At 45.5% G+C, this 72,089-nt stretch overlaps 1 protein-coding gene across 1 annotated transcript; it reads left to right on the forward strand.

Moving 5' to 3' along the window:
* The first annotated feature begins 12,367 nt into the window (after window positions 1-12,367).
* On the forward strand, window positions 12,368-50,295 carry CUNH3orf52 (chromosome unknown C3orf52 homolog). Its single transcript, XM_004706475.2, has 6 exons — window positions 12,368-12,502; window positions 27,970-28,099; window positions 38,757-38,881; window positions 42,706-42,776; window positions 46,877-47,058; window positions 50,031-50,295. Exons 1-6 carry the CDS (start codon window positions 12,368-12,370, stop codon window positions 50,033-50,035), a joined length of 648 nt encoding a protein of 215 aa, XP_004706532.2. The 3' UTR covers window positions 50,036-50,295.
* The last annotated feature ends 21,794 nt before the right edge of the window (window positions 50,296-72,089 follow it).

Raw genomic sequence — 72,089 nt, forward strand, 5'->3', positions numbered from 1 at the left:
AGGTAGATGAATCCAAGATCAGAAGTTCAGGCGCTTGGCTACAAAATCAAACAAATGCAAGGTAAGCAGGTAATATGGTAGGCCACTGAGAGTTCCCAGGGCCTGTAAGCAACATGGCAGGCTGTTGTCTCAAGTCCAAAGAACAGGAAGGAGATGAAGGAGACAGATGCAGGATCGAGACCAAGCAAGAAGTGGGGAAGCACCCCTTTTAACAATTGTAGGCCACACCCCTGAGGAAACCTCCTTTCAATTGTATCAAGGCTGTGAGCTGATTTCCTGGATTTAAAAAGATAAGGAGATGCTTACTCAAAGGGAATGGCTCACACAATTGTGGGGGATGCCAAGTCTCAAATCCATGGGTCAGACAACAGGCAGACAATCACCGCTGGCTTATGTGTTTGCGGGGACTGATGAACCCCAAATCTGCAGGTCTGGCTATAGGTTAGTGGCTTCTTTTGGGTTATGTCTCAAGGATCAGAGGCCAATACAGAGGAGAATGCAAGGTCGAGAGAGCAAGCTTTGCGAGCACATCACTTATATACTGGATGCAGAACACTCTCCCCAGGAAACTCTCCTTCGAACTGATTGGCTGCTCACATCGCATCGCATAAGGGAGGATAATTAAATATCTGTCGAACCATTGAGAACCAACGTCTCGCTAAGTCGACATGTACCTTTACGCATCATAGATATGAAAGTGAACTTTTGTGAAATATTTTCACTTGGCTTTTGGTTCTCTTATAAAACTCACATTGGCTAAGATTTTCCTTTATTTCCAAGGCCTTATAATGCTTAGCCTAGTTTTAGACTTATAGCACAGGCTCAATGCATAGCTGTTGGGTGATTTCATCTTGATGTAGAGGGTTTCATTTCACACTTGGTTTAGGGGCTATTATTCCTCTTTATTAACAGAGGGAAGACTTAATACCACCTACTAAGTGAAAAGAGCAGAATAGAGAAGAATGATATCTGTAGTTGTCCTTGGGGCAAAGTCAAAGGAGTGAGAACAATCCTATTTTTGTGTGGGGTCAGAACAGTAAAACTGGTTCAAAATCGAGCTCAGAAAATCATAATGCAACAGCAAAAGGAGAGGGCAGGAGGCATCATCCCCCAGATCCGATAAAAAAGCAAGGCTGGGATTCAGTCCCTCATGTCTATTACCCATAATTGTACTGAAAAAATCACAGTATGGGCCTCAAGAACGCTTCAAGGACATTTTGATGGTGCCACCAGGATCAGCCCTTGTAAGTGTGCCACATGAAGATTCTGCAGGGAAAGATGACGCTTTCTGCTCCCATAGAGATTACAGTCTCAGGAACCCAAAGGGCAGTTCTTCTCTGTCCTCTGGGGTCACTATGAATTGGAATGGACTCAAGTGAAATATGTAAGTGAACTATGAGTATTCTTTCTATTAGGGATCTTTTGTTCTCATGTCATCCATTATATGCTGAGACCTGTACAATCTTTTTCATAGAATAAAATGGCTCATGAGAGAAAAAAATGCTGTGATTTCCCAGAGATAGTGAATATTTCCGGTGTATAGAACTTATTTTGATTTCCCACCAAGACCGATTGCCTTAAAGTATCCTTGTTCATCTTTGAGTAGGTCCCTAAGGATTTAGTAAGCAGGCTACCCAAAGCCAAACAAACCACGCACCTTGTTACTTAGGTGGGCCATGTGGACTCACATTGCTCTGCGAGGCTTTGACTGTGTGGAAGCAGATCGGTAGGGCTTTCTCTGAGTGCCTCTGGGTGGATTCAAACCACCAACCTTTCAGTTCATAATGGAGCAGTCGACCATTTATGTCACCTGGGGACAAATTGGCTATCGGTTGTGCGATTCAGTGGGCCTAGTGCATTATCTGAGGCGCCCTGGTGGCATAGTGATTAGGAGTTAGGCTGTGACCCACACGTCTACAGTTCAAAACCAACAGTGGCTCCATGCGAGGAAAATGGGGCTTTCTACTCGGTGAACAGTTACACTCTCAGACACGCACAGGGCAGCTCTACCCTGTCTTATAGGGCCAGTATGAGGTGGTATCGACTTGATGGCAGGGACTGAATGAGCGAGTGAATGCGTGCACTATTTAAAAGGAGTCCATTGGTGCAGTGGTTAAGTGCTCGACTGTGAACTGAAAGGTCAGAGGTTTGAGCCCCTCAGAGGCTCTATGAGAGAAAGCAGTTTGCTTCCAAAAAGATGGTTGTTGCTGGGTGCCATTGAGTCAGTTCCGAGACATGGTGACCCTACTCACAGCAGCACACACGTTGCCGGGTCGATTGTTCCCACGTGTGAGCCCATCGTGGCCGCCATGGTGTCAACGTGGTTGCAGCCAGCTCCTTGAGGGCCTGCCTCTCTTTCCCTGCTCCTCCTCTACTCTACCTTCTCCAGGGTTGCTCTCTCCTGATAACACGCCCAAAGTATGTGAGAAGTCTCAGCATCCTTGCCTCTAAGAAGCATCAGGCCATACTTTTTCCAAGTCAGATTTATTTGTCCTCTTGGCAATCCTTGGTGCTTTCAATATTCTTCTACTGCACCACAATTCTAACCTATTAATTCTTCTTCGGTCTTCCTTATTCAAGGTCTATCTTTCACATGCATGTGACGCAACGAAAATACCATGCCTAGGGTCAGCCTCACCCTAGTCCTCAAAGTAACATCCTTTGCCATGGGCAGCTGTTCCTTCTTCATAGACTATTCTTAGTCTGGAAGCTCTGCTGAAACCTGCTCACTTTGGGCGACTCTGCTGGCCTTTGAAATACGGCTGACGTGGCTTCCAGCAGCACAGCAACACACAAGCCACCATGTTATGACAAATGGTGGCCAACAAGGTTACAGCTTTGAAAACTCTATGGGTCAGCACCACTTTGTCCTATTGGGCCACCATGAGTTGGAATCTGCATGGGACAAAGGGTTTAGTTTTCAGGTTTAGTGCATCACACAATTCACACAGAGAGGGTGGAACCTGTGTGTTACTGGGACTTAGCTACTGAATCCACTCTATAGAAGAGCAAAATAGGCTAACCTTTCTTGTAAAAGGTTTATGTTTACCTGGTATAGCTATGACCTAAGTATAAGGTGAATTATACTTTTATTTTATTTTTTTAAAATTGGGAGTTAATCCATATATCATTCTATAGATCAATCACATCAAGCAGTATTACAAAATTGCTACCACAGTCAGTTTATGAAGATTCTTTTCCTTCCTAGACTCCTTGACATTGTCTCCCTTTTACCACCACCCCATGCCCTCCCCTGCCAGAAACCCTTATTCTACTTGCTGTCCATATAGGTTCATCAATCCTGGGGTTCATGTACCCCAAAAGAGGAAAACATATAACACATGGATGACAATGGGAGCCCAAGATACATTTGTGGGAACTACATAGGAAATAAACCTCTGGTGATCTCCTTGTATCCATCATAGAGGGATGAGAGGAGAGTGGTTACTAAACAGAGTGCATAGGAGAGATAAGTATGGGCAATCGAAGTGATTAACCCTACGTGGATGGTTAAAACTTTGTCAGTTGATCCCCCTTCTGGATGATATGTTTTAGACAGTACTCATTTCTAAGGTAAGGGATAGCTAACTCGATAAACTATACCAAAACTTTTATAGAAGATTGTATTCTCAATCAAAAGGGGTGGCACAATTCTAGCATATTTACTGAATAGAGTTTCTCAAACCACATATCAGCATCATCACTCTAGAGTCTTGTTGGTGCCCAGGGGAGTGTGTCATGCTCCCCAGCAGTGATAGGGTTTGGTGAAAGTTGGCAACTATAGGCTAATATGCCTGCTCAGTTCATGCCCAAACACATATAAGAACTGAAGGACAGTGGGAGGTGTAAGAAACTAAAATAATAGTTTATAATTTATCAGGTGTCCCTGAGGGTGGGAGGGTGGGGGAGGGAGGGAAAAAGAGGAGCTGATACCAAGGGCTCAAACAGAAAGCAAATATTTTCAAAATGATGATGGCAACATATGTACCAATATGCTTGATACAACTGTCGTATAGATTGTTATAAGAGCTGTAAGAGCCCCTAGTAAAATGATTTATTAAAAAAAAGAACTGAATGATGTGTGTGTTAGTCAAATCAGGACAGGTCATCCGTAAGTCTGCAACAGTATGCACCAGTTCACAGGCTCAAAAATTTCTTCATCTGGTCGGGTTCTGGTCAACTCATTGTAGGCTGCCTCACTTAGCCTCCCTAAAGAGCCCATGGTCTAAAGGCAAGGTGACCAATGGGCACCCTGGGGAGGCTAAGTGAGGCAGCCCACACTCATTGAGTTATGGCTCTCACAGGAGTCACTGTATTTATGAAAGAAGAGATACACTTTGAAAAGGTATCCCTGTGAAGATAGATTTCTAAGCATCTGAAACAAATGGGAAGTAGAATTCAGAAACTTAGCCACAAATCCTTATCTTCTGTCAACAATTGTTTCATCTGAACTTGGTTTTGTCTTTAAGTTATTCCTCTCTAATTTCATTCTGATCTCTTAATTAGGAGTCCAATTTGAAGTAGGAAGAGTGTTCTCAGGAAAGGGTTGGTACACTCACTTGCATTCTAGGTCAGCTATCTGGAGATTAAGAAAATTGCAGTTACCAGGAATCAGGAATAGATTACAAGTAAGCATTTAAATAGTTTAGGTAATAATAGGAGGTGTAGGAAGTGCCAGTGACCAAAAAAAAAAAAAAGGCAGACAGGATCACACCTCAGCATCCAACAAACTATATTGAGTCAAGCGTAACTGCTGGCTGCTAAGGGCTGGGAGGAAGAGCCAGAGTAGCCTAGGAGAGAAGCACTCAGCACCAAACCGAAGTCAGTGGTGTGGACTTCTTCTTGAGAGAACACTGTGGCAGGCTGTTTCTGTAAAAATGTACAGCTTTAGAAATCCTGGGAGCATTTCTACTCTGTCCTGTGGGGCCACTATGAGTCAGAAGCAATCAGAACAGGTTTGTTTCTGGTTTGGAAGGGACGATGGGAAAGGTAGGAGGATATTAGTTACAAAGATATTACTAGTGGAAAGTAGGAGAGCATTTACTGAGACCCTGCAATTTGTCAGATCCAGTGAATAGACGCTTTACATCATTTTACCTTCCAAACTCCAGTGGGTAGGGTGATTTCACAAGTCGTGGTCCTTACTTATTACGATTGCCCCACTTGTCTGTCAGTTGTCGTACTGCGGTGGCTGGTGTGTTGCAATGATGTTGGTAGCTATGTCACTGGTGTTTCGAATGCCAGCAGAGTCACCCAAAGTGCACAGGTGTCAGCAGAGCTTCCAGACTACGAACAGCAATCAAGAAGGATTCAGTTCTCCACTTCGCAGGAAAAGCAGCTGAAAACCTTATGCATAGCTTCAAAGCATTGTCAAATACTGAAAGTCCAAGCAAAGGAAGCACAGCAGTGTCAGAGAGACTGCTGGAGAACAGGCCCTTCACGTTCGAGGGCACGAAAAATGTGACGGAAGAGGAAATGATTGCGTGGAGAGAAGTCGACCATGGTGCGGTGAGTCGGGTAAAGCCTGTGGGAGTGAAGCCGTCATTATCTTTATTTTCAGATGGGGCACAACTCAAGGTAACGAGAAACAGCTGCAAAAATCTAATGATCAAAACTTAGAATATGGGATGGATTTAGGAAAGTTAGAAGTGGTCAAACATGTAGTGGAATGCATACAGATTGATATCTGAGGCATTAATGAGCTGAAGTAGACTGGTATTGTTCATTTTGAATCTGAAATTCATATGATTTACTATGCTGGGAATAACACAATCAAGAGGGATGGCATGACATTCATTGTCAGAAAGGATCTTGCTAAATCCGTCATGTAGTATACACTGCTGTCTATGATAGGATTGTATCTACCCATCTTTAAGGAAATCCAATCAATACAAGTATAATTCAACTTTAAGTATCAACCACAAAAGCTAGTAATGAAGAAATCGAAGATTTCTACCAATGTTCTGGGAAGATGGTGCCCATGGAGAATCACCCGCTCTGTGCTCCCATTGTCAGATCAGAAAATCAAGAGAATGTGGCTGCTAGTTGTAGAGCCAGAGCTGGATGGAGACCAATGAGCAGGCCAGAGATCCGGAGCAGAGCTCTTGTCTTCCGCTTGGCTGTGGGTACTGCGCAAGTCAGTTTCTGAGGTCATCCTCAGCCAATGGCAGCAAGGTGAGCGAACTGCCTGCTCCTGCATCCCTTTCCAACCCCGAACATCAGAATGACAGCCCTGAGGGTAGGAGAAGTGAGGGGGAGGGAAGAGGAGGAAGGGGAAGCTGATAGCACTGATGACTGTATAACCCTTCTCGAGCGGAGTGAACAACAGAAGTGTAGGTGAATGGATATATTGGATGGTGTAAGATATGGAAATAAATCAATAAATAAGGGTTCCTGGGAGCAGCACAGAGAGGGAGGGGATAGAGGGGAGCTGATACTAAGGAGTTCAAGAAGAAAGAAAATGTTTTGAAACTGATTGTAGTAGCAATTGCATAATACTGCTTGATGTGATATGGGACTGGACTATGGGATGTTATGATATCTGTAAGAGCTCCCAATAAAAGGATTTTAAAAAGAATTCAACCAACAACTTCAGTCAAACTTGATCAAACATGTAATTAAGATGCATTGATAGTTATTGGCAATTGGAATGCAAATTTGGAAACAAAGAGAAAGGAACAGTAGTTGGAAAATATAGACATAGTGAAAGAAATGAATTTGGAGATTGCACGATAGAATTTTGCAAAACCAATGACTTGTTCATAGCAGATACCTTTTTTAAAACAACACAAAGGGCATACACATGGATTTTCCCAGATGGAATATACAGAAATTAAATGGGCTGCATCAGTGGGAAGACTCGAGGGAGAAAAGTTCAATATCAATGGCTAACACTGTACCATGGGCTGACTGGAAAAAGCCATTGATTGCTCATATATAAGTTCATGTTAAAGCTGAAGAAAATGAAAACAGGTCCACAAGAGCCAAAATATCTCAAGAATAGATTTGATTCCTTAAATACTAATGACAGAAGATCTGATGAGCTGTGGGAGACATTCATGAAGAAAGCCAAAGGTCATTTACAAGACAGGAGAAGATCAAAGTGATTTCACAACAGACTCTGACCCTCGTTCTTAATTGCATCGTAGCTAAAGCAAATGGTACAAAGGATGAAGTCAAAGAGCTGAATAGAAACTTTCAAAAAGGCAGCTCGAGTAGATAAAGCCAAATACTTTGCCATTAGAAAAGGGGAAAACACAGTATATATGAAACTGAAAGAGCGCAAGAAACAAAAAACTCAAGCCTTAAATTTCAATCTTGAAAGATGCTTTAGGCAAAATATTGAATGATGTAGGAAGCATCAAGAGAAGAAAGAAGGAATATAGAGTCATTGTACCCAAAAGAACTAGTTGACATTCCATCATTTCAGGAGGTAACATATGAGCAAGCACCATTGGTACTGAAGGAAGACATTCAAATGGCACTGAATGCACTAGCTGAAAACAAGGTTCCAGGAACGGATGGACTACCCATTGAAATGTTTGAGCAAGCTGAAGAAGCACTGGAAGCACTCACGCTTCCAGGAAATGTGGAAGACAACTACTTGGCCAACTAACTGGAAAAGATCCGTATTTGTGCCTGTTCCAAAGAAAGATGACTCAACAGAATGCTCAAACTATGGAACAATATCATTGATATTGCACACAAGTAAACTTTTGCTTAAGATCATCCAACAAAGGTCGCAGCAGTACATTGACAGGGAGCTGCCAGAAATTCAGGCCACTTTCAGAAGTGCACATGGAACAAGGGATATTGTACATGTCAGATGGATCTTGGTGCAAAAAAGAGAGTACCAGGAAGATGTTTACTTGTGTATTATTGACTATGCAAAGGCATTTGACTGTGGGGGCCACAATAAGCTGTGGATAAACTTGAGAAGAATGGGAATTCCAGAACGCTTGTGCTCATTTGAAACTTGTATATGAATCAAGAGACAGTTGTGAGAACAGAACAAGGGAATACTCCTGGTTTAAAATCAGGAAAGGTGGGTGTCAGGGTTGTATCCTCTCACCATACTAGTTCAATCATGAGCAAATCATCAGAGAAGCTGGATTATATGGAGAAGAATATGGTATCAGGATTGAATACTAGCTTGTGATAATATGCAGAAGACTCAACCTTGTGTGCTGAAAATGAGAAGTCATTGAAGCACCTGCTGATTAAGATTAAGGATTGTAGTCATCAGTATGGATTAAAATTCAATGTGAGGAAGACCAAAATTCTCACAATTTGACTAATAACTAATATCATGATAAATGGAGGAAAGATTGAAGCTGTTAAGGATTTTGTCTCGCTTGGATCCACAATCAACATTCATAGAAGCAGCAGTCAAGAGATCAAAGAGATGCATTGCATTCAGTGAATCTATTGTACAAGAACTCTATAGAGTGTTGAAGAGCAAGGATGTTACTTTGAGGACTAAGATGTGTCTGCCCCAAACCATGATATTCTTCATTGCCTCATATGCATGTTAAAGTTGGACATTGAATAAGGAAGACCATAGAAGAATAGATGCATTTTAATTGTGGTGCTGGAGAAGAATATTCTAAGTACCATTGTATTAGTCTTGGTACTTTAGAGAAACAAATACATAGCAATTCATGTATAAGAGAGTTTTATGTAAAGAAAAGTGTGCATCATGAAAACATCCCAACACAATGCTGTCCAAGCCCACAAGTCCAACATTAACCCATTAACCCAACACCAGTCCACAAAGTCCTCCACCTCACAAAACAGAGGCAATGATGCCGACTGCAGGAGGAAAGCTGAGTCAGTGAACGAGTAAGCATCTAAGCAGTAGCAGGGGTCTCCACACGGCTGCTCCAGCACCCAGGGCTGCATCGGAATAGGTCCATGTGACTTCTCCTTGGGGATGTCTTGTAGGAAGTCAATCTTGCAAGCTGAAGCAGGGAACTGCTAAGGCAGCTGCACCGTGGTGTGACCATCAGAAAGCAAGAGACCCGAGAACTAGAAAGGCGAGGCTCACCACCCATTTATCCCTCTGCCTTTCAATTAGCCCCACATGTGATTATCGGCCAGGTTGGCACAATTAACAAACTCAACCATGCTCTGCTAAAAGCAGAAACTGATCTGTTTGGAAGAAGGAAGGCCAGCGCTCTCCTTAGACGACGAGACTTCATCTTACATGCTTGGATATATTATCCCAAGAGACTCGCCCCTGGAGAAAGACATCAGATTTTGTAAAGTGAAAAAGAGGCAAGCCCTCCATGCGATGGATTGACACAGGGGCTGCATCAATGGGCCCAGGCATAGGAGCAACTGTGAGGATGGTGCAGAACGAGCAGTGTTTCCTTTTGTTGTGCAAAGGGTCGCTGTGGGTCGGAACCCACCTAACAACAACAATAACAGCAACAGAGATGTTTATTAGACAGTGAACAATTTGCCGAGGAACATACAACTAGGAAGAGTCCCAATCTGATGCTAGGGTTGCTTGTTTTCAAAGCCAATACTTCTTCCCCCTGCTATAAAAGGATGGCAGCAGCCTGCAAGGGTTAACTAGTGGCTGTTGAGTCAATGTTGACCATGACGACTCCATGTATGGCAGAGTTGAACTGTGGTCCGTAGGATTTTCAATGGTAGGTTTTTCTTTTCTTTGAGTGTGTCTCTGGAGGGCCTGAAACCTCCAACCTTCACTGCCTTAAAGTGGTGCTTAGCTGTTTATACCACTCCATCAGAGAGTTAGGTAGGCTTATGGAATTCTGAATATGCACCCAGTCTTGATTAAAGAATACACAGCATTTGCTTTACGGTACTCAGAAGGTGTTGAGAGATCTGGTTTTGAGAGTGTGCTTGTGACAGAAACTGTTGCCTTTTGATGCTCTGAAAACCAGAAGGAGATTTTAGGCATCTGTGCTTCGAGAAAGAAGCCTTAGAACAGTGGTTCTCAACCTTCCTAAGGCCATGACCCTTTAAAACAGTTCCTCATGTTGTGGTGACTCCCAACCAGAAAATTATCTCCATTGCTACTTCATAACTGTCATTTTGCTACTGTTATGAATTTGGTGACCTCTGTGAAAGAGTCATTTGACCCCCCAAAGGGGTCACGACCCACAGGTTGAGAACGACTGGCTTAGAAGGTAGCTGTAATACACCTGACTGACTGGGGAAATCTCCTCTGGAGTCTGAGCTCCTAGGATCAACAAAGGATTCTGGGGAGTCGTCTTGCCTTGGTAAGAATGGAAGCTGGGGGGTTGAAAAGTGTTGGTGTCTAAGGCCCAGGACTCAGCCAACAGTCCATGCTCAATACAATTAAGTTCATGAACACTTCCAGAGAGTGATGTGGCTGGCTGCGGGCCAAACTCTGGGAATATGAAGATACCCTAGGAGTTAAAGCAAATAAAGGTGACAAAAACCCAATGTTCAAATTTACTCCTATCAAGTCGATTCCAAATCATAGGGACCCTATAGGACAGGGTAGAAGTACCCCTCTGGGGTTTTGAGTCTAAATCTTGATGGAAGTAGAGAGTTTCATTTTTGCTTCCCCAGAGCAGCTGGTGGTTTCAAACGGTTGACCTTGTGATTAGCAGCCCAACACATAACCAAATGACTTCTATAGCTCCACTTCAGTCATTCTGGCTGCTTTAGAGTTTCTCCAAGAGGTAAAGCTTAAGTCTATCTTTAAGTCCTTAGTTCTGGTATTCCCATTTCTTTCAGAAATCTGTGCAGCTAATTCCTTTGCTTTCTTTAACTCTCCGCTCAGATTTCATCATCTCAGTAAAGCCTGTTCTGAACACTCTACTTAAAGTTGCACTCACCTCCTTAGGACCTCAGCCTCCCTTAGTCTGCTTGACTTTTCCTTCCGCAGTTCCCTCCTCCAGCATCAGTCTTTTGCATATATGATTTTTATATTTCGTTTGCTTCTCCTATGGGAATTAGGCCTCACAAGGTCAGTGATTTTGACGTACCAATAAGCTAAACACTAACACATCAGTTAACATCTTTAGTGTGCTTCCTGTGCAGACCCTCAACTGGTGTGTGTGTGTGTGTGTGTGTGTGTGTATGTGTGTGTGTGTGTGTGTTGATGTGCTTGAACCTAAGGGCAGAGGTGGCTGGAGGGTGGTGAGAAGGAGGGAGCAAGCTTGCTCTGAACAGGAGCTTGGAAAGTGGGGCATTTGGATCCCAATAGACTGTGCTTAGCAAACAATAATTTTAGGCCCCCTAAACCAGAAGTTCTGGTCTTGAGCACAATCAAGACAGTGTGGTGTGTTTTCCAGTGGACCTTCGTCCGCCCTCCACCACCAGATGGGCGAGGTCAATGATCAGTGAAAGGTAAATAGCAATAACCAACCTCTATGAATGTTTACTATATGTTAGTCACTGATCAGTGGCTATGTAAGTTTTCTTACATCAGCTCTTACTCTTGCCAATACCCCCATTGCGTGGGCACGAGCTAGCAGATCCCAGAAGTGGAAAGCCTGGCACAGAGAGATGAAGCCCCAGCTCTCACCTCTAGAAACCCACTGAGGCAGCCGGATTCCAGAGCAGGCTTTTCTCCCAATGCGACGGGGCCTCTGTGTCTGCCCGAGTCCCTGGGTGCTGCAAAGAGTTAATCAGCTCCACTGCTACCTGAAAAGTTGCACTGAGAAGTCGGAGGCTGGAGTGCACCTGGAGGTGCTTTGGAAGAAGAAGCTGGCGACTTTGGAAACCAGCAAAACAGTCTTTGAAAACACTATGGGCCACAGTTCTGGTTGCCATGAGGAAGAGTGGGCCGCACATCTGATACTGGGTGGCTGACTCCTTAGTTGCTAAGGGGCAGGACGTGTGTTCATTCGTCATTTTTATGTGCTCAGAACTGAACACGGTGCCTGGCACGTAGTAGTAGAGGCGTCATAGGAATACGCTGATTCAGTGAATGCATTTTTGTTAGGCAGGGAGGGCGGGAGCAAGACCTGTCAACATACAGCTGCTAGAAACGGATGCAAACTTTCTTCCCGGGGATGGCGCGGCCGGACGGTCCTTTCCCAAGTCTGCTCCCAGTTGAGCTATGGGTTTGCACGCATCCGCATCACCGGCAAGGGCTCCTTAGCAGGTGGCTGGCTCTCTCTGAACAAACCAGAAAAACAGCCCTCTGCTCAGAGCCCACGATCAGGCTTCCAGGAGCAAAGGGCGCGTCCCGGGGGCCAGGCCAACAGCCAGCACGCCCCGCCCCGTCCCGCCCCGCCAGGCAGGGCGTCCCCGCCGCGCTTGGTGGGTGCAGTGAGGGGCACCCCTACAGCCTGGACGCTGCCCGCTCAGGTGTGTGGCTCCTGCCTTTGGGCGCGGCCCCTCAGCTCTGCTCTGATCATCCATGGGGGACGCCGGGTCCCCATCGCCAGGAGAACAACTGGAGCTCTCCGTCTTCGCTTTGCAGCCCGATGAGCAGACGCCTCTGAATGGCGCCGTCCTGACCCTCCGCTCTTCGCCCGAGCCCGGCGGGGCGCAGGTGAGGTCCCCGGGCCGCTGGCGGCGCTATGGGAGCACGCCGCTCCGGGCAGGTGTCCACCAGAGCATTGGGATGCTCCACTGTGCGTCTCGGCCACCACTCCCTGGCCGTCCCTCCGACCCCCGTGGCACGTTAGGAATCCGAGATGTGAGGCGCGGCCGTTCTAGAGAAACAGAATTCCCAGAAGTGACTTGTACGACGTTATGTAACTTTTCATTCAAGTGCGTTTTTGCAGCGAGGGAACCTTAGGCGATCCACGGAACCTCCTCTTCCTACCGGGACTCTCTCTGTCCCCTTTAGCACTTGGCCCTTTCCAGCCACGTCCCCCAACCCATTCTCCACTCAGCACAACACACACTTTGTATCTTGTCCTGGTCGGTCTGCCTTCTTGAGTTCATAAGACGCGAGAGCTAGGCAAACAGCAAGAACGAGAACTAGGGTGGCGTTGGAGGAGGGGGTGGGGGTGAACTTGCCCTGCTGAACTGAAGGGAAATCATTTCAGAGGCAAAGATTCCAGACTATTCTTCGCCTCATCTCAGACGCCAAGGGAGGCCTTGGTGAGTGCTGTCTTTGATTCACCTTCACCGGTGACAGGAGCATGACTCATCTCACCTACAGCCTGTCAAGCAGTGAGACTTTTGAACATCACTCTCTTCACCCTCTGATTCACCCTTACGGTGGGGGTGGGCTTGGGCTGGACTGTAAACCCAAAGCAAAGCCAACTCATAGCCACTTTAGAACACAGAAGAACTGCCAAGGGCTTCCCAGGCTGTAAAAACTTTTAAGCTTTTTTATTGTAAGTTAGGTGTATACAGAGCAGATCATCAGTTTTACATCCACCAACTCCCACACTTGATTTCAAAGCATCTCTTGCAATCCCTTTGATGTACTACCCCCTAGTCCAATGCCTCCCTCTGTTCCCTGTTTCCATTCCTCTTTCTTTCCTAAGCCTCTGAACTTTGTCTGTGAGTGAATGCTGCTCCTCTGATCTTCAGTGGGTGATTATTCTATCACAGAGGTGGTAGAATGAAGGGTGACCCACCGAGGGCCTTGGTCTCAGGGGTCCCGTGTCTCTATCTGACCAATAAGCCTGGCTGCTTTTCAGATTTTGAGTTCTATGCCATGCTTTCCTCACATTCCACTGAAGACCACCTAGTGTGATACTTTTCCGAGAAGTTAGTGGTGACAGCTGGGCACCATCGAGTTGTTCTGGTCTCGGCCTTTGGGAGATTGCTGTTTGTGTGGTCTGTTAGTCCACTGAACTAATTGTCTCCATCTTCCTCCAGACAGGAGGAGGCCAGTTGTTAAAGCTCTGGGTATTTAGGATAAATTGCCTTATCTGTTTCTTGTGGAGTCGCTGGTAGGTTCCAACTTTCCACCTGAGCATACAGACTGTGTGCCAGCAGGGCTTCCTTGAGCTGTGTACAGGGAAGCCCCTCACCTGTGGCACCACTCTGATCTTTCCAGGTCCCACCCCTCTGCAGTGTAGTATTTGGGCTCTCAAATGTTGATTTCTGGGATTAGCAGGCCATTTCAAAGTTGAATGATTCCCCTTGTGCTTTTTAAGCTTACCTCAGTGGACTCATGTTTACTTGTCCTTTTGTGCTTGGCTTAGTTCTGTTAGCATAATTTCCAACTCTTCCCATGTGACTATGAGCTTCATGCACTCATCACTGCTTTTTAGAGATATGAAGGACTCCATTGTATGTATGTACCAGAGTTTTTAAAATTCATTCGTCTATTAATGGAAATTTGGTTGTTTCCAGCTCTTTGCCATTGTGAACAGCACTGCAATGAACACTGGAGCACAGGTACCTGGCCGTGGTCTGTTTCTTACCTCTTCTGGGTATATGCCCAGTAGGGTTGCTGGGTCATATGGTAGCTTGATTTCCATTTGTTTTAGGTATCGTCAAATTAATTTCCCTAATGGCTGCACATACCTACAGGTCCATCAGCAGTGGATGAGAGTTCTTATCTCAGCATACTCTCTCCAACACTTGTTACTTTTTGATTTTTTGAATTTGGCTAGCTTTGAGGGTGTTAGGTGGTATCTCATATTTGTTTTACTTTGAATTTCCCTTATGAATAATGATCATAAGTTAATTGGCCATTTGGATTTCCACCCTTGTGAAACTTCTGTTCAGGTCCTTTGCCCACCTCCTCAGGGGGCTATTTTCTTTTTTTTTCTTTCTTTTTTTCTTATTGCAGGTTTACAGAGTATTGTAGATTTTAGTAATAAGGTCTTTGATATGTCATTGCTAAAGATGCTTTCACAGTCTGTGGGCTCTTTTATTACTCTCTTGGTGAATTCTTTTGATGTACACAGGTGTTTTATCTTCAGTATATCCCACTTGTCAATTTGTGCTTCCTCTCTGTTTGTGTCCTTTCCTGTTTCCAATAGCCTATGTGTTCCCCGTGTCAAAGTTCTTAGGTTTATCCCAATTCACTCATCAATGGCCCTAACATTTGGAGGTTTTATCTCGAGGTCTGTGATCACTTTGAGTTTATTCTTGTGCATGGAGTGAGGTAAGAGTCTTGCTTCATTTTTCTGCAGGTAGATATCCATTTTTATTCCAGCACCACTTCTTGAAGAGGGCATCCACTTCCCATATGATATTTTTGGGGGGGCCCTTATCAAAGATCAGTTGTCTGTATACTGATGATTTTATTTCTGGGTTTTCAGTTCTTTTCCATTGGTCTGAATATTTGTCATTATACCAGCACCACGCTGTTTTGACCACTGTGACTGTATAATAGGTGCTGACGTCAGGTAAAGCAAGCCCTCCCACATTGTCCTTCTTGAGGAGTTCTCTGCTGATTCTGCGCTTCTTCCCTTTCCATATGATGTTGGTAGTCAGTTTTTCCAATTATTTGAGGAATGATATTGGTATTTGCATTAAACTTATATAGTGCCCTGTGCAGGACTGACGTCCTTACTATATTGAGTCTTCCAATCCACAAGCATGGGATATTCTTCCATTTGTGGAGGTCACTCTTGGTTTCTTGTAATAGTGTTCTGTAGTTTTCCTTGTACAAATTGTACAAATCTTTTTTGTTTGTTTGTTTGTTATGTATATCCCTACATATTTCAATTTGTGCTTGGCTGTTGTCAAGGGTACTACCTTTTTAAAATTTCCACTTCTAAGGCTAATCCAATGTATATAGCAGTCTGAAAGACTTCTGTACGTTGATCTTGTATACTGTCATTCTACCCTATTCCTCTAATGCTTCCACACTCCTCTTGTGGAGCTTTTGGGGTTTTCCATAAATAAAATCATATCATCTGCTAATAATGACAGTTTTAACTCTTCTTTCCCCAGATGAATACCTTTGATATCTTTTCTTTGCTTTATTTTGTTCGCTAGGATCTCCAGTATTATGTTAAATAAAAGTGGGGACAAGGGACATCCTTTTCTGGTCCCCTTTTTCAGTGGGATTGTTTTAATCTATTCTCCATTGACTACCACATTGGCTGTTGATTTTTCATTTATAGCTTGTATTATATTGAGCGATTTTCCTTCTGTTCTATCTTTCTGAGTTCCTTAAACTTGAATGTCGTTGAATGCTTTTTCTGCATCTATCAACATTATCATGTGGTTCTTATCCCTTTTTCATGTAAATGTGTCAAATAATGCTGATGGACTTTCGAATGTTGAACCCTCCCTGCATCCCTGGGACGAATCTCACTTGGTCATGGTGAATCATTCGTTTTATATACTGTTGTATTCTATTGGCCAGTATTTTGTTAAGGATTTTTACATTGATGTTCATTAGAAATATAGGTCTGTAGCTCTCAATTATTGTGGGAACCTTGCCCACTTTAGGTATCAGTGTCTTATTAGCTTCATAGAAAGAGTTGAGGAGCTTCCTGTTTTTTTCTGTGCTTTGGAAGAGTTTGTGTAGAATTGGCATCAGTTCCTCCTTGAATGCTTCATGGAATTCTGCTGTGAATCTGTTTGGCCTGGGGGGATTTTTGTTGGTAATCCATTAATAACCTTGTCTATTTTTTCCATTGCTATTGTGTGTTGAGATTCTGGATGTCCATTTGGCCTAATATAGGGAGAGATCCCCCTCCCCAAGTATTTGTCTATGTAATCACTTAATAATCTTGTCTATTTATTCCATTGCTATGGGTCTGTTGAGATTCTGGATGTCCATCTGGGCTAATCTAGGGAGAGATTGTTTTTCCAAGTTTTTGTCCATGTCTTCCAAATTGTTGAATTCATTGGAGCACAAGCCTTTATACTACTGTGTAATTAGCCTTTTAATTTCATTAGGGTCTGTTGTAATGTCCCCTGTTTCATCTCTCATCCTGGATATTGAAATTTGCTCCTTCTTTTCTTTGGTTAGGTTTGCCAACTGTCTATCAATTCTGTTAAGCGTCCCAAAGAACCAGCTTTTAACTGCCTTGATTTTTTGAATTGTTTTCCCTCTCCTGTATCTCAGCCCTGATTTTTATTATTTATTTCCTTTTTCTGTTAGTAGGATTGGCCTGTTGACTCTGCTCTAATTGGTGAAAGTTTTGCACCAGCATATCAACCATAAGTCTCTCTTCCTTTTTCATATGTATTGCTATCAAACGTCCTCTGATAAATGTCTTTGCTGTGTCCCAAAGGTTTTGATATGCCATATTTTCATTTTCATTGGTTTTTAGAAACTTCTTGATTTCATCTCTGACCTGGGCCAATACCCACTCCTTTTGCAATAGGGAGTTATTTATCCTCCAATTGATTGCCCTTGTTTTCTTCACCGTTCTGTTGATTTCCAGCGTTGTGGAATAGTGGTCAGAGAGAAAAGTCTGTATAATCTCTATGTTCTTGAATTTACTCAGGTTTGACTTGTGTCCCAGCATGTGGTCTATCTTTGAGTATGTTCCATGTTGGCTTGCAAAGAATGTGAACTGTTTTGCATTTAGGTGGAAAGCTCTGAAAATATCTATCAGGTCAAGTCATCCAATTGTGCTATTTAGATCTGTAGCCTTCTTGTTAAGTTTCTTTCCCTGTGATCTGTTTTTTTTCAGAGAGTGGTGTATTAAAGTCACCTCATATAATTGTTGAGCCTGTGATTTATTTTTTCATCTTTTGAAGCGTTTGGTGAATTTTGTGGGTCTCTTGTTGGGCATGTATTTATTTATTATGCTCGCTGGTTCTTGGTCTACTGTTCCCTTGAACCTCTCTTTACCTCTTGTTGTGGCTCGTACCTTGAGATCAATTTTGTCAGAGATTAAGATTGCTACCCTTGCTTTTTTTGCATTGCCATTTGCTTGGTATATTTTTCTCCAGCCTTTAATTCTCAGCGTGTTTTTGTCTGTGAGCTTGAGATGTGTCTCCTGTAGGCAGCAGAGCGATGAATTATGTTTTCTAAGCCAGTCTGCTAACCTCTGCCTTTTAATGCCTGACTTCAGTCTATTGATATTCAGTGTTATTACATCCATCTGTGGACTCTGATCATCTTGTACCTTTTGTGTTGGGTATTTTCCTACCTACCTATCTTATCTGTTTATGTTGTGTGTGTGTGAGGTTCCTTCTTTCCTTCTTTCCCCCATTTTGCTAATGCTATGTTGGGGGCTGTTTTCTCTTTGTCGCCCTCTGGATGGAGTTGTTCTATGTGCTGGTCTCCTATTTGTGCTTGGTGAGTGTTGTTTTTCTGACCACACTGGGTCAATAAGAAGTTTTTGTCCAGCTGGTTTTCTTTTTACATATTTTTTGAGTTTTTCCTTGTCTGGGAAGACTCTTACTTTTCCATCTAACTTGATAGAAAATTTGACTGGGTAGGGTATTCTGGAGTTTGCATTATTTTCTTTCAACATTCAACATATGTTATTCCACTCTCCTCTTCTTCATGGTGTCCACTGATTGGTCGGAGCATATTCTTATTTGGGTACCTTTATCGGTCACTGCCTTTTTTCCTCTAGTGGCTCTTATGATTTTCTCCTTTTCTTCAATATTTGATAGTTTAATCATTATATGTGTTGGTGAATTCTTCTTGGGATTCAGTCTAGCTGGCATTCTTTCGGTCTTTTGAATGGTTGCCTGATTTTCATTCATTAAGCTGGGGAAGTTCTTCTCTATTTTTGCTATTTTTGCCATTGACTTCATTGTTGTGTCGTGTTCTGGTAATCCAATTATTCTAATGCTGTTCCTATTCATAGCATCAGACATTGTTCTCAGGTTTTCTTCAGCTTCTCTGATTATCTTGTTTGACTGTCTTTCCTGTTGGTTGAATTCTGCCTGGTTATCCTTGAGGTCACTGGTATGATTCTCTGCTTCTTCTAGTCTGTTGGTGAAGTCTGTGAATTTGTTATTTGCTTTTGTTAACTCATCCCTTAACTCTTGTATTTCTCTTTAGTCTGTGGCCTTTATTTCCTCTATTGTTTCATCCTTTTTCTATATTATTTCCCTCATATCATGTATGACTCCAAGCAGCATTCTGATTTCTTTTTGTGGCATATTGACGTCTGCTTCTTCTATGAGCATCTTTAAGTTCATTCTTTAAGAACTTCCTCCAACATTACCAACATTTTGTTTCTCCTGGTTGTTTGTTGAGGTTGTTGAGGAAGTTTGCTGTCTGCATGTCATTTTGGAGGAGTTAAGCACCATTTTCCCAGGAGTCAAAGAACTCTGGGCTCTCTCTTTGGGAGATTGGTGGGAATGCTTTTGTGGGGTGCCATTAGCCAACTCCTGTTGGGGTCAGGCGATGGCTTTTTCCTTTGGGGGTTTCCCTCTTATCCTAGTCCATTATATTTGGAGGCTGGTGGATGGGCCCTCTCAGGTGCCAATGGTGAAATGGTTGTATTTCACCCTGTGTAGGCCAATCAGGTGAGGAGCCATCACGATTTGGTGGAGAGAGGCCCTAGGGGGGTGAATTGAGGCCAGCAGTGGTAGGCAGATTTGTTGCTGATCCAGTAAGGTCTGACAGTGTAGCCGCAGGTCCAGGGGTGACCTGGTAGGGGTGCCGTGAGGCCTGGGGCCACACACTGGAGGCAAACTAGTTCTGGCCACTATGAACAGTTTTTAAAAAAATCTTTGTTAGGCCCCAAACTGGTAGGACCAGTGTTTGGCCTGGGCTATGGCTTTCAGCTCCTGTTGACTTTTCCTGCTTTGTTCTGTTAAATATCTGTAGGCTATGCTCAGAACATCTGCTTTGTCATGTTAAAGTTGTGTTAATGCTCCAGGTTTCTGGTGGCTTACATTCAAAGTTACACAAAATAACCTAACCTCAGATTAAAAGCAGTTTTTACTTTTGTTGTTGTTAATTTTGTTTTTAATAATGGGCTTGTTTGGTGCCCTGGTATCAGGGCTTTGCTGTGCTTTCCCCCCAAGGGAACGAGTACCAGATTAGTAATGTGGGTTTGGGGCCCACTGGGTCTGAATTGCCCCAGCTGTTCTCCTGCATCACCCCTGGCTCTCTCCTGCACAGGCGGTGCCCTGGGAATTTATGCTCTACCACAGGTAAATATCCTGGGGCTCTCCAAATGCAGCAAATTAGCGTCTAATTATCTGTTGTTACCCATGCTGGTAGGCAGGTAGCTGAGCAGAGGGGAAAGTGGATGGCCAATGCAGTCACTCTGTTCCTGGTTGGGGAGAGGAGATCAAAGCCTGGGAATTCTGGAGCAGAGAGGGTTTCAGAGAGGAGACCTCCAGTGTGAGACTTGTGTCTAGTTCTCAGAGGCTCTCTATAAGCCTGAGATGATGACCACCTTCAGACAGCAGTCTGGGGAAACTACTGCACCCTGTGGGTCTCAGATCTTGGGTGCAGGAGCGGTGTCAGACGCCATCCAGCTGGGCCTGTTGAGGAATTAGTGCAGCCCTTAGGCAGACACATTTTACTTAGAGCAGTTCAGCGAGCCCTTGAATCGCTCTGTGGATGAAAATCCTAGGGGGAGTTCAGACCTGCAGACCCTAATGCACTTGAACTCTATTTCTGGTGCACTGACTTCCAATATTGGCCGCCTTACTTCTTAATTTTCTGACCTAACAGCAGGAGCATTGGGTGGATGATTCTACCTGGATGCCATCTTGGAAGCTCTGTCACTCTATGCTTTTTATCTCGATCTACATATCGATGTTCTATTGCCATAACATGCAAACAGCCTTTTTGCTGAGGATAGTTCCAGAAGAGTTGATGTAGTACTTTGACAAGGAACTTCCAGAGATTCCAGCAAGATTCAGAGGAGGAAGTGGAGTGAAGGCTATCATTGCGGATGTCAGGAGTGGCCCTTGGCTGAAAGCAGAGAATACCAGAATGAGTTTTACTTGTGTGAGGTTATACAGTCATCATTGCTATTAGTTCCCTCATCCTCCACCCTTTTCCTGTACCCTCAGGGAATTATTACTTCCATAACTATTTCTGAAGGGTTTATCTATCTTGGATTTCATGCATCAAACAATCTTAATTAGACAAATGAATGTATATATGTCTCACAAGATTAATGAGATGAAACTAAGACCATAATAGTAAGGGAGGAAATATTAAAGAACTGGAGGATAATTATTTGTTTCATCAGTGCTATACTTCACCCTGGATCTATCATCCCTTCCATGTGGCCCTTCTGTGAGGGACTGTCCAATTATCTTACAGGTTGAGAATTTCTTAATGACCTGATCAATTTTTCTTTTGTCGTGGGTCTGTTCAGGGTTTGTCTTTCTGTCTGTGTTAGTATAGATAGGTACATAGTGTGTTTCTTTGAACTTCTACATTGCTTCTAGGGATTTTAATTTGATGGAGGACAGCTTTTCTACAATATTCTGTCATTATCATTTGTATTTCAGCTGGTTCTCTTGTGTCATCAACCATTTAATTTCTTATCATGTTATGGCATCTCTTTTTCTTTGTTGGATATGCCAGTGCCTTGACAATTTCACTCATCATTTCAAAGAACCAACTTCTTGACTTGTTTTACTTATTTCTGTTTTATTCTTTACTTATTAATTTTCTTTTCTGTTGATGTGGGTGTGTCTGGGCTCATTTCCTAATTGTTGAAGATGTTGGAGTAAGGTGTTGATTTTGCTTCTTTCTGATTTTTTTGATGTTTGCTATAGATTGCCCTCTGAGCACTGCTTGTACTGTGTTCTAGAGGTTTAGGGTGGGTTGTGCTTTCATTCTCATTTGATTCAAGGAATTAAAAATAATTTTTTTTACTATTACCAACTAGTTTTTAAGAAGAATGTTATTGAATGTAAATACATTGATCATTTTCTTTTGATGTTCCTACTGTTTATTTCTAATTTTAAAGTGTTGTCATCTGAGAAGATGCCTTGCAATACGTTATTGCTTTTAAATTATTGGAATGTGTTTTGTGGTCTAACATATGGTCTATTTTGGAGAATGGTCCATGTGTGGTGGTAGCACATGTATCTCATTCTGTTGCTGGGTGGAGTGTTCTGTATATATCTACATGATCGAGTTGATTGACTGCGCATCTTATTATGTGTCTTTGTTGAATTCCTTTCTAGTTGCTTTATCCTTTATCCAAAATGGTGTATTAAAGTCTACTATTATTGTGAGTTGTCTATTTCTCATGTCAATTCCACTAAAGTTCTATGTATGCATTACAAGGTTCTTTCATTGGATACATAGATCTTTATTATGGCTATATCCTTTTATTCAATTGACCCTTTAGTCATTACAGGACGCATTTTTTGCATCTTATCCTGGTTGTTTTTTTTTTTGCCTTAGAGACTATTTTATCAGAAATCAATTCTTCTCTCTTGCTCTTTTTGTTGATGATAGCTGTATATTTGTATGTGTCCATCCTTTGATCTTTAGTTTATTTATTTATGTCTTTGTGGCTAAGGTGTGTCATTTGTCAACAGCATATTGATGTTTCCCATTTTTTTTATGTCATGGCTTTTAAAATGTCCTCATATGCATGGAAAGCTGAAAAATGAATAAAAAAGACTGAAAAAGGAATAGATGCATTTGAATATGGTGCTGACAAAGAATATTGAGTGGAATGCCAGAAGAACAAAGTGTGTCTTGGAAGAAGTGCAGACAAAATGCTTCTGAGAAGCGAGGATAGTGAAACTTCATGTTACTTAGTTTGGATATATGATCAGGAAGGACTGGTCTCTAAAGAAGGACACTGTGCTTGGTAAAGTAAAGGATCAGCACATATAGGAAGACTCTCACTGAGACAGACTGATACATGTGGCAGTCACACTGGGCTCACACATAACAACTGTGAGAGTCAGGCAGTGTTGTGTTCTGTTGTACACATAGAGCCACCCTGAGTGGGAACTAATTGATTTCACCCAACAACCATGACAGCTTCCCTATTAAAAGGAATGTGCCTGGGTCAGGCACCAAATTTGTACATTTCCAGCTGTAAAATTATATTCATGTAACAATGCTACTTGGATTCTTTAAGGACGGAATGCCTTTGTGAAAATGTTTCAGAGTAGAAAATGCAAAACACACACAGGCTATCAGTGTTTGCTAATTGTTTAGCACCTCCCCAGTAACCTTTGCTCTTTAATGAGCTAAAGACTTCCTTGTGAGTCAGGTATAAATAATAGTGTGGACTTCCTTGTGAGTTAGCTTTGTAGGTCACCCAATAGGAGTAACCGGAACATAGTGAAGGTCAGGGGCTATAGGAGCGTATTGAGTGCATTCTAGAAATGCTTAAACAGGAAAATCTTAAAAATATAAAACCCCAAAATCCTTTACCAAATATTTTACTCATTCCCTTTGGTTATGTAGAATAAGTTAAAGTGTATTTCAATAAAGTGTATTTCAATGAGTGTAGTGGCACTGAAAGTGTTGTTTAAAGCAAGTTCAAGACTCAGATACTTAATAATGTGAAAAAAAGAGAATAATGTGTGGGTCTCCTTAAACTCTGTATTAAGGTTTCCAATGTTGCAACGCAGCTCATGTGTATATTTTATTAATCCTGTGTCTTGTACTTGTATAGTATCAAATATTCCTGACATATAAATGTATTTAATTATTACAACAAACTTAAAAGAGAATCAGTCTTCTGATTTGACAGATGAAGGAACTAAGACTCAGGTTTATATAGGGATGAATCTGAGACGGAACCTATTTTTTTTTTAGATCTCAAGCTTATGCTATTTCTGCTGATGTTATTACATACATGTAAATATAAATATATGAAAATATGATGCAGATAGCTTATAAATATGCAGAAATGAGTGTTAGCAGCAAGCTCTGTGGTACAAACCCACTAGTCACTCCAAAGTGGAAAGGTGAGGCTGCCTGCTCTTCTAAAGATTTACAAAGTCTCATAAACCCTATACAGGGTTGTGATAAGTTAGAATTGACTTGATGGCAGGGGATTAGACATATAAATATAACTTTACATGATTTATAATTATTTATACTTATCTAAATTATCATTTATATATTAAGACTGTGTTGATTACAAGAAACCCTGTTGGCATACTGGTTCTGCTTTGGGCTGCTAGCTGAAAGGTCAGGAATTCAAAACCACCAGCCTTAAGTCATGGACGACATACAGCCAGAATGCTCTGTAGAAGGGAAGATGGCAAAACTTCTATACTTCAGACGTGTTATCAGAGGAAGCTTCTTCTGAAGAAAGACATGCTTGGTAAAGTACAGGGTTAGTGAAAAACATGAAGACCATTGTGTGAGTCTGGGTACTTTAGAGAAACAAATCCACAGAAACTCATGTATAAGAGAGAGCTTTATATAAAGGTTAAGTTCACAGCAAGAAAATATCCCAATCCAGTGCTGCCCAAGCCCACAAGTCCAACATTAACCCATTAACCCATATGTCCAACACCAATCCACAAAGTTCTCTTCCGTCTCACAAAACAGACGCCATGATGCCGACTGCAGGAGGAAAAAGCAGTCAGTGAACGTGTTAGCATCTCAGCGCTGGCAGGGGTCTCCACATGGGTGCTCCAGCATCCAGGGCTGCATCAGGGTAGGTCCATGTGGCTTCTCCTCAGGGATGTCTTGCAGGAAGTGAGCCTTGCCAGCTGAAGCAGGGAACTGGCTAAGGCAGCTGTACTTGGTGCAACCATCAGAAAACAAGAGACCTGAGAACTAGAAAGGCGAGGCTCACCGAGCCATTTATCCCTCCGCCCTTCAATTAACCCCACATGTGTTTATCGGCCAGGTTGGCACAATAAACTATATCAACCATCAGCAAGAGGAACTGACATTGGTTGTAAAAATGGGCTCAAACATAGCAATGATTGGGAAGCTAGCACAGTATCAGGCAGTGTTTCCTTCACTGTTTTATATATAGTGCCACTGTGAGTCGAACTGACCCAATGACACCTAACAACAAACACACACATATACACCATTATAATATATACGTACAGATGCCAGTTAACTTATGATTAGGTAATTAAGTAAAATACAAGGGGTTGTGTGGCACATCTGTAATGATAAAGACATTTCAAGTGGGTTGAGAGATGAGTGAGGGATGGAGAGAGTTGTGGCTCACTGAGAAAGAGACTTCTTATATTGTGGATACCTTTCTCTTTCAAAGGCTGGAACAAGTAGATTATGCAAAGGCAGTGGAAATAATATCTATTCTTTCTTGATCTGAGGAAGGAATACAGTAAGCCACTTAGCTCTAATTTGCTGGCCTCTCTGTAAATATGGCAATATCATGAGTTCAAAGTGAAAAAGTATAGAGAAGACTGGTTTTCTTTTCTGGTTTATTTCAGACACTTTGATCTCAGTTTACTAATCTAAATTGAAGAAGCATTTTAAGTGATGGCAGCTTAATTAGAATAATAATAAACCAGCAAATTCATAGTTTTGAAGTAGTTGTTGAAAAGTGCTTTTAAGTCTGTCCATAGTGACCTTTATGCACAAGAGAACCAACAAATTGCTTGGTCCTGTGCCTTCCTTACATGAAGCCCCGAGGTAGTAGTAACATCACAAGGTCAGCAGTTTGAAACCACCAACCGCTACCTGGGAGAAATATGAAGCTTTCTATTACCATAAAGAGTTACAGTCTTGGAAACCCAAAGGCGCAGTTCTACCTTGTCCTTTAGGGTTGCTGTAAGTCAAATCCATGATGTTGAGTTTAGTCTTCCTTCCTTCCTTCTTTTTTGGTACCATCTTCCCAATTGTCTTATAAGAACAGGGAAGCCTACAGACTTGCCACTCTCTCCATGTGGTTTCAGTTTACCTAGAAAGATGAGGTCATTGTCTCCTTTTATTGGAACCTGGAGCTAGACTAGGCCGTCTGTGGCAGCAGTTCATGAACTAGCTTGTCAATTCATAGTTCTAAGACATCTTGCCCTGTCTCTGTGGATTGAAGCGGTGTGGGAGGCCTCTGCAGAAAGTGAGGTTTGATCTGGTTCCTGAAGGATGGGTAGGCTTCAGACCAGAGATCTCAATGCTTGTAAAGCAACCAATTCGTATTTGGGGGTTCAACGTTACAAGCCAGGGCCTCCCTCCAATTCTCCTACAATCTGGTTCAATAGGTCCAAGGGGGACCTAGGCACCTGAAGTTTAACACCCTCTCCAGGTGATTCTTTCATGCAGCCAGCCTTCTTGTGATTAGCAACGGTCTCATTGGCCCCCATCTCTTAGCATCCCCATTCAGAACAGAACAAAAACGCAGCTGGTCGGGTGTCATCCCCATAATCAGCTGTGGATCAGATCAGTGTGATCCTTAGGGCGTTTGTTGGCTGATTTTCAGAGGATTGCCAGGCCTTTCTCCCCAATTTGTCTTATCTGGGAATGTCTGCTGGAACCTTCCCAACATATTAGCAACACATTAGCTTCCATAGACAGACGGGTGATGTCTTTGCCTGAGGTGCATTGGCCAGAGTCGAACGCAGGTCCCCACACGGAAGGCAAGAATTCTACCACTGAACCACCAATGCCTCGTGCAGACAAGCTTATGGCTTTCTGATTTAGTGAGTTTTAAGTGCCATCTTCATGTGATGAACGGTTTCCTTTTCTGCTGGCGCCACAATAACGATGGCTGAGAACACAAACAAGATGCTGATCCAGGAGTGAGCTCCGTGGGAGCGGGGAGCAGCCCGAGTAACGATTGAGCAGGGTCGCTCCTGTTTGTTGGTTTTTTGAGCTCCTAATACTTGTCCTGCCAGTGGTTCCTGAACACAATCTCTGGTCTCTTCCAGCAGCCCCGTGAGCTAGGCTGATTATTTAAGAGACACACTTCACACCATTTCCCACAGCCTCCCTGTTGTCAGCTGCTGTTGACTGGACCCCAGCGCAACAGAGCACAGTGTTACCTGGCATGCATGAGTCCACAACTGTAGCTGTTGTAAGGATCCATCTCATTGGGGCTATCCTTATTTTCTGACACCAAACAGGATGGCTTTCTCTACCAATTGTCCTTATTGAGCGACATATCTCAAGCACTTGAATAAATAAAAAAACACCCATCCTCCGCTCCCTGTAAGAAGCCTCACAGGCCCTTTGGGGTGGGTGGGCAGGTGGAAGCTGAGAATGAGCACCTCCGCCTCCTGGCACCCAGACATGTTCATCAGCAGGAGCTCCGTACTGTGATGCTGGGAGTCGGGCCCACTAGAGATCCTGAGAGCATTCTGTAGTCACACGGCAAAGACATTGCACTCTGCCTTGCTACACCCTTGGCTGCTGATTTCCAAGTGCCTTATTTCCCTTCCCTGCTCGGTGTAGACAGTCTGGGCTGGAGCAGTAGCCTCTTAGCTTTCTCTTGACGTGTCTCACGTAAACACCACACCCGGGCTCTAAACCCTCAGTCCACACCAGCTTCAGTCCAAATTCCTCCGGCAGCACTGGGAACATGCTTCCGGGTGCTCCGAACAGGCACTCCCCTCCTCTTGACTCCTCTCACTCTCCTCTGAGCCCCAGGCTGGCCAGCCCCGTTAGGGGTCAACATTCTTTCCCTCCTGTGGAATGTCTTTATCCTGCCTCCAAAACCCCACCTTGAAAACTTGTGTCTCTCCCTACCGCAGAGTTCCCGAAGCATCTGTTTTTCTATTTTCCTTGTGAGATTCCTTCCCCACGTCTCCCTATTTGTTAATTTGACCCAGTAGAGTGTGAACCTGCTGCCTTCCTGTCTGTATTCCTGATCCACAGGACAGCAGGTAATCAAACCTAAAACATCCAGTTGTTGTCCATTCAACTCTGAGTCATGGTGCCCCAATAGATATCAGAACAGAACTGAAAGGATTTTTGATGGCTGATTTTTCGGAAGTAGATGATTAGACCTTTCTTCAAAGGCGTCTCAGGGTGGATTTGAAACTTCCACCTTATGATGAGCAGTTGAATGTGTTTACAAATTTCATCACCCAGGGACCCCTAGTTAAAAAAAAAACCCCAAACCAAACTCACTGCTATTGAGTCAATGCCAACTCATAGCGACCCTACAGGACAGGGCGGAACTGCTGCCCCTGTGAGTTCCGGAGACTTTAACTCTTTACGGGAGGAGAAAGCCCTGTAGGTCTTCAAACATATTTGTTGAAATTAAGTGACGATCTCCCATGCATCCTGTTTTTCAGGCTATCAAGGACAGCCCCTGGAGCGTCTGCCATAAGCATTTGGTGGGGAAGTGTAGACTGTGGATGGTCATTGTCTCCATTGTCATTGGTTTTATTGTAGTCGTCATCCTAAGCTTGTGTCTAATTACAGGTGAGCGGACTTAAACGTGAGTAAACTGACACATTAAGAGCTTTCATGCTTCCACTGACTTATACTGGAATGGAGGGTGGATTTCTTTTCACCTCATTGTTTTGTAACATCAATTTGAAACTTGTTTGGAATATGCATGAATAAAGAAATGATTCTTTGTTTCTTTGAATTTTAGCTGTTTTATTTAGTTTTCTGTTTCATATTCTCTGGGAGAAACCTGGAGACCAGGTTTGTAACTCTTACCTTTCCCTGGTATACTTTAGAGTACAGTTCGATCTTGAAGGGCCTACTTAACATTTTTACATACTTCACTAATTTATATTTTATTATATTTCCATACTTGCTTGTTTGAGATTTTTTTTCTTTATAAACTTTAAAAATCAAAGTTACTATTGTACTTAATCTAGTATTCCTGGTATCTTATTCTCATGAGAAAATGAAGAGTAATAGAGCTAATGGCATTTTATAAAAACTTTATAAACACATGTAGCCTACCATTATTTTAACCTATTTTAGAGATAACTGTTGTTTGTTATGTTTGTGCTGCTATTATAAATAAAGTAACATTTACCTGATACTAAAGGAGTCCTGCTCCTGAATGGCAGGTCTGCTGTTTGAGCTAGGAGTTGCCACCTGTGAGAAAGTGTAGCTGTCTCCTTCTCTCAGGACTCATGGTCACAGACATTCTCCGGGGGGCAGCTGTCTTCTGCCCTCTGGGGAGGCCAGTGACCTTGGTGTTGAAGTGGTGGCATGCTGGGCCGCTAACTGCCAGGTCTTCAGTTTGAAACTGCTAGCCGCTCTGCGGGAGGAAGCTGGGGAACGAGTTACAGTTCCGGATTCCAGGAACGAGTTGCAGTTCTGGACAGGGACAGTTGTACCCTGTCCCACAGGATTACTGTGTCAGACAAGACTTGAAGGCAGTGAGTTATCGGGCTGCTCTAGGTGGGAATCCATGAGATGGCAGTGGCGTTTTTATTTTTTGTTTGGTTTATATCTCTTGTAATTAACCCCACACTAAGCCTACTGCCATCGAATTGATTGCAACTCATAGCAACCCTGCATGGGGTTTCCGACGCTTTAAATTTTCACAGGCAGCTTCCTTCATCTCTCTCCTGGGGAGCAGCTAGTGGGATTGAACTTAGGCCCTGAAGGCTAGCAGTCCAAAGCTATTTTATTTCACCTGTTCACTTATTGTGAACATAAAAATGACATGTTGTGACCATGAATGCCATGATTAATTTATGGTTTCTATGTTTTGCATTGCTATTTTTCTTACTTGTGTTCTTTCCTTAATTTGAGGATGCTAATGTGATATGTAGATCATGTGCTAAGTCAGTAAACATTGTTTGTGGACATACTTTTTATAGTTGTACGATGTAGTCCTCTGTGTCATAATTTATTTAACCATTATATTTTCCTCATTTAATTTTTGAAAATATTTTATGGAGGCATTTTATATATATTCAATAAGTAATATTCTTCTCATTTGTACTTATTTTTAGTATCAAGTTATACCATGTACAGAAAGTATAGGGTTTTTTGTTTCATGTTTAACTGAGCTCCCTACAGAGGCTCACAAATTACTTGCAATTTATCCCAATGAGCAATGTGTTCTGAAAGTGTCATTTTCTCTGTGTGATGAGGCATGAACAACCTGGGATGTCATTTCACCATTCTCTTTCTCCTTGGTAGTTATCAATTAAAACAAAATAATTCCTCTTATTACAGTTTTTGTTGCTACTGTTCTTTTGGCTTAAAACAGAATTTATTCTCTAGGATCTGGAGGCTAGAAGTCTGGAATCAAGACCTGACATGGTCCCTCTAAAGCAGTGTTTCCTAAAGAGGGCAATACCCACCCTCCCCGGGGGTGGGGGGTACTGGTATGATCCAGGGAGGGGGCTGTGCATTAGTGCGGGTTGACTTGAGAAACAAATCCAGGGACACTCATATATGTATATATATATGTAAGAGAGACCTTGATATCAAGAAGTTATTGTACATCAATAAAACATCCCAGCCGGAGGGGGGGTACTGGTATGATCCAGGGAGGGGGCTGTGCATTAGTGTGGGTTGACTGGAGAAACAAATCCAGGGACACTCATATATATATGTGTGTGTGTGTGTGTGTGTGTGTGTGTGTGTGTGTGTAAGAGAGACCTGGGGTACTGCAAGAAACAAATCCAGGGACATATATATATATATATATATATATATATATATATGTAAGAGAGACCTGGGGTACTGGTATGATCCAGGGAGGGGGCTGTGCATTAGTGTGGGTTGACTCGAGAAACAAATCCAGGGACACCCATATATATATATATATGAGAAACCTTGATATCAAGAAGTTATTGTGCATCAATAAAACATCCCAGCCCAGTCCAGATCAAGTCCATAAATTTGATATTTGCCCATAAGTCCGTTATTAGCCCATGAATTCCTCTTCAGACTCACGCAGCACATGCAATGATGCTGAAGATCACAGGCCAGTGGGTAGAAAGTCTTGTGGATCCAATGGTGGTGAATGCATCTCCAGGGCTCCGGCTGCCATCAGCATGGTTCCATGTGGCTTGTCCACAGGAATGGGAAGCAGAGAAAGAGTGGGTGTCGCCTCAAGGGAGGAAGAGAGGGAGTTCCCAGAATCCGCATGAATAGAGCACACCTACAGGAGACATCTTCAGGCTGTGACCTGACTGACAGTCTAGACTCCACCCCTTCATTATTTTATCAAGTTGACATGAAATTGTGTAACTACCACAGGCTGCAAAGGCAGAGACCCACACTTTATCCTGGATTGTGGGCTATAGTACAAACGTCTTGAATTGTCAGGGGGCACTCAGTACTTCTTTTTCTCCCTCTGAAAAGGGCCAGTAGGCCAAATAAGTTGGGGAACCCACTCTCAAAAGGTGCAAGGAAGAACCTCTCCTTCCCTCTTTCTAGTGTCTGCGGTTGCTGGCGGTCTGTGCCGTCCCTTAGCTTGCACCTGCATCACTTGAAGTTCTGACTGTTGACACATGGCCTTCCTCCCGCTGTATATCATTCTTAGGAAGTTTGTGGTGTATTAAGATAGCACCTCCCACTGGGAAGTGTACTTTCAAAATAGGGAAAAAGACAGTTGTTTGCATTTGTATGTGCTGGTGATGGAGGAGGGGGAGCCTCTCTGAGCTGAGGTGCGTCTGAGGAGGTCACAGTCTCCACACGGACCTGGGCTCTCAGGAACATGCTAAACTGAGCCCGAGTCTCTCCAGAGGAGACTCTGGGAATTTTCTTCAGGAACTGCCTTTGCCAGTCACCTCTGGTTCTCCCTCCTTGGCCAAGACTCTAGCATCAGGAAGAAAACTGCTCTGTTATGCCAACCTCTAGCGTATGGGTTTCTTGGTAGGCACTGTCTTTAGTTAGTTATTGAGAGCAGAGTGTAGGTGGGGCTGAGGACTGGCTAAGGCTAACTTTAACGTAGCAGTTGTGGCTCGTGGCCATTGGCTCAATTCCTGGTGGTCTCATGCACAGTGAAATCAAAGAAGCCCAGCCCTGCACCATTGCGGGAGGGCCCCCGGCATGCTGGAGTCTCTTCTTGCACCTGTGAAGTCAGCTCGTCTCAGGGAGGCTTTCTCTTGTGTCTGCTAGCCCCGTGCTTCCCTCAGCATGAGATCCTTTCTAGCCTTTCCTGGGGACACGTCCAATGCAAGAGAGTTGAAGTTGTGCCATCCTTCCCTGTAAGGAATTCTGGTTGTATTTCTTCTAAGATTGTTTTTTTGTTTTGTTTTCTCTTGGGCAGCCCATGATTTTAAGGTACAGAGAAATTATAAAGAGTGCCGAACCTCCTTCAATGGAGCCCTTGTGTTGCAGTGGTTAAAGTGCCCAGCTGTTAACCAAAGGTCAAGGGTTTGAGCCCCATGCCCCCCTTTGCTCCACGAGAAGAAGATGTGGGCGTCTGATTCTGTCAAGGTGGCAGCCTAGGAAACCCTGTGGGGTAGTTCCACTCCGCCCTGTAGGGCCACTCTGAGGCCAGGCGGACTGGATGGCAGCTTGAGGTTTTTGGTCATGACAGCAGTGTAGAGTCCACCTTGACACTCCCTACAAATCCTCTCCCACTGGCAGGTGTTGGAACACGCGGAGCCGCATGCTTACTTAGCTGTGTGCCGGTAGCCTGAGAGTGGAGTGATCTGTCTGAGGGCAGCTGGGACCCATAACAAAGGATTTACTTCGTTTAATCTTCAGGCTTCTAACGCAGGAGGCCCAAGGGCAGGCTGCGTTGTCAAGAAATCCTCTGATCCCCTCAGCTCTCAGTGCTCAATCTGCAGAGGCAGGCCCTCCGTCTCTTCCATATCAGTGTTCCAGGGAGATATGAAAGCTCACAGGACGGGTGTCAGGGGAAAAAAATCATTTATATTTAAGTGATTAAATCAAGTTCATTTTCAACTTGATCACCAGCCTGTGTGCTTTCAAATATATTAATGCTGGAAGGGACTTTTCCCCAGGGGTGTGTGTGTGCCTGTGCGTATATATGAGGGAAATGCTTTCATTTTACTCTGTATCTCAGCAAATGTAGGCCAGAGATGTCTACGGAGAAAGTCATTAGCCTGTGAGGTGGGCTGCAGATGAAAAAGGGGCGGGGAAAGACCCTACACACACACACACACACACACACACACACACACACACACACACACACACACACACACCAGCCTCACCAAGAACAGCTATGGTGGCACTTTCCAGATGACAATTTGTAATAATTGGCCACCGCCTAATTACCAAGCCCACTGATCGGAATGAAATGTCCTCAGAACTTCTGAGCACCTTCTGCAACACTGCTGCCTGTCGGGGAGGCCCGGCTGGGGAGTACCCAGGGCTCTGTGCACCCAGCAGAGGCTCCAGTTCCTTAGGAGCTTTGTTGTTCCCTGTGCGACTGCTCCCAGCCCTCTGTCACTTGCTGAAGGTGCTAGAGCTCCAGACTGAGCGACTCTGAGGTGCAGGCATGCATAGCTGTGAGGTGGGATTGCCCTGGGAACAGGACAGTGAATGCATGCCAGGATGGGTAAAGGAACTAGCCAGAGAGGGGACACTGGGGGACCAAGGGTACATGCCTGGTGGACAGGAGTACTTTGTGACTGCCGTGGTTAAGTACTGCTGGCATGTGACCATAATGAAAAGCAGACTGACTTTTAATTGGCTTTCTTGTTGGTGCTAGTTCTCTGCAGACTGGGCACCCCTGGTGCCTGCTCCCGGGTGGGCTCCCCCATCACGCTACTCTTGCTCCATCATTGACAGAAAGTCAAATTCAGGACCTCAGTCTTTCAGAGCGCACAGAGCAGGGGCTGCAGATACTCTATGAAGGCTTGGCTGGCACCTTCCAGCCTCACAGTAGATGCTGAATGCCTTTTAAAATGACCACATTTTATGTTTGAAGCCCAGGAAAGTCTGCTGTGTTTGGAGGCCTCAGCTATTATATACCAAACCAAATGAAAACTGAACCCACTGCCATTCTGACTCACAGCAATAGGACACGGTAGCATGTCCCCTCTGGGCTTCTGAGGCTAACTCTTTACAGGTGTGAAAAGCCTCCTCTTTCTCTAGTGGAGCTGGCTGGTGGCTCTGTACTGCTGACCTTGCCGTTATCAGCCCAGCGTTAGCCATTACACCACCAGGACTTCTCTCCAGGGGCTTTAGGAGCAAGGGATTCATGGCTTCTGCCCTCCTGGCTAAGGGTTGATAAAGGTTTGGTGTAAAGAATAAAACAAAGCAAAACAAAAACAGGCACCTTCTCTTTCATGAAGTCCCTCTCTTTCTGGATCTTTCGAGAATCAGCTAAGCATTACCAAAGGCTCTGCTTTGTGTGCTGATGACCCCAGCTATGAAATGGAGAGAGACCTGCATCACGTCTTACTAATGAAGCCCTTCCTCGGTCTGGGCAAAATACTCTAAATGCTACAGGTGCCCAACTAAGTGGATGCTTAGAAGTGCAATTAGAAGTGGATCCTTGTAGCACTCTGGGGACTTATCTGACATGCCCAGCATTTCCGATTCCTGCCTGATCCCTGGACTCTGCACAGTCGGCGCTTCTGTGAGTTGAAGATGTGAGGGCTGAGGCTGGATGGGACTCAGTAGGACTTGTTTTGCCCCTGAGTGAAGCGTATCGCGCTTACGATATCGCGTGGCGCTGGCAGGCAGACAGGTTTCGCTGCGCTCGGTTGCCTGGTGTAGGATGACTCATGGGGAAATCCAAGCCAGACAGCATTAGGAAACTATACACTAGCAAAGTCCTTGGGTGCAGGCTCTGTGGTCCTAACTCAAAGAACCCAATTCCATCAAGTCAGTTCTGACTCAAGTTCCACAGTGGAACTGTTCCTTAGGGTTTTCTTGGCTGTAATCTTAAAAAAAAAATGTTGTTGTGTTTTCAGTGAAGGGGACAATCGAGTGTAGCACATGTTAGGTATGTTGGCTGGGTTGTGTCTAGTCGTTACTATCCCCTGCCATGTAAATGTTGACATTTCGGTTCGAGAAACAGCCTCAGAGATTTAAGTCACTTGCTCCAGGGCATCTGCTTAATAAATGGTGTGTTCTAAATAGGGAGCCCTGATGGCGCAGTGGGTTATGGGTCTGCTAACCACAGGTCAGTTATATAAGCCCAGCAGCCGCTCTGCAAGAGAAAGATGAGACTTTCTGCTCCCATTCGAGTCACAGACTCAGAAACCCAGAGACGTTTCCCTCTGTCCTACAGGTTCACTATGAGTCACAATTGATTGAGTGGTAGAGAGTGTGGTACTAGAAATATTCAATTATTCTGAAACCCAAAATGGATCTGTCAGAATTCAAACGCTTTTGTTAAAATGAAAATGCTCCGGTCTTGTTGTAAGAAGACATGATTCGCCTGTGCACAGGGACGCTTAAAGGAAAAGTTAGAATTTTTCTTATAAAAAAAGGCATGGAGTCAACCTCACATCTGAAACATTTCACATGAATTACCCATTGAGGTCTATATATTAAAATGTATTCTGAAATGTATACTGCATTTGAAGAAGGAAATTTAGATCTTCAAAAGATTTATGAAAACTGCTATGAAGCCTTATGTGCTCGCATGAGTGGCCTAGAGAAACAAATTCAGAGGCACTCGTGTATAAGAAAGAGCTTTATATCAGAGTAATTGTATATTAAGAAAACATCCCAGCCTAGTTCAGATCAAGTCCATAAGTCTGATATTAACCCATATACCAATAGCAATCTATAAATTCCTCTTCAGACTCATGCAACACATGCAATGATGCCAAATTCAGGAAGATCCCAGGCCAGTGGATGGAAAGTCTTGTACATCCAATGGTGGTAGAAGCATCTCAGCACTGGCAGAGGTCTCCACACGGTCTTCAGCTCGAGGGCCTTGGTTCCATCAGTGTAGCTCCATGTGGCTGGTCAACAGAAATGTGTAGCTGAGAGAGAGGGTGTCTGGCCTCCAGTGAGCTGTTTATCTCTGGCACACCTCCAAAATGAGGCCATCAAGCTGCTAGACTCCACCCCTTCTTCCACTTGACAATAGATTATGTAACTGCCTCACCTTACATGTCTGACACTTTTTAAGTTGCCCTCACACCTTCCATATATGTGTCTTTTCAATTTTCTTTTTTATTTTCCATTCTTCTCAAACTGTACTTCAGCTGTGCAGTGTTCGACTTGTAGCCTCTGTGTATAATGCACAGCTTTTCAGACCAAAAGGAAACATCTACTGCCATCTAATCAGTTCAGAAAACTGCCCCGTTGGATTTCCAAACCTTTCTGCCTTTTAAAGGCTGCAGACTGACTGGTGGGTTCAAACCACTAACATTATTATTGGCAGCTCACTGCCTAACCAACTATCCACCATGGGACCATACACAGCTTTCCTTAGAAGTCACTTAATACAAAAGGTAATAATTCCTCTTACCTTTTTGGTATTATTCTATAATTCGTGGATCTTAGTTCATCTCATTTAAAACTAATATGATAAATTAGTATAACTTAATAGCTGAAATGGAGTAGAACACCTTATCTAAATGACTGCATATTCAATGTAGTTTTCTGAATCAGTGCTCCAAATAACCTCAGGGGCAGGCCTAAACACCAAGAAACCAAGATAAACACTTTTGTTGTTGTTGAGATATGGATTGAACAAAATGATGGGGTGACTTACAGTAGATGAGGATGCAGGGTAATTCTCCATGCCCCTTGGATCCCCAAGAGTACCCCTCATCCATGATTCCCTAGGAGAACTCAAGGTGCCTTGTTGGCACAGTGGTTATGCATTGGGCTGCTAACCACAAGGTCAGCAGTTTGGAGCCACCAGCCCGCTCTGTGGGACAAACATGAGGCTTTCTACTCCCGTGAAGATTTACAGTCTCAGACATTCCCTGGGCCAGTTCTACCTTGCCTGTAGGGTGGTTATGACTCAGAATTCACCCAATGGCAGAGAGTCTGGCTTGTTTGTTTGCTTTCAGGAGGACTTGTGGGACTCAGCATATGGCCACACTGGCGGCTATAATTGGTTACAATGAAAGGATGTGGTGCAAACTCAGGGAAAGGCACACGGGGTGAGTCAGAGGAGACCAGGCACCAGCTTCCAAGAGTCCTTTTCCAGGGGAGCCACACCAAAGGCGCTTAGTTTCTCTGAGTCATGACAACACGTGTGAAATGCTGTCTACTGGGGAAGCTCATTAAGAAGCCATGGTGGCCTTGTTAGGTAAGCGCTGGACTGCTAACTGCAAGATTGGAGGCTTAGACCCACTAGATACTCCGTGGGAGGAAGTTGAGGCTGGTTTCTTCCTTAAAGATTTAACAGTCTTGGAAAACTTATAGAGGCTTACTGTGAGTCAGGATCGACTCAGTGGCAGTGGGTTTGGGTTTAGGCGTAGGGAAGTGTGGCAGTGATATAATCTCCTGTCAACTTGAGCAAAGGGGTGGAGTTAAACTGTCAATCAGGTTGCGGCCTGATGACCACATTTGGAGGTGCAACGGAGATAAATAGCTCACTGGAGGCCAGACCCATCTCTCTGCCTTCCCTTTCCTACTGTTGAGACACTCAGAGAGCTGGAGGAGACACGCGGAGACCTGTGCCAGCGTCCACTGCCACTAGGTCCACAAAACCTTCCACCCACTGGCTGTGTGCTCTTCCTGCATTCGGTATCAGTGCATGTGCTACCTGAGTCTAAGAAGAATTTATGGCCTGGTATCAGACATATGGGCTAGTATCAGACTTATGGACTCCATTTGGACTGGGTTGGGATGTTTTCTCAATATAAAATTAATCTTTGATATAAAGTTTTCTCTTGCACACACGCGAGTCTCCCTAGATTTGGTTCTCTAGTCTACCCGGACGAACACAGGAAGTTTACTAGAGACTTGGTGCCCAGGGTTTTTATTGGGGCTGGTAATGGAGGTAGCCCCTGTGTAACAGGCACCAACACTACAGACTCCCAGGCAAGCAACTTGTCAGCATAAACCACTTGTCTTGTATAAGCAGCTAAGGCACATTGAGTCATTCTTACCAGAGAACAGGGGGGACCTTCTGGAAAATCCAAGTACCCAGAGCCCAGACAATGCTTACTAGCAGCTCTTTCTAGGGCTCACAGCCTCAGGTCCACCATAGTAATTCTTTCTGCATTTTCTCTTGCCCCACATGATTCACTGTTCCAGACTTCGGGCTCCTGCCAGGATTCCTCCTTGCACCTGCCGGCCCGTCAGACAAACTGAATTTAGTCTTACCTGGCCTTTGCAAAGTTTAGGGAAAGAAGTTGGTTGCTGTTATGTTTGGAGCGTGGGATTTGAAAGGTCTGTAGCCATGGGTGCCTCTGGTTCTGCCGCCCACACCTTTCTCAGGGTCAGCGAGGTGCCCTGTGGCCCAGCAGGGAGACTGGGGCGGGGCATTCTTTATACTCCCGGTGCCAGCTCCTGGCTCCTGACATTGTGTGATTTTCCCCTTAGCGTTACCTGCTTAAATATCAATTAGCTGACAGCCACGAACAGCACACAAGTAGCCACACAGTAAACCCACTGTACCAAGAATGGAATTGGTACAGCGTCTCTGTGCTTTCCCTTCTGCAAACAGAGGGTGTCAACCTTCCTCGGCTTTGGGGCACACTCCCCAGGAGTGACTTCACCCCTGCCTGGTCTCCCGGGCGAACTTCCAAGCACACAGTCTAGTCTCACCTCTGTGCTGTTCAACAGAGCCACTTCCTTGGCTTTGGTCTCTGCTTGCACCGAACTGGAGGGGATGCAAGGAGGCCCCTGGCTCCCATCTAGTCCTCGGTGCCTGCTGTTCGCACCCATCTCGACTCTTGGAGCCTGTGTCTGTTCCTCACTGCAGGTTCACTTAACCCAGGAAATTCATAGCCTAGCCCCTCCCTTCTCTCCCGCTCCCCCTTCCTTCCCCTAGCCCCCACGTATGGGACTCTAAGGCCCATTGACGCGTAAACCAGGCAAACAATGTTATGATGGTGCAGGCCAACCCTGGTCTTCAGGAGGCCCTTGCAGAGAAGAGGACACATAGCTGTCCATACTTGCTGGCAGTGCCCCAGCATTCTTCACGCCGAGTCTCTCTCCTCTCCCTCTCTCAGTGCGGCCATCAATGGGACGGGCGAGTTTATTCTGTGTGTGTTTACTTTCATTTTTATTCCCCCCACACACTCTTTAGCAACTTACATCGATGAAGATGAAAATGAAGTACTTGAATTATCATCGAACAAAACGTTCTTGGTCAGGCTCAAGATTCCTGAGGAGTGCGTTACAGAAGAACTGTGTGATCAACTCACTAAAAGGGTAATTACGCCTGATGCCTTGTTTGCTGAGTGTGTGCATTCTAGTAGAGCGAGCAGTTAGCCGAGAGCAGTGTTTCCCAGAGTAGGCAATACAGGGAGGTGGGGGCTGTAGTGGATTGATGGAGGTGGGTGTTGCTGCCAAAATAGGTGCCTACACTTTATCCTGGATTGTGGGCTCTTGGTCAAATGTTACTAATTACCAGCATTCTTTTTTTTCTTTCTCTTTCTGAAAAAGGGGGTGTGGTAGTCCAGCTATGTTTGGGAACCAATAACCTAGAATTATATATCAAATAGCTTCCATCCTGGTTAGGATGGAATGCTTAGCAGAAATAAATATTTAGACTTCTGTTGACTGATGTGTGTCCAGAGCTGGTGACAGTGTTACGGTCCTCATATTGGGCTTAATTTTGCTTTGTATTGTGGTTCTTGGTGGGTCTTGGGTGTGATAAGAAGTGCACTAAGTTAAGGGACATAAAGTCTTTGTTCCAGAAGCCATTAAAAACAGTGCGACATACACACAACATGTTACTCAGGTCCTGAGGAATCTCAAAAGTACCTGAGGTGGAGCCGGAGGCCTGGAGATCCCCCTGGAAGAGGTGATGCTCAGAAGGAGTCTTGAAAGAGGAGAGAGGAGTGTTGTAGATAAAAAGACAGCATTCAGGGATCTGTCTAGGGCAGTGGTTTTCAACCTTCCTCATGCCCCGACCCTTTCATACAGTTCCTCATGTGGTGACTCCCAACCATAACATTATTTTCGTTGCTACTTCATCACTGTCATTTTGCTACTGTTGTGAATTGTCATGCAAATATCTGATATGCAGGATGTATTTTCATTGTTACAAATTGAACATAATTACAGCATAGTGACTCATCACAAAAATAATATGTAATCATAGATTGTGAAATATTTATTTCTAATTACAAATAAATGAAATTTTGTCTTGAAGCATGGTGTAGCATGGGTAGCAGTCTTCATGCTAGGTGCTCGTATGTGGGTGTATCTGCATGTGGGCTGACCTGGAGACAGATAGAGGAGCGGTGTCTTGGTTCCTAAAACCATTGGAAATATGTGCTTTCTGATGGTTTTAGGTGACCCCTGTGAAAGGGTCGTTCGACCCCTAAAGGTGTTGCAACCCATAGGTTGAGAGCCTCTGGTCTAGGGTATGGTTGGGCCTTGCAGAAGTTCAGGGTGAAGGTAGGGGGCAGATCATTAAGGATATCCTACTCTTTGGAAACTGGAGAAATCAAAACAACAGAAACCACTACAGAAAACCAAACCAACTGCCATCCAGTCCATTGGAATTCATTGGTGCCCTTTGGGGTAGAACTGCCCCTGTGGGTTTCTGAGATGACAACTAGTTATGGGAATGTAAAGCCTGGTATTTCCCATTGGGAATGTTTGGTGGTTTCAAACTGCTGACCTTTAGGTTAGAATCCCACTGTATAACCACTATGCCACTAGGGTTTGGGGGTGCTAAGTGCTAACCTGAGAAGTAGAGCTCTGGCCAAAATAAAAAATCAGACATGAGCACATCTCCAGGTGTTTCTTTGTCTTGTCACTGTGTGTTGACAAGAGAACAGAGACTGCCAGTGACACCAGAGGTGAATGCCATCCCCTTTTCAGCTCTTTCTCTGGTAATGGACGTAGCTCTGAACTTTAGAGGAAAATGGAAAGGAGACTTGCTCTTAGTCACAGGATAACTGATGCAAATGCAAAAAATGATGATGTCAAAGAGCCGAACAGAAACTTTCAAAGGGCAGTGGAAGAAGACAAACTTAAGTATCACAATGAAATGTGCAAAGACCTTCAGATAGAAAACCCAAACCAAACCCCAAAGCCGAACCTTCAGCTCAGAAACCAGGCACCTTAAACTGACCGAACTGAAGAAAAAATTCAAGTCTCGAGTTTCAATAGTGAAAGATTCTGTGGGCAAAATACTGAATGCTGCAGGAAACACCAAATACAGATGGAAAGAATTCACAGGCACTGTACCAAGAATTCATAGACACTCAACCATTTCAAGAGGAAGTACACGACTAAGGCTCGTGGTACTGAAGGAAGAAGTACAATTTGCACTGAATACATTTGCCATAAGTAAGACTCCATTGGTATTCAATGGAGTGCCAATTGAAATGCTTCACCAACAAACTATGGATAGGTTTGAGATCTGGAATTCCAAATCACTGAATTGTGCTCATGCTGAAGAGGCAGTTGTGTGAACAGAACAAGGGAACACGGCATGGCTTCAGATCCGGACAGGTGTGTGTCAGGGCTGCATGCTCTCGCCATACGTCTTCGATCTGTATGCTGAGTGAATCATCAGAGAAGCCGGATTCTATGAAGAAGAACGAGGCATCAGGATTGGAGGAAGGCTTATTAACAACCTGCCGTACGCAGCGGACACAACCTTGCTTGCTGAAAGCAAGGAGGACTTGAAGTGCATACTGTTGAAGATCAAAGAGTGTAGCCTTCAGGATGGATGACAAATCGACGTAAAGAAGAGCACATTCCTCACATCGGAGAAAAAGAGAAATGGTTGAAATTGTCAAGGATTGTATCATGCTTGGACCCACAATCGATGTTTCTGGAAGCAGCACTCAAAAGACCAAAAGGCACATTAGGTAAATGTGCTGCACAAGGTCTCTTTAGAGAATTGAAAAGCAAGGATGTTACTTTGATGACGAGGTGTGCGCAGTGCAAGCCATGATTTTTCCTATCGCCTCATATGCTTTTGAACGTTGGACACCGATAAGGAAGATTGAAGAAGGAACGATGTATTTGAATTATAGTGCTGGTGAACAACAGCGGTAGTGCCACGGGTGGCCAGAAGAGCAAACAGTTCGTGTTGCAAGTGCAACCAGAGCAATCCTTAGAGGCAGAGATGGTAAGAGGTCATCTCAAGGACTTTGGACTTGTCAGGAGAGACCAGTCATGACCTGTCAGAAGGACATCCTGCTTGGTAACATAGTGCAGGGCAGCCACAAAGAGGAAGACCCTCAACAAGATGGATTGTCATGGCGTCGGCAACAAGGGGCTCCACCATGAACCGATTGTGAGGATGGAGGGCACCGTCCCAGGTATGGCTTCATCCTGTTGTCCTAAGGTTGCTCTGCGTGGGAACCGATTCTAGGGCACCGGACAACAGGAGTCAGTATCGATGGGATGGCCGTGAATTCGGTTTGGGGTGTGAGTGAGCACGTGGCTGGGACTCTGTATGGAAAATGCCCACGCTGGCTTCCATATGATGGTGACTTCCGGGGAGGGAGGGGAAGGAAATGGAAGCGCCTCTGGGTGTAGTTTTCACTTTATTCTGTTTCTTAAAGAACTGAACTAATTATGACAAATGGGAAGGGAGGCCATGCAGGTACGGAGGACACCGATGTCATTGCTTTCATGCTGACCCATACACACAAACCCGCCAGATCTTTGCAGGTGAGGCCCAGCCCCAATGGGTCCCCTCCTCCAGAGGAAAGCAGACCTGCTCATCATGGCGGGGCTGCCAGATAACCTGTGCCACGAGCGCCCCCTGGCAGCCACTCTGGGATTCACTCCAGTTGCCACCCATCTCACCCGTTAGGCCACAACATATTGATGCAATGTACACGACATTGACAAGTCTCAGCGCTTGGTCCCAGGTAGATTCTTCTGCATGAGTGTTAACTTGATTTCAGGTTTCTGGTAGACTTTGGATACAGAGCCTGTGGCTAAGTAGGTCCCTCGCTCCGATAGTCTCTTCGTCTAAGAGTAGGTTTGCTTGTCCAGGTGACAGGGCGTGGGCGCCGTCAGTAATGCGCACGTGTTTGATTGGCTGCTGTCTGTTTTAGCTCACAGATGTGTACAGCTCGTCGCCAGCGCTGAGTCGTTATTTTATGTCAGTTGAAATCATGGATTTCAGGTAAGAACGGGGAGCAGTTCACACGGGTTTACTTGTTCCCCAAGAGGACCTCCTGGCCCCTCAGAGCACTTACTTATCTAGTGCCACTGTGCCAGATGCAACACGCGATGGTGGCTTTACCAAACTGAAGTGCATTTTCTCTCAGTTGAGGAGGTTGGAGGTCTGAAGACAGCTCTAGATCACAGGTTCTCAACCTTCCTCAAGCCGCGACCCTTGAATACAGTTCCTCATGTGGTGGTGACCCCCCCACCATAAAATTATTTTCATTGCTACTTCATAACTGTCATTTTGCGACTGTTATGAATTGGGCGACCCCTATGAAAGGGTTGTTTGACCCCCAAAGGGGTCTCGACCCACAGTTGAGAACCGCTGCTCTAGGGGAAGGCTTCCCCACTCTTCTCCTCTGGGGAAAGTTCTTGTTCCTTGGTTCCTTGGGGAACGAACGTCATGTGGGGTGGCATCTCATTCTGTGCTCGCTTCTCGGCCCCCATCTGCTCTTTTTAATATCTCAAAGGGGATTGGCCCAAGCATGCCCTCCATGGATACAGCCTCTGAACATAACACACATCACAGAGAAATCCCCGTCCCACATGGGATTATAACCACAGGTGTAGGTGTTAGAAATTGCAACACTTATTTTGGGGGAGGGAGGGGACATAATTAATTCATGGACACCAATAAGAGAATCAGAGTGTTTTGGGAGACCAACTTGCTGACCTCACTTGCTGCCCAAATGAGACACGTGCACTTGAGATTCATTATATGATCCAGTCAAGGTCACACGGAAGAGAAGATTACACCTGCTTTGGCCAAGCATCCCTTTTAAAAGCAGATACCCAACTAAGCCAAGGGAAGAGAGAGAACTAGTTCTCAGATAATAACCCCAAACTGACCAGACTGACTGCCATCAAATGCATGCTGACTGATAGCGCGTTCGAAGGACAAGGTAGAACTGCCCTTGTGGGTTTCCCAGGGTCAACCGACAGACCAGCTGGTGAGTGAGCAGCCTGACATGTAAGGTACTGCACCCGGCTCCCAGGCTCCTTCTCAGAGAACGACAGAAGCCGTGCACTGGCTTTTGCTTTTGAGGAACACGGTCATATAGGTCACTCTCTTATATTTTATTACAAATATGAAGAGATAGACTACCAAAAATTGTACATGGAAACGTTTTATTCACTACTGATCCTATGATATACCCCAGTTTCTGATGCTTGAACCCAGCAGATCAGAGGCTGCTGATGGATACACATTGATCTATTTTAAATTTGTTCCAGTTTTTAATATTGCCTGCTTTCTTTTTCTCTATTGAGGTTTTCCTCTGTCCTTGCTGTCTGTTTTGCTTAGTTTAAAAATGTTTTCCTGTACGTGAAATTTCAGATGGGTAAATCTAGAGAGACAGTAACTGGGTTAATGGTTTCTGGAGGGCATGGCAAGGGAGGGCAGGGGGTGGGGATGGAGGGCTGACATCGATGAGTACAAGAATGAAGAAGAGATTCTAAAACATTGTGGTGATGACTGTACAACTTTGCTGGATGTGATTGAATTATGACATTGTATGATGTGCTGATAAAACGGTTTACGAAAAAAGACAGTGTAACATATGACAAAATAATAATAATATATGAATTATGAAGGGTTCATGAAGGAGGGGGGAGTGGGGAGGGAAGGGAAAAATGAGGAGCCGATATTAAGGGCTCAAGTGGAAGGCAAATGTTTTGAGAATGATGATGGCAACAAATGTACAGATGTGCTTGACCCAATGGCTGGATGGATGGATTGTGATAAGAATTGTTCGAGCCCCCAATAAAATGATTAAACAAAAAAGCCCAAGCAAAGTTCTTAAATGTTGAGTTGAGAAACAAACCATCTGTGTGCTGCCACACATGGGCCAGAGACAGGCAGGCAAGTCTCCATGATACATGGCAAACCTCAGGCCGGACTGGCCCAGCTGGAACCTGGACAAATGTGTTGGCTCGTAGGCTGCTGGACCTGCTCCAGTGGCGGGCAGCTGCGGGGCAGCCTCCAGGCGCACTGCTTCCCTGATGGGAAGCCACCCCAGTGAACTGGCAGGCTGGGCGAGCCTGGGCTTGCAGGTCAGTCAGGAACCCTGTGTCTCTCACTCTGCCCCTGTGTCTCTCACTCTGCCCCAGCTGCTGGGGATTTCCGTCAGCCCAGCCCCCGTCCCGGCTTGAGGGCCTGCCGGTGGCTGCTGTAAGGTAGTGACCATCATTTATGTAACTTCGAGGGGAGAGCCAAGGGAACAATAAGGACACTGGGGTCACCAGGGAACAATAAAGATATATCGGGTCGCTAGATTAGAGTTAGAAACTGCCATTTCCAACCTGCCTGTAGTACTTAAGATTTGCATAGTCGAGAATGTGAGTCCAGGGAGTATACTCGTATTATTCATTTGAATTATTATTCATTTCAATTCCAATGAATTCTGATTCATGACGACCCTGTCCATGTGTGTGAGGCTAGCACTGGATTCCGTGGGGTAAACAATGGCTGATTTGGAAGAAATACGTCTCCGGGCCTTTGTTCCATGACATGGCTCCCACCTTTGGGTTAACAGCTGACTGCATTAACTGTTTGCACTGCCCGGAGAGTCCCCTTGGCCCTACTAAATCCAAGACCTAAAAACAAATCCAGTTATCAGGTCAACTCATCACTATAAGTCTAATTCATAGTGACTCTGTACTATAGAGTCTGTACTATAGTCTGTAGGATAATGTAGAACATAGAACAGCTCCATAGGGTTTCCAACAATGTAAGTCTTTACAAAAGCAGGCTGCCTCATTTCTCCTACAGAGCAGCTGGTGGGTTCAAACCACCAACCTTTCTTGCACTTAACAGCTCAAGTCTTAACTCACAGCTCAGCCAGGAGTCCCTGGCCCTGCTTAGAGTTTGAGAATAGACAGCCACAAGGGGGAGTGCTTTAGCTGTCTACCGTAGGAACAAAAGTACATAAAAGTTAGCCTTGGGTCCCACGTGTGGCCACTTGTTAATTACTTTATTGCTAGATCTTAACTGGGCTGTCATGAAGCACAGTAATAGGGTGCCTAGAAAGGTAGAGTATTGAGGTACCGTGTAACTAGTGAGATAAGCTTCTAATTAACGAGGGCAGCTGTATGATTGCTTTTTATTGGAAATGGGAAAGCGAAGTTCTAGGGAGATGAAGTTCCATTTCCTTAGGTTCCCTTATAGGGATTTACACAGCTTAGCCTGCCTGTTTTAGGGACCGTGGGAGCTGGAAGTGGGACAGAAAAAGTTTCTCACTTATGGGATACGCAAGGGGGCGTCGTTTGAGACTGGTGGACAGGGTGGTCTGTGGGACTTGGAGTTCAGGGTTTTGGACTCAGCCAGTGGTAAGGCTCATGTTCAAAGTTCAAATAAAGGCCTGGTCCAATGAGTAGCTGTGGCACACATGTGCAGAGCCAGGCAGGGGGACAGTGTGGAGAAGGGGATGTGTGAGCCCCCCAGGGCAGGTTTTCCTGGCTTACCTCAGGGGAGAAAAAGTAAGAAAGGCTGAGGAAGACAGTGTGTGTGCCAAGCCTTGGGTCTTCAAGGACAATAGCTGGGCCCCTCTCTTCCTTCGATACCACTGCAATGGCCACCTGACAGATACTGGGTGGAAGGAGCAGGCTAGTGTTACAGGAATTCAGGCTTCTATCTTACCGAGAGAAAGATTTACTGTTAGGAGAATAAAGGTGTGGCAAAAGAATTTTAAGAGACTCCTAAGGAGGAAGAAATCCTTCATAGCCAATATAGCTGGTCTAGGTATTTCTTATTTCCCGCATGCATGCTCAGCCTTTTAAAGGTCCAGAGCATACACATTCTTGGGAAAGTCCATGGGGAGGGTAGGGGGAGTGGGTAGCAAAGGGTGCAGGGACATGTAGTCTATGCATGTTCTGTCCAAATTTCCACTTTTCCTCCCCTGCCCTGTCTCCTGAGGACGAACACCAACTGCGGGGGAGAATTGGAGGCCAGCACCCTCTGCTGTGTTGTACTGAAAGTACAAGCTTCACCTGTTAACTTTGCTGTGCTGCTATGTTGACTCCGCTGATGCATTTTCCTGTGTGTGGTTTGCCTTCCAGGGGAGACAATGCCACCGTCACTTACCACCTGCAATTTGGGGTTCCGTCGGAAGACGACGGTTTCATGAAGTACATGATGAGCGAAGAGCTGGTGCTGGGTATTTTGCAACAAGATTTCCATGATCGGAACTTACCTGGTTGTGAGACTCTGGGGCTTGATCCAGCATCCTTCTCGTTCTCTGGTAAGCAGGGCGAGGAGCCAACAGCCATGTCTACAGACGCGTGAATCGGATTCGGGGACAACCATGGCTGGGTGCTGTGTCCACCGGCTGATGTGTTTCTTGGCCCAGGTGTTTGCGTGTGAGGGTGAAACTCCAGGCTCTGCGAGGGTTTCACTGCCCCTGAACCTTCAACCAGGCTGTGTAGTTGGAAAATAAATCGTGGGAGCAGTCATGAGAGTGTTTGCATGAAGCTTGTGAGAGCATTCCTGGTGGCAAAGAGCCCACATCTTAAAGCTTGTTCACGCATGTTAACAGCCCTCACGGAAGCACTGTAGTTTCATAAGAGATTGAATGTAGGAGTTGGAACAAAGGGGGAGGGTAGCTACATGTTGAGCGGTTTATGTCAAGATGAAGAAATTCTTAGTTTACTTTTTTCCTGTTGAATCAGGCCACTGAGTTCATTCATAAAGTAATGATGCTGCTGGAGACGTTGCACTGATCAGGACACACAGTGGCCCCAAGAGACAGAGCAGAACTGCCCCATAAAGTTTTTCAGGCTGCAATCCTAAAGGGAACAGAGTCTTTGCCTCACGGAGCCACTGAACGGTTTTGAACTGCCAGCCTTGTGGTGAACAGCTGAACGGGACATAAAAAAGGCAAATGGATTGGTTTCCTTAACAAACCGGTTGACTCATCTACTTTTAAAATTAAGCACCGAACAGGGAAATTGATATTTTGTTGAATTCATATGGCAGACCTGAGTTCCCGAGAGTTTTAACAAAGCCCCAAACTGTGCTCTGAGGCAGGTAGGGAGGTGGAGTGACTCGGAGCCTTGGCAATGCATTGGCCCCGCAGCTTTGCTGAACAATTCCTGGTTTTCACCTCTGATTCCTCCCTTGGGGACACATCAGCTCGTGCTTAGCCCCTGATGCCGGTGTTCTTGGACATTTTATGTTCTCATGCACAGTACATTCGAAACATTCTTGGGTACATTCGTAATTGAATGCATGGAAGCAGCCAACTGAAAGGGCATGTGCTTAGCAGCAGGCAGGGTGGCAGCCGCCGAGATTCAGAAAAGAAGCACTGAGGTCATAAAGCGGAGATGTGTCACTCTGTAGTCCGAGAACAGGTTGATGGGGATGACACTTATCTTGCGATCAGAGGAGGGGAAAGGAGATACATCGAAATAATGACATTCAGAAGGTCAAATGTTAGTTAAGTGGGGATGTTTTAAGGAGCCCGGGTGGCACTGTGGGTTAGGCACTGTGCTGCTAACCACAAGGTCAGCTGTTCAAACCCACTCACTGCTCTGGGTGAGAAAGGTGAAGCTGCCTGCTCTCACATGGCTTTAGGTCTTGGCAACCCTACGGAGCAGTCCTGCCTTGTCCTATAGGGTAGAACCATGAGTTGGAATTAATTTGATGGCCATGGAGTTTAGAGAAGTCACCTTTAAGAATAGTTAAATTTCAGAGCATCGTGAACAGCCTAAGTGATGTAAATTCTTAGCACGCTCGGCTGCTATGCAAAGGTTACTGGTTTGAGTCTACTCAGAGGTGCTTTGGAAGAGAGACTTGATGGGCTTCTTCCAAAAAGTCAGCTAGGAACTCCCCCTACTTGGACACATGCGACCACCGGGGAGTGGATTTGGTCTGAAAGTCACTGGTTGGGTTAGGGGTTGGGGCTTGTGGGCCAGGCACACAATATACATATGTGGCCTCATTCTTGACAAAATTTTGATAACGGAAAATTGGTTGGTGGAAGGTCAACCCTGCATGTGAAAGGTTTCACTATAGATCAATCAGTAAGCACATGTCAGCCCAGGCTTTCCCTATTGATTGGTGATTCATCCCTGGAAGCTCCTAGTTCTGCCAGCAAGCCTCCTGCCTAGACTCAGCTCTCTCACGCCATGCTTCTTGGCTCAGCAGGCCTACTACTGTAGCCACCTTGCTCCCTGGGCGAGGAAGCGTGCCTTGCCCCTGCCATGGCATCTGCTGCTGGTCTCCTGGTTCCACTGCTGCTGTATCTCTGCCCTGTTTGCTATGCTTCCTGCGGTCGGGTGATAGAGCACTAGCCCTGTCTCCTGGGTCTAGGAGGTGCCTAATGCATTCTGCTCCCAGCTTTTCTTTTTGATAGGAGTTAGGTCCCCTCTCTTGCCTCAGGGAAAGCCTACTGGGATGGCAGGAAGGACCAATCTCCTTATTAGATTCTTGACACCTTACTTGCAGTGTCCTCCCCCCACCCCACAAGGTTCTGTGCACCACATTTGCATGATTAGCAGGCACTCTAATCCCCTGGGTGGTTTACAAATTCTTTCTTTGATAGTCCCAGCTAGTCATTTTGTGTGAGAGTTTCAATATTGTGAGACCACTAGTGTAAAATGCCAAGAAAGTATGTGTGTGTGTGTGTGTATGTTCATACTAAAGGAAACATTCTTTGATGGTGTTACCTGGGGTGGGAGTGGACATTCCTGTCTAGAGAATAATTAAGTATTCCCTTGGGTGAAGGAGAAGGCGATATACTGCGGAAGGGAGCTTGGCCCCAAACAATAACAAAACAAAACAAAAACAGCTGCAGGGGAAGACGTTGGGAGGTTGGCAAGAATGAAAGGCAACAGGTAAATCCTGTCTGCACACGGTCTTGCAGTACTGGTGGTCTGTGAGCACAGGGCTTGGATAGACACAGGGACTGAACAGGTGTGGGAGGGAGAAAGGGAGTGCATCTAGGTTTGAAAGAGGTTTAACACACACACACACACACACACATGCACACACACAATAAATGTCATTTGCCTTTTGAAAAGTGTTCCAAGTTGTCTCTTTCTGTCTGTGTTGATTGAAGCATAAACTTTCTGTTAGGAATTTACATGAAAAACATGCTGCTTTTCCATAAGGGCTATAGTCAAGCCCACTGAAATGGAATACAAAGTTAAATGTGTAGCATCAGCAGATTTTTATACCATAGGTGACGCTAGCCTGTCTGCATGTTCTTTTCAGAATGAAGCGTGTCGAAGCTGAGCTCCCCAGCACTGGCGATGAGGTCGATGCTGGCCATTGTACAGAGAGGACTGCGAATGATGGCAGAAGGACTTGCAATGGCTGGAAGACTAAGGATGGACCTTCCTCCCCTGATTTTGTACAAGGGGTGTTCTACCTCCACGTCTGACAAAATGGCACCTGAATGGTGCCCCATTTGGGTGCAAAACCAGAGGGGGACAGGGTCTATGGTGATTGGGCCGTGGGTCCCTGCTATCATTGAAACACTAGCTGCCTCCTCCCACACGGGGGCGCTTTCTCTCCTTTGTGAGCTGGTGCACTGGCCTGGCCGCTAACCTTCACTGCAGAGAGAGAACAGTACTCACAAAGCTCCCAGGGGCAGGAGCCTTGAGCCAGTTTCTCATTGAATCACCCCCACCCGCATCCTGTTCTAAGGAAGAGTGAGGAAGCACCATAGTCTGTCTGCTTCCATCTCCAAAGCTGGGCAGCCTAGCAAGCGAGTCGTAAGCACATCCACGTACGTTACCACGTGATAGACAATCGATAGAGATAGTGCCACCGGAATAAGAGATGTGCTTCTTACTTTCCAAGTTCACACTGTTCCTGTGACCTTGCGCACCTCTTGTTGGCTAGGAGTTCTAGTGTCCCGTTAGACAGTCACAGACACAGCTTAGCATTTGCCAGACATCCTACAGGGGGGGTTTGTGTTAACTGCCCTGTGTTAACTGTCTTTGGAGCTGTGGCTGGGTCCAGAACCCTTGATCTTTCGCTCAGCAGCCAAGCGTTTCGTGGCTGTGCTGCCCAGACGTAGACTTGCCTGCTCTGGGAGACACAGAGCACTGAGGTCATTGGGGACATTGTTTTGCGGGTCGTTTTTCAGGAGAACGTTTTGTGTTCATAGAAGGAAAGATTCCCAGCCCGAGTATTTCTGTTAAATTAGTTTTGGGGATGGGCAGGGATGGGGGGTTGGGGCAGTGGGAGAGGCAGCTGTGTGTCTGTATACGTCTCAGATTTGCTCTGAGATCTGTATGACAGGACTGTGGACAACATGACTTGGCTTTTATGCAACAAAAAGATTTATTGTGACTCACAGCTTAGTTTTAAAGACAGTCTCTGTGACTGGCGAATCGTTCTCCTCCTCCCTGTGTATTGTTTTACATGTTCAATGTGGCCTGTGGCGTATCTGTATTTTGTAAACGATAATGGAGGAGCATGACGGAGAATGAGTCAAGGACATCTGCTGTCACTTGTTCTGTGTGTTCACCGTCTCATTTATGTTTGCTTTAAGCGCGGTGACTTCCGGGGGCTGTGCTTGGCGATGCCATTTCCGGGAAGCCAATGATGTTGGGAGTGAGGTTTTCCTTGCCTCTCGCTTCGGACAGGAGGGCCAGCCTGGGCTGGGCTCGGTTCTCCACTCTCTTCCGCGAGAGACTCTGCATCTTCCATATTTTCCAAGGTCCCTCCCTCCAAAGCCCAAGCCCAAGCGCACTGCCCGGGTAGACGTGACCCTGTGGGTTTCCGAGAGGGTAGCACTTGATGGGAACAGAAAACCCGGACTTGGTTCTGCGGAGCAGCTGGCGGGTTCCAAGTGCTGGCTTTGCAGCTAGCAATCCAGTGTGTAATCGCCAGGACCCCAAGGCTCCTGCCAGGACCCTGGAGCTGGGCGGGAAGACCTGTTCTTAGTTACAGGCATAGCTTCATTTTGTTCCTCCTTTCTCTGCAGAAAAGATCGAAATCCAAGTACACGCACTCCCAACAGGGATGGTTCCGAAGACCAGATTGTTGTGCCAAATTGATCTTCAAGGAGGACTGAGAGGGGGGCGGGCGTATAGGAGATGGGAGAATCAGGGGTAAGGGAATAGAAGTGCAGGAGGGGATGGAGGAGAGAGAGAAGGCGGAGGAGGGCCTGTGAAGCCAAGCCCTCAGCATAGTTGGGAAGGACGGTTCCCTGGCCCTGCTGTGCTCTGGGCACATTGAGGTGGACCTGGAGCCTCGCCGCTGGACTAGGGGCCCATTTGGAGGTCTTAGGGTTCTAGCAGTGGGCAGGGCCTGTGGTTAAGGTGGTCAATGGGGGCCTGCTGGCTGTGCCCAAGCCCTTTGCAACTGTCCCTCCACAGCCACAACAACTTGCTGCACGGTGCTGCAGGATGGCCCTGAGCCTCAGTCACAAGTGAAACGCTGCAGCCCCCAGACCCCACGGCCAGGCCCGCTCCCTCCAGGGCCTTCGAGAATAGCAGCAGCAGCCTCCTCTGCCCCCACCTCTCTCTTGGCCTTTCTCGGAAGAGCTCCTTCAAAATCCACCCCGGTTACTTCATTCTCACAGAGCGCTGCAGCAGCAGGCAGCACCTGTGGTGGGGATGGGACCCATGAGACACTTGTAGGAGAGCTGGCTGCCTCAGCAGGGAGACTCAGAGACGTGGGTGGTCCTGTGGGCTGGGCGCTGGACCAGGGGCAGAAATGCAAGCTCACTGGCAAAAGAGTAGGTATGTTCACGATTGTCCTAAGTGGGAAAGGGCTGATAGGGAGATTGCTGGTCAGAGAGGTAGGGTACATGCTGCCTTCATGCAGGAAGCCAGCCACGGTGCATCAATCAAGCACTCCACTGCCAGCCAAGAGGCTGATAGTTCAAACCCACCAACAGCTCCTTAAGAGAGAGAGCTGGACATCTGCTAGTACAAAGATTAAGGTCCAGGACAACTCTTGGAGCAAGTCTACTCTGTCCTATGGGGTGGCTGGGAGTCAGAATCCCCCCGAAGCACTCAACAGCCAGCACCAGAATAACGGTCGCAATGCCAGGACCGTGCCATCCGGCCTGGGACCACTCGGCAGGTCGTGGAGAGGATGTGCACAGCACGGACTCCTCTGCCTCCGCAGTGTGGACAGAGCTGACCTTTGTGACGAAAGCCTTTTAGAGTTGTTCGGGCCGATGGTTGTTACGTGGGTACCGCTGCTGGGGTGTTGGCCGTCCCTCTTCGCAAAACCCGCTGCCCTTGAGCTGATGCCACTCACAGCGACGGAACAGGACAGGGCAGAACTCCCCCCTGTGAGGTTCTGAGATTGTAACTGCTTAGGCAAGTAGAAAGCCCCATCTTTCTCCCAAGGAGCATCTGGTGATTTCTAACTGCTGTCCCGGGGGATCGCAGCCCAACACATAACCACCACGCCACTGAGGCATCGTAAGAGGTCAACACAGACCTGGAACGATGGGACAACTTGGGAAGAAAAGCTGCTTGTTCCAACATGGGTGATAACCAATTGGATCTATGGGAGCAAAACTTACTCCTTTGAACAAAAATTCTGCCCAGAAGATCCATTGTTTTGCTTTCTAATTGAATCCTGTTCTCTGTCTACGTTCCATGCTGTGTTTTGCTGAAGGCTTTGGGACCAGAGACCAAAGGAATAAAAAAGCACAATGAGGAAAGAAGCTGCTCGTTATAGCAGGCAGGAGACAGCCGAACAAAACAAAGAGCCCATTAGTAGGCCACTGGAGATCCCCTTGCAGAGGGGTCTCGGGGAGGAGATGAGCCAGTCAGGGTGCGATGTAACAACGATGAGAAATACAACTTTCCTCTAGTTCCTAAATGTTTCCTCCCCGCTCCCACTACCATGACTCGAATTCGACCTTGCAAGCCTGGCTAGACCAGAGGATGTACACTGGTACAGATAGGAACTGAAAATACAGGGAATCCAGGGTGGATGAGCCCTACAGGACCAGTGGTGTGAGTGGCGAAACAGGGAGGGTAAAGGGAGAGTGGGTAGGAAAGAGGGAACCGATTACATGGAACTGTGTGTGACCTCCTCCCTGGGGGACAGACAACCGAAAAGTGGGTGAAGGGAGACGTCGGACAGGGCAAGATATGACAAAATACCAATTTATAAACTACCAAGGGCTCATGCGGAAGGGGGGAGCGGGGAGGGAGGGGGAAAATGAGGACCTAATGTCGGGGGTTTAAGTGGAGAGAAAATGTTTTGAGAATGATGTACAAATGCGCTTTACACAATTGATGTGTGTATGGATTGCGATAACAGTTGTATGAGCCCCTAATACAATGTTTAAAAAACAACAACAACAAACAAACAAAGAACCCCGTGGCATTCAGAAGAAATGAAGCCAAATCATAGGGCTGTGGCGGTCAGAGGCAAAGGAGGCCAGTATTGTTTATCTGGGAAAGGTTCTTCACACAGGGCTCCCGCTGAACCCCGAAAGCCTGGGGACTTGGACACATTTGTGTTCCTTTCCTCCTTGCGGTGAACTCTGGAGACGAACCTCTGTTCGAATCAGAGTCTGCCCAGTGCTGAGAAAAATGGGAGAATGCTGAAGTTTTCCTTCTCTGTTTTTCGTTATTGTTTCATAGCTTTAAAGTAGTTCACATCCAAAGTTACTGTGTCGATAGCAACTCCATCCACGAATACCCTTTATTCTTTTCCTAGATGGGCTCACAGTTGGGTGGAGTGACCAATGGCAAGCCCTAGAGTTCGTAGTGGTCAAGTCCAGCCTCCTGGGCCCCCGTGGACAATGTTGTTTGTGGATACCCGCCCCTCCACACTCAGCGTAGGCTTGGCTGACTGTGGGTGTCCACCTTGAAGAGTGGCCGGAGGGGAGGGGTGAGCTGTAAGGCTTGACCTCCAGCTCTAGGATTCTCTGGGAAGAACATCACTGAGCAATGTCTGGTTGGCTAACTGCTGTGCAAAAGGACCATCACCATGCCAACAGAGGTACCGATGAGCTCGACACAATGGAGGCATCTAGAGAGTGTGAGAAGAGCTGTAAGAGCCCCCAATAAAATGATTTCCAAAAAACAACAACAAAAAAGGGACCCTCCGTAAGAACTCCAGTGCACTGCCTTGAAGTCCGTTGCCACTCCTGGCCGTGCGTGGAGCGTGCTTTTCGTTCTCCACCGACCGATTTCACAGTTGGCAGGACCAAGGGAGACTCCGTCCAAGCAGCAGCAGACTGGACGAAGGAGGCCGACCTTGCAGAAGAGCGGAAGCAGACAAACACAAATAGAATCTCATTTCTTTTAAAGGGTCCAGTGAGGTTCCAAAATCAGTGTTCCCCCTTCGGCCCACGTCCTTCCATGATTCCCCTGACTATTCGAAGCGCTTGTCATGCCTGTAAGCCCTGAAGAGATAACATTTGAACATGGTAGGTTTTCTCTGACCTGCATCTGCCCTCTCCTTATGTTCATCTGTTCTAAATAAGAATGTGTTTGCAGAACAAGGGGTTATTTATAGATGTGAGTGCGGGTGGGGACGGGAAACCACAGAGGCTGCAGTTGCTACAGAGCGAGCATTAACCACCCCTGTAAACTCGGCCTACGCACGGTTTATAACCAGCACTGGGCGCCGTGGGTGGAGGGGCTGCTCCCTAGTGACCTTTGTGACTTGAGAGAATCATTCAGGTGGTCAGCCTGGGTTTCTTTGTGAAGAACAGGAACTCATACCTGAGCATCACCAAGCCCACCGTGAAGTTGTGCGCAAATTGAGTGTGTGGAGATGTGTACAAGAATGCACATTTTTCTGGGAAGATGGTCTGTACTTGAGCAAGAAGCCCTGAAGCCTAACAGGAGTAGGGTGAGCATTGTGTACAGACACAGTAGGCATTTTGAAGCACATCTATAGAACCCTTCTGCTGAAAAATGATTCCTTTTTGTAATTTCTCAAAATCTCATTCAAAGAAGAAGTTTTTTTGGGCAAGCATTCAGTCCCAACATAGTCTTGGTCAAAAAATACATGCTATTTGGGACAAATTACTTCTTTCCAAGCTGAAATTTGAAACAAATACGTGGGCAAGTCCAAAAGGATTGCTACTGGGGTGGGGGTGTAGTTAGGTTATTGTAGGAAGTAGTTAGGTTATTGTGCCAACCTGGCCGATAAACACATGTGGGGTTATGGCTCAGTGAGCTTCGGGCTTTCTAGTTCTCGGGTCTCTTGCTTTCTGATGGTCGCACCAGGGTGCAGCTGTCTTAGTCAGTTCCTTGCTTCAGCTGGCAAGGCTCACTTCCTGCCAGACATCCCTGAGGAGAAGCCACATGGACCTACCCCAATGCAGCCTGGGTGCTGGAGCAGCTGTGTGGAGACCCCTGCCAGCATGGAGATGTTTACAGTTTTACTGACTCGGCTTTCCTCCTGCGGTCAGCATCATTGCATCTGTTTTGTGAGATGGAGGAGGACTTTGTGGATTGGTGTTGGACGTATGGGTTAGTGTTGGACTTGTGGGCTTGGGCAGCCCTGGGCTGGGATGTTTTCTTGATGCACACTGAACCTTTATTTAAAACTCTTTCTTATACATGAGTTTCTGTGGATTTGTTTCTTTAAAGTACCCAGACTACCCAGACTAACACAGGGTGGATTTGGGGTTCAGTGTATATCAAAGAAACACCAAGGAAAACACCTTTCTGCCCTGGAACTGATGCCAGCTCATAGCGACTCTCCAGGACAGGGCAGAACTGCCCCTGTGACCTTCTGAGCCTGTAGCCGTCTCCAAGAGTAGAACGCCCTGTCCTCTTCCCTCAGTGTGGCTGGTGCTTCTGAGCTGTGAACCTCGCAGGCTGCAGCCCAATGTGGAACCACGGTGCCTTTGTAGCAGGTGGATTCCAAAGACACCCAAACAAACTCTGTGATCAAGGGGTGGGCGCAGGAAGACATTAGTCTCAGGAAGGTGCTTTCAGGAAACAAATAAACAAATCCAACCCCCTCAAACTCACTGCCCTCAAGTCAATTCTAACCCATAAAGATCCAATCAAAACAGGGGCTTCTGAGAGTATGTGCCGGGCCAGTTCAGTTCAAGGCTGAGCGGTCGTCAGCCCAGAAGGTCATGGTAATGGCCGCTTCTCGGTGTCTCTTTTTAATTCTTGAGGTTGAACATCGATAGATTTTTTTTTCCCCAACAGGCATGGGAAAATCACAGGGTTTATTATGAAGAAATAGTAAGAAAGTGGAAATCACATCAGTGAGATAAAGGTCAGTGAATTTGTGCCCAGGGATTTTTTCCCATCACTCACCATACCTGTTCATGCTCTGAGGCTAGCAAGGGGCTGTCCTAAGAGAATTTGGCTGGAAAACCTTACCCCTCTCCATCCACCCCACTGCTCTGATTTTTGCCCTTCAGATTTTTTTTAATCCCCCAAAGTCAAAGAAAATATGAAAAAATAAGGTAGCTCGAGCCGTCAAGGATGCCAAACCTGCAGTTTGTGGTGGTGGAAGCCAACAGCGCAGGATTCTTTGAGGAAGGGCGGGGGTCATAGAAACCACTGCAGATGTCTTCAGATGGGGCGGTGTTTCGACAGGCTGAGGAAGAACAGCCTCACATTGTTTCTGTGGCTTTATAGCATGACGTTGGGACATCATGTGGTATAACATTAGGTTGGGCTGAGAATCTTTTGATCAATCTACTCCCACTGTGGTTCAGTATCCATGTGAAAAATTCCAGCCCCCAAACCCAACGGTTCTGTTTCTGCCTCCCTGGCTAAGAGCCCAGGTGACATAGTGGGTTACGTCTTGGGTGGCGAACTGCAAGACGAGCAGTTTGAAACCCCAGCCACTCTGTGGGAGAAAGACTGGGCTTTCTACTCCCATAAAGAGTGACTGTCTTTGAAACTCACAGGGGCACCATTGCCCTGTCCTACAGGGTCGCGAGGAGAAGGACTTGTCTCAGTGGCAGCGAGCTGTTTGTATTGTCAGCACAGTCGAATGCCTGCCTGAATACTTTTGTAGATCAGATGACTGCCCACATCATGCTGTTTTTCCCCATACATCAGAAAATGTTTGCTCCTCTTCATTTATGAATACCCTTTGTTTGAGGTTTGTGATAGCTTATTTATGGACCTTTGATGCACTCCTCTTATGTATGCTCAGAGTCATAGAGCAGAGCAAAGAGAACCAGGTTTTGAATCATTGATAGTATTAACGGTGTCTACATTCTTTCCTCTCCAATGTTGCTGGAGTCACACTGACTGCTATCACACAGACTTCCTTCAAATACAAGTGAACGCTGCTCAGAGGTCAAAGCTAGGATCTCAAAGCTAGGAAAGGAATTATTAGCAGAGAATATGATGCCCTGGTGTGAATGGACACTGACTGGTTAGAATCTCATCAAATCTCAAACCACTAGATTTGTCCTCATTAGGATTTGGAATCACAACAGTAAAAAAGCACACAGCCCACCTGTTCCTGATCTCAACCACCTTCTTATGCTGTTGTCATCCCTAAATCCAGGTCCTTGGGTAGTAACATGGTTAAGCGTTCAACTAGTGATCAAAAGATTGCCAGCTTGAATTTTTAAAAACAGATAAAGAAACAAGCAACCCCCCTACAGATTCCCCAATGTGAAAAGCTCCAGGTCCCCAATGTAGTAACAGGGTTACCAAGAGTAGAGGCTCCTGAAATGAGGACTTCCTGGAATCTCTGGTGCTGTTGGGACAGGGACATGGAGGTGGCCTTCAGTCAGTGAAGCTCAAAAAGAGGTAAGACTTATGCCCTACATGAAAAGATGAGATGCTTCAGGGCCTTACAAATTAGGGGAAACTCCTGAAGGAAAAAATAGTCGAAAGGTCAAATCTCAGCCACAAACAGGTCTTAAGAAAAAAAAAAAAGACCCAAAAGTATAAAAAAGAATTCTTGGTTGTTTTTCAAAGAGTTTTTGGGAAATGTTATCATAAAGGATAGGGGGTGAATCACAGACATGTGGATGAAGGGAGACAATGGACAGTGTAAGAGACAAAATAATAATAATATATAATTGATTAAGGGTTCACGAGGGGGGAAGGTGGGAGAGGGAGGAGAAGAAAGAGGAGCTGATACCAAGGGCTCAAGTAGAACATGTTTTGGAAATGATGATGGCAAGATATGTACAAATGTGCTTGATACAATTGATGTATGGAATGTTATAAGAGCTGTAAGAGCCTCCAAAGAAATGATTAAAAAAAAGAATCAGCACAAAGTTGGTTATTATGAAGTAAGGTTAAAAATTTCCCAACTATCCAAAATCTCCAAACTATGGTACCACTCCATCATCTCTCACTCCAACTCTTTCTCCCCTCAGGACTCTTGCTGCCGTCTCTGGATTTGGCAATTCACCCCATCTCACAGAGAAAAAGAAAAGACGAATAGAAATTGCTGTGTTGACCGGCTGATTGGAATGCCAGTGCTGCCATTTTGCTGAGAAACTGAAAGGTTCCTCTTGGGTGGCATTCCGAATGACATGAAGGAGAAGGGGGTTTGTTTGTGTGATTTTTTTACTGTTGGCTTAGGGTGTCCTTCACAGTACAGCCCCCACAGCGGTCGTCGCCTTCCTCTGCCACCTCTGGAGAAACCCCAACACAGACCCTGACTGCAGCTGGCATGAGAAGAGAAACCTTGATGTAGGGGCATCCTAATTCACTCATTTTTATTTATTTATTTTTTTAACCTCAGGCATCTAATGTGTGGATTAATGTTTCCATACCCCTTAACTGGCACCAGTTCTTATGAGCTCACGTCAATAACCAAAACATTATTTTTTCATTTTCTGAAGACGAGCTCAAAGGATGACCAGTGCGGACATAGTTTCCCTCCCATCCCCCCACGAAGGGCTACACACTTGAGGGTTAACTGGAAAGGTGACAGTTGATTCTCATGAAGAAGCCCGCAGGAGAACCACTTAGGGGTCTGCTGCTGAAAAGATGACAGCCAGAAACACCCTGGGGAGCAATTTCACTCTCTCAGGGGTCACCGGGAGCTGGGAGTGACTCAAGGGCTCCGAAGAACAATCACAATTTGATTTCTGTCACAAGGCTCAGCTCTCCTGTGGTTGAGTGGCCACAAACAATATGTAATAACGAGGATGGCTGAGTGCCAACGGATGTTACAGAAATAAACAGTGCGCTCTAATTTGTCAACGTCTGGTTCAGGAAATAGGAATACTTCTAACAAGTGAAAAGAAGATCAGGAACATTGAGGATTCGATGTACAGGTGTGCTCACTAGAGAAGGTGTGTGGGTATATGTTGTACTTTTCTCATGTGGGCATTTTATCAATCTATTCCACATAGTACATGATTTAATATATGAACTGATCACGTATTAGGGACTTTTGTATGTAGCACTGTGGACCAGCACTGAGGTGGAAGTCCAACCTCAGTCACTAACTAGGAATGGACTATTGATCGAACTCCCCTCTCTGATCACAATCAGTATAGAGCACTGGAGAACTTCCAAAGCTCTCAACTCTATCGCTCACTGATGCTCTGCTTTTCTTATTCAGATTTCTAGGAAGGAAGAGAAAGGAAAACACTATTTAAGTGGCCTGGAACCTCATGATTTAGCTCACATATTCAACATAATCATAAGCAACAACCTCATAAAGGAAGATCAGATTGAGGTTGTCAAGGAGTTCATCTTGCTTTGATCCACAATCAGTGCTTATGGAAGAGCATTGGAGAGATCGAAGAGATTAAGAGATCAAAGGATGAACTGAATGGGATAAATCTGCTGCACCAGACCTCTTTTTGAGTGTTGAAGAGCGGGGATGTTACTTGAGTACTGAAGTGAGCCTGATCCAAGCCACGGTATTTTCAATAACCTTGAATACATGTAAAAGTTGGACATTGAATAAGAGAGATTGGAACACGATGATGCTATCAAAAATATTGAGAGGACCACGCACTGCGAGAAAAATGAAAAAATCCGTCTTGGAAGAAATAAAGTCAGAATGCTCCTTAGAGAGAGGATGATAAGACGATGTTTTATGTACTCTGGACATGTCATCAGGGAAGACCAGTTCCCGGAAAAGGACATTATTCTTGGTAAAGTAGAAGGGCAGCAAGCAAAGAGGGAGGCAGACCTTGACAAAATGGATTGACACAATGGCTGCATCAATGGTATGGTAGTTGGATGATTTTATGTGAACTTGATACTCCTGGCTAAGGGTGGAGTCAACCCTGTCAATCAAGTGGTAGCTGGATGACACTTTCTTGGGGGTGTGGCCTTTGGTATGAGAGTGAGGGATTCTGGGAACTGTCCCTCTCTCTCTGCCTCACCCACACCTTCCTGCCTTCTGGAACTCTGCCTGACTCAAGTGGTGGCCCTGTATGAGCCAACGGACCCAAGAGCTGTGGCTGCCCTGCCATGTTCCCACCAACCATGGACCCAAGAGCCTCTGTACCTACCAGGCTGCGATCCTCTTGCATCCTGCTTCACTTTTCTACATCCTTAGCCTACCACTACATGAGTCTGAAGAGACTTGGCCTGGTGGACTTGAGAGGGACTTGGCTGGGATACCCCCTTTAGATATAAAATTACTTGTCGACACACAGCTTGTACGTATATGCGTGTCACTGGATTTGTTCCTCTAGCCAGCACAGCTTAACACAAATGGGCTCAGGCATAGGAACAATTGTGAGGATGGCCCAGGACCGGGCAGTGTCCTGTTCTGTGGTGGATACGGCCGCTGTGAGTCAGAACGGATTTGATGGCACCCAGTCACAACAACATCAATAACACCAAACACTGACAAGACATCTTGCAGAGATTTCATAAGAACCAGGGCCGAGAACCACTTTGTGCTGTGCACAGTCTGCAGGACATCAGGGACCTCTCCCACCACTGAGCAGAGATGTCCCTATCCTAAATCAATAATTAGCATCCAGGGGGGTCATTGTCTTCTCAGAGTGGTGTTCGGAACAGTTGATTTGGGGACGTTGGGTGTGGAGCAGGACCGGAGAGGCTTTGTGGCTTGCAAACCATGCCCTGGAGGGAGCCCTATAGCGGTGTGTGTGTGTGTGTGTGTGTGTGTGTGTGTGTGTGTGTGTGTGTGTTAGCTGGAAGAGTTCTGGGCCCACATTTGCTCCCCGACTTTATTTCACAGATTGGATGGCTACTGGTAAAGAAATCCTGGCCTGATCACATTGTTAGAAATGGGAAAGCTGTCTCAGAAGGATGTGCGAGTGGCTGCAGCTGTGGGCGGAAGTGAAGAGTAGATACTAGTTGGAATGAAAATGTCATATTCATCGTCCGAGGGAGGTGGGTGTCTAGGAGCGGGAGGCAAGCAGAGAAGGGAATATTCAGTCTCAGTTCCTGCTGAGAACTCCAAGGCAGGCCTCTTAGTGCGCGGGCACAAGTTCTCATAGGCCTCCTCAGCAGAGTTGGCCATGGGCTTTCTGTCCAGGACCTTGTGATTCACCAGGCTGTAGCACACCTCCTCCCCAGAATCCTCCTCTTCATTTCCCTGCTGGTTAAAAGGAGATCCCATCTCAAGACTTGGTCTCTTGCCATTCTCTTTAGAACTTCAGTGTTCACAACCATCTCTCTACTTTCTCTTGGCCATGACCCCTTCTCCCCCTTGAATCCATTGGCCCCACCTCAACCCCTTTCAGTTAGAAGCTGACATTGCTCCTATGCTGTCCAGAGTTTATAGCCTTCCCCAGTATGTGCCCTCTGCCCCATGGCCTAGAGTTGCTCTGAGAGCCCCCTAGAATTCCCCATGTTTGAGGGCCTGCTGGGCAGTCTGCTCTGACAACATGGAACCATCTGATGGCACCTTAATGTGACGGCACTGTGATATATATTTGAGATATCTTCATTTTAAAAATGAAATCACCTTGAAGGGAGATCTCATTTATGCTGCTATCTCAAGAGATTAAAAAAACAAACCAACAAATCAAAGCAGCAAAGAGTAAGGAGGAAAGCATGCATTTTTGAATCTAGGTTCTGCATCTCCTCAGCTGCCTGACCTGGGAAAACTGTTTTCTCACCTGCAAAATGGGGAAACTCATAGTATCTATTTTAAAGGAGCGTTGGGGCAGCTAAATAAGAAACTACATGGCAAGTGCTTCGCCTACTGCCGGGCATAAACTAAGTACTCAGTACATGTCAATTTCTTTGGTATGTCTCAGTCACCGGGCCCTGTACACAGCCCCCTGGAGTCACAAGCACAGGCATCAGAAATTCTTTCTCTTATGTTAAGGTTAAAAAGTCCAGGTGACACAGCAATTGGGCTGCTAACCATAAGGTCAGTGGTTCAAACTCACCAGTTGTTCCACAGGCAAAAAATGAGGCAGTCTATTTCTGTAAAGATGGATAGCTTCAGAACCCTCATGAAATAGTTTTACCTGTGAATCAACTTGACATTTTGGGGTTTGGGGTAGACATTTGGTGACAGTTTAAGAAATGGAAATGTTTGCTGAGTGCCCGAAGAGAAGATTTTTCTCCTGGGCTCTTAATGCCTTAAGCGGAGCTCAAAGACACAACCACCCTTTTAATCACTGTTTTAAGTTCCAACTAAGCAGTAAGTTTCCTCCCACCACGAGGCTTAATCTGGTGCACAGTCCCTCTAACAGGTAAGGAGAGAATCATCTCAAGACGGAGAGAACTTGGCTTAGTGTTTCTGGGCCCCTTTCCTTATTGAACGTGGGAATAACATGGGGCACTTTTTTTTTGGTGGGGGGAAGCTTCTAGTGCAGAAGATGCTAGCATAAAACCTAATACAGTGTAACCTAGAGATCTTCACAGGAGGAAATCTGTTCCCGTAAACATTTACAATCTCGGAAACCCTGTGGGGGCAGGTCGACTCCATTCCATAGCTCACAAGGAGCCAGGTTTTTATGTTAGGGCCAGCAGGGGGCAGGAAGGGCAACTTTCTTTGGTACCCCGGGCATCCGCATTGCCACTGCCATCTCAGGAAAAGACTCAAAGACAGTTTCCTTACCTGAACGGGCGCAGCAGACATTTCTTCATCTAGAGAAAGAGAAAGAAGAGGGGTGGGGGGACACTATGAACCTCAGGTCATGGGGAGATTTGGGCATGCGGGGAGGAAGCACTGGAATATAAGCAACCAGGGAGTCAAAGAACAGCCAGGGTTACCCACAATGGGCTGTGCCAATTAACAGCATGATCCTGGGGAATGGCAGGCCCATCCCAACCAGAGACAATCGGAGCTGAACTGCGGCTGAGAGGCAGACTCACCCATTGATCTTGGATAGAAAAGCACACTTCCGTTCCTCCCACCATCTTCCCCTTCCTTTCTCCTCTCCCCGCCCTATCTCCTGGCCTTCTATGAACGTTACCATCTGCCCACGCTGCAGCAGCACTGGGATGCCTGAGAGAAATCACAAGCTGTCCCTGTCCTCCAGAGCTCCCAGGCTAGCCGAGATAAGGACTTCAGAGAGGGGTATGTGGTTTCTCCTGCAGGGGGTCGGGGTTGGTGATGGGATGGGAGTGGGAGTGGGAGTTGGTGCTCAAAGACTATGATCAGAGAAGGAACCTCTTACACGGAACATCCTCATTCCTGTCCCTGCTGGCAGGTGCAAACCACAGCAAGCCAATTTACCCAACGTCAATGTCCTTAAAACCCACCGGCTCTGAGCACTCATTTACGAGGCACAGGGACACACTTTTTAGCCCTGTTACACATGCCAGCTCATGAGAGAGGTCTGTGCTTGCCCCTGGAAGCCTAGTGAGCATGGCTGTACTAGAAGTGGGGGTGTCACGGCAGCCGACTCCATCATATGTGGGTGCTTGCAATCCCTCGGGCCTGAGATCCCAGGTTCCTTTGCTCACCCAGGACTTCCCAGATTATCACTACCAAGAAAAGAACCCAGGGAGTGTCAGCATCAGGGCTCGATTTTCCAACATGTTTTACTGTGATGGAGATTGGAGCCTTGACAATTCCTCTGGGTGGGCATGGGTGCTCTGGTGTTAAAGATGCAGAGTTAAAGGAACTAGGCTTTGTCCCCTTTAAACCCAGGAGGGCAAAGGCAAAACTCTGTGCTCATATGTCTACACTCTCTTATGAACTCTCTCACATGACTCTTTCTTGCTAGCCCCTCCTCCTCTTCTGGAGGAGGTTGGTCATTAGCAGTGGTCCTCCAGCTTCCCGCTCTGGCCATTTCCTGCTGCAGTTTGTTCATCTGCAATTGGAGATCACCCCAATGCAAATCAGCCCTTCACGACTCCCTGCAGGTCTAATGTAAAGACCGGACACCTTAACTTGTCCTCAGCAACTCAGTTTCACTGCCCTCCTGGGGGTTCCTTATTCTAGTTTTGCACATCTCCACTTCCAATTAACCCCTTTCAGCCTGCAGACCTCGGGAGCTAGCAGGAGTAAGGAGAGCAAGAGGTCAGTCCCATCTTCAGGGAGTTCACAGTCTAGCAGAGAAGAAAAGCCATGCAATTGGATAAATTCTGAGCAAAACGCTTAAGCATTCGCCTGGAAAAATGACCCTGGAGCTGCGGGGACACAGAGAAGGGGTGGTGTGGAAATGTAAGTCTACCCAAAGGGAAAAGGATGGGAAAACCATTACTTACTTTTCTCTCTGGCATTTTTTTTTGCATTAAGAATGTGTGGTTTTTTCCTGAAAAGGAAAAGGAAAATAAATTGGTTGCTTTGATATGCAGAAACCCTGGTGGCACAGTGGGGTATGCATTGGGCTTCTCACCACGGAGTCAGCAGTTCAAAACCACCAGTGGCTCCTTAGGAGAAAAAAATGAAACTTTCTGTTTCCATAAAGATCTAGAGTCCGGGAAACCCACAGGGCAGTTCTACTGTGTCCTGCAGGGTTGTGTGAGTGAGAATCGACTTGATGTCATTGGTTTTGGAGTTTGGGAATTAAAACCTATTTTAACTCTTTATTTGCTAAAGCTATAGCTCTTTTATTACTCTTCCTTCGGCACTGAGAAATTAAAGTATAGAAAAAAGGAAAATGGAGGAGGGAACCAAGTGGCACTCTAGCAATCCACCTTTGTGTTCCTGTTCTTTCCCTCTGGTTTTCTCTTATCCACCTATCTTCTAGCTACCCACCTATATACCCACCTAGCCTCAATTTACCATGTCAATCTAGCTCTGTCTCTCTCCCCCTTTTCTAGTCTAATGAGGAATTGATTTATAGATGAAGAATTATGGAAATGTTATAGACAACTTTTTTGGGGCGAAATGTTAACTTCTTTTTGGTGATGGATATGAGAAGTCCACTGTCATTTACAATCCCATGTTCAACCTCTGATGGATGAAACAAACCAATATCCACGGGCCCACATGCACACACCTTTCAGGTGAGCCCAGAGGTGCAAACAACTGCCTGGGAAAACACCATATAAACCAACTGGAAACCGTTACCCCCTCAGGCCATTTGCAGTACAACGGGTGACCCTATGTCCTTGCTTGCTCAGACTATGCTGTATTTTCAGCATCCCCATTCACTTGCAAAGGTGACCCAGTTTGGAAGAAATATTATACGATTATCTCAGCCATCACTCCTCTGAACAACTGTTGGAAATGTGTGTTTCCATTCGTGGAGATCTGGGAATTTGCAGTGGGATCATGGGTCTTCTCCTTGACTAGCCGGTTGCACCCTTGCTTCTGGGGCTTTCCTGTTTGGGAAGAGGGCATCGCTGCTGTGGGCATGGTTCCTGCTTCCCATCCAACTGGGAAGGTTGCTTCCTTGGTTGACATGCACATGATTGCTTCTGTGATCCCAACAGGCTTGGGGGTGACCACAGACTGTAGGTGACTTACAGCAAATACAATATTAAAACCACACTTAGGGAAATAATGCCTGAAACCAATTCTCCACTCTCCATGGAAGGCGGAAGGACCCTTGAACACCAAGGAGACACTGGCATCTAAAATGCCGAAGAGCTGATAAAAATCACAAAGTTTGTTTTGGCTCCTTTGTGGTGATTGTCCCTTGCTTGGCCAGTTCCCTGGAAAACACCTTTACCCCAAGAGAGCAGCATTCACCCAAGGAACTTGGATGGATCAATCTTCCTGGAAGGCCTTCATCCTCCTAGGCCTTCCAAACTGGCCCTTTGGAAGATGAAGATGACATCATCAAGTCCTCATTAGGAAAGGGAATTTCTGTTCTATTCCCAGCAAGGGAAAAAGAGACAATAACCCCCAATTCCTAGGACTTCCTTGTCCCCTTGTGATGCTGGACACACAGGAATTCTCTCCAGGGAATGAGGAGATATATATATATATATATATATATATATATATACACACACACACATATATACATACACACACACACACATATATATATATGTGTGTGTGTGTGTGTGTGTAATAATGCCTTCCAGGTGCAAGTTAGAAATTCTCTCCAGGGAATGAGGAGATTATATATATATATAAATATAAAATAATGCCTTCCAGGTGCAAATTAGGCAATATTTGTATAAGAGGTCACTACCTTGAATTTTTCCTCCTATGTTGGAATCAGCGGCTCACCTTATCCTACACTCAAAAACAAAACAAGCAAAATGCTTACTGTCATCTAGTTGTTGCTGACTCATCGCAACCTTATAGGACAGGGTAGCACTGTTTCTGCAAGTTTCCGAGACTGTAACTCATTACGGGAATAGAAAGCCCCATTTTTCTCCCAAGGATCAGCTAGTGGTTTCGAACTGCTAATCTTACGGTTAGTAGGTCAACTCATAACCACTATGCCTACGGGTCTCCTGTGCTACACTGGAACCAACAAATCTGTCTTGGAAGAAGTACAGCCAGAATGTTCCTTAGAAGCATGTATGATGAAGCTTCCTTCCACGTACTTTGGACATGTTATCAGGAGGGCCAGTCTCTGGAGAGGGGCATCATGCTAGGTAGAGTAGAGGAAATAGAGGAAGGTAAAGCAGTGACAAAAGAAGACTGAGGTTGACAAGGTGAATTGAGACAGTGGCTGCCACGATGGGATCAACAAAAGAACCGTTGTGAGGAATGTGCAGGACCAGGTAGTGTTTCCTGCTTTTGCACATAGGCCTGCTATGAGTCAGAGCAGGCTTGAGGACACCTGACAGCAACAGTAACACTAGAATCCAAGCCCAAGTTTGGGACCATATTTATTTGCTCATCATGGAATGTATCAAAAACATTCAGCACAGCATCCTTGAAGACTGAATGTGTTTCTGCTGATGTCTGGTGAAGATATGGAAGAACCAATGAGTAGTCAACAAGAGAACAACCCCAGGTTTAGGAGACCTCCAAAATGGCCATGTGACTCCAATGCTGGAACTAAACAAAACTTGCCCTCTCTCTTCTGGTAGAACAGCTTAGGACCACTCTTCAGCCAAGCATCGAAGTTGAAGTCTAAGGGCCAGTCTGGATATTTTTTTCCTTCTGAATTTGAAGCACATCTAACCACCTGCACAGTGAAGGTGAATGCCCACGATAAAGTTTATATATCTATAAAATGCTAACCAACAGGGTGGAGGTTAAAGTCCGCTCAGAGGCAACCAGGGAGAAAGATTTGGTGATCTACTTCAAAGATCTGACGATCTCGAAAAACCAATTATTGAAAAAGCTATGGAGAGCAGGTCTGTTCTAACGCCCATGGGGTTGCCCTGAGTCCCAGTCATCTGGTATATGAGCGACAAGGCTAGCTAGACAGTTGTGGACTGCACTGGGACCTCGGCCGGGGATGCCGATTTGGCTGCGTGCCCAGGTAACTTTGTAATGTCAGAGATTTTAGAGCGAAGGGGCACTTCCTCTTCTTCAGCTGACACTCAGGACACGTCACGCTATTTTCTTACATGTCCTATTTCTGTTGCTAAGGAACATCAGGATCAGATCTATGCTCAGATTCCAGGTTTAGAGAGAAGATCTTGGGAGGAGGGGGGTGATATGAAAAGAAATGGTTAATTGTGAATAAAAACAATCATATTTCTGAACTCTTGGAGTCCAAGTTTCTACATCTATAAAATAAAATAAGATACTTACAATGGTTGCATGGCGCAGTTGTAAGGGCCAAGAGTTTCATAATACTAAGCTCACTGGCAACGAGGCAATTCTGACCCGAAAAGATGGGGATGGAACTGCATCTTTGGGTTTCTGAGGCTGCAAATCTTGATGGGAGTAGAAAGTTTCATCTTTCCCCCCTGGAGGAGCTGCTAGCTTTGTGGTTATCAGCCCAACTCGGAAGACTACCCACCAGGGCTCCTTAAGTGTTTGATGCCCACCTGGTTACTTCCCTGACTCATTTATATATATTTTTGGCAATTTATTTCTGCATTTTAGCCTGAGTCTTTTGGTTTGAGATGGGTTCAGAGAGCCTCTGTGAAGCAATGGTGTGTTAGAAAGGGCTCCACATTGCGAAAGGATGCGTTTTCCAACCCATGACACCAGCTTGTGAGGAAGGAATTACAGGCTCCTATCTCTTATCAAATCTGTCTCTGGCTCCCAGGCTACTCAAACTTTTCCTTCTTATTAAAAAACAGATAAAATTCAAACCCGCTGCCACGGAGTCAACTCCAACTCATAGCGACCACATAACAGAGTAGAGCTGCTTCCTAAGGTTGTTTTAAAAGGAATTTAGAGCCTCATCTTTCTCCTGAGGAACCGCTGCTGAGTTTGAACTGCGGACCTTGAATGAACAGCCCGACTTGTAAGCCACTCCCCCGCAAGGGCTCCCCCCACCCCCCACCCCCCATCTTATGGTGCTCATTACTTCACTTCACATTCAAACAGATCCCTGAGGGCATTCAAGGGCCTCTGGTGATGGAGTGAGTTACCAGTTGAGCTGCTAACCACAGGCCACAGGGGTTTGAACCCAGGGAAACAGGTGAGGCTGTCTACTCCTGTACAGATTTAAAGTCTCAGAAACCCAAAGGGACAGTTCTACTCTGTCCTATACTGTTGTTATGAGTCAGAACGGGGTCAGCATCAGTGAGTTTTGAATGATATCCTCCAAAATACGCAATCCTCAGTTTGCACTTGTGTGGCTGGATCAATACCAGGCTGGCTTCTAGCAACAAGTGACCTTGAGTCTCCCCCACCCGTGCGGAGCTGACCAGAGCTGGCTGAAACAACTAGCAGCAAGTGGCCTTGAATCTCCCACACACACCTGTGGAGCAGACCAGAGCTGGCTAATGACCCACTTTGTTCTCCACCTGCCGCTCTGCACTCACCATGGCCCATTTGGCTCAGTGCCCACTTTGCTCTGGACCCTCCACTCTGCACCCAGCACAGCCCATTTGGCTCAGTGCCCGCTTTGTTCTTGCCCACTACTCCGCACCCAGCATGAATACACCCAGAACCAGGAAGACACCTTACATTCCAGGAACCTGGACATACCTGTCCATATAAGCATCATCCCTGTAGCCTGCGATGTGACTCCCCCAGCCCGGACATTGTGGACTGTGGGACTTCGCCCAGGCTGGGGTTTTTCTCCCTAATAAAGCCTGTTTGTTCTAATTCGACTGATTTGGTCTCTGGCGCCTCTCGACTACCTTACAGCACTGAAGAAATGAATGGGTTAGATGAATCGCTTAGGTCTTTAGCCCCTAGCACAGGTCTTTGCTCAGTGGTTGTTGTTGTTGTTGTTGTTTTTAATCATTTTATTAGGGGCTCATACAACTCTTATCACAATCCATACATACATCAACTGTGTAAAGCACATTTGTACATTCATTGCCCTCATCATTCTCAAAACATTTTCTTTCCACTTAAGCCCCCAGCATCAGGTTTTCATTTTTCCCCTCCCTCATGAGCCCTTGATAATTTATAAATTGTTATTTTGTCATATCTTGCCCTGTTCGACGTCTCCCTTCACCCACGTTTCTGTTGTTTTACAGTTGCTACTCTTTCAAAACCACGTGCAGGGGGAGATGGGGCGACGGGCCAGGCAACCTTTGGCTGTTCTACTTTTGAAGGTTCTTAGACCCCGGGACACTAGGTCCATTGCTGTGGTCGGGTACCATGGAGCCAGTTCTGACTCGCAGGGACCCTCTGCACAACGTCACAGGGTGCTGCCTGGTCCCTAACCATTTTCACACTTGTTAAGTTTGAGCCCATTGCTGCAGCCACTGTCGGACTATCTTGTTGAGGACGTTCCTCTTATTCATTGACCCTCTACTTTATCAAGGACGATGTATAGTACCGTAGTGAGTGGTTTCATTAGGTAAGTGAAGTTATTTTAGGGCTAGCAAGCCAGCAACTGGGTAGAAAGGGCTGCTGAGAAGGTCTTGGTTAATAAGATCAGGGTAATCGCTAAGGTTTCTCTCCACCAGGGTGAGATGAGGGATGTGGTCACTTCAGAAATAGAAAACTAGATGTCTATGAAGTAACTAGCATGGAAATTGGCACAAAGATATTTGAGATATTTGAGATCGGCCAACAGATATGAGGGGCTTTGTTTCCTCTTGTCGAGTCTGAAATGGTGAAAAAATCCTTAATTCTAGCCCTCATCTCAGAACAACTAGTTCTATGACGTGGCCCTGTTCGCAGTTCACCCTCGTGAAGAGATCACTGAAGATATGGATGTGATAGCAACGTGTGGTGAGGCAACTAGATTGTGCCCAGCTATCAGAAAGCATAGCATCTGGAGTCTCAAAGGCTTATCTTCCAGGAACCTAAGAGGCAAGCGAATTTTGGGAATGATGAGGGCAACAAATGTATAGATGTGCTCTACACAATTGATCTATGTATTGTGATGAATTGTATGAGCCCCAATAAATTGATTAAAAAACAAACAAACCAAAACCAAAACAAAAAAACAAGCAGCTATTTAAGAGAGGTATCAACTAAGTGCAGATAGAAGAAGCACACCAGCTGATGTGATCCAAGGATTATACATAATATAATCCAAATCCAAAGGGGGGAATGGTATCATCACTTAAATTGTGAACACCCAGTTTGCAGAAGGTTATGAATAAGAGTGGAAGCCCACCAATTCATGTGCAGGATCCACACATAGATTAAGCCTCCAGGGAATTCCCTCTGACCATAGTTGAGGTGTGTATATAGCCTTGTTATCAGACAGAGAACACAGTAGAGATAATTATGATAGATATAGTTAAGTTATAATGTAACATTGATACCCCTTTTGGCCCATTTAAAATTTGTATCAATTTTTAAAAAGCGAAAGAGATATACACAAGACTCCCCTTTGAAGGTAGACTGGAGACATGAACAGCATTGCCATCATGCAGAGTGCATTGCAAAGTGGGTTCCACCAGAGGTAGCAGGGCTAAAATTTAACCACTTATTATTTGATTTCTCCTATGATCCATTTTAAAGGTGTTCTAGTGTTTAATATTTTCTGCTTTTTTTTGTTGGTGGTTTTTATGTTTTATTTTGTTATTGTTGTTA

This window comes from Echinops telfairi, unplaced genomic scaffold (genome assembly GCF_000313985.2).
Source record: "Echinops telfairi isolate 266 unplaced genomic scaffold, ASM31398v2 ScPeMD7_6;HRSCAF=24_0, whole genome shotgun sequence".
Classification (NCBI taxonomy): Eukaryota; Metazoa; Chordata; class Mammalia; order Afrosoricida; family Tenrecidae; genus Echinops; species Echinops telfairi.

Coding starts and splice junctions, on each gene's coding strand:
- CUNH3orf52 (XM_004706475.2), top strand. CDS start 12,368: ATGGGGGACGCCGGGTCCCCATCGCCAGGAGAACAACTGGAGCTCTCC. Junction 12,503..27,969: donor CCGAGCCCGGCGGGGCGCAG/GTGAGGTCCCCG, acceptor CCTGTTTTTCAG/GCTATCAAGGACAGCCCCTG. Junction 42,777..46,876: donor GTTGAAATCATGGATTTCAG/GTAAGAACGGGG, acceptor TTTGCCTTCCAG/GGGAGACAATGCCACCGTCA.